This window comes from Hyperoodon ampullatus (genome assembly GCF_949752795.1).
Source record: "Hyperoodon ampullatus genome assembly, chromosome: 12".
NCBI lineage: Eukaryota > Metazoa > Chordata > Mammalia > Artiodactyla > Ziphiidae > Hyperoodon > Hyperoodon ampullatus.
In genome coordinates, this window is record NC_136925.1 from 59,267,976 (window position 1) to 59,340,064 (window position 72,089).

General features: G+C 38.9%; 2 protein-coding genes across 2 annotated transcripts; one reads left to right on the forward strand and one right to left on the reverse strand.

Moving 5' to 3' along the window:
* Positions 1-9,793: 9,793 nt before the first annotated feature.
* STX7 (syntaxin 7) lies at positions 9,794-50,733 on the reverse strand (the record flags this gene model as incomplete). Its single annotated transcript, XM_079716946.1, has 9 exons — positions 50,643-50,733; positions 22,322-22,391; positions 20,288-20,381; positions 19,460-19,597; positions 18,637-18,689; positions 18,003-18,099; positions 16,683-16,755; positions 12,664-12,746; positions 9,794-9,886 (listed from the first exon to the last, which is right to left on the reverse strand). The coding sequence occupies exons 1-9, from the start codon at positions 50,725-50,727 to the stop codon at positions 9,794-9,796; spliced, it is 786 nt and encodes a 261-aa protein (XP_079573072.1). The 5' UTR covers positions 50,728-50,733.
* An 18,188-nt stretch (positions 50,734-68,921) lies between these two features.
* LOC307061558 (trace amine-associated receptor 9-like) lies at positions 68,922-69,977 on the forward strand (the record flags this gene model as incomplete). The annotated part of the gene is given in 4 exon segments (XM_079716739.1): positions 68,922-69,179; positions 69,181-69,327; positions 69,329-69,565; positions 69,567-69,977. Coding segments are annotated over 4 exon segments (1,053 nt in total).
* Positions 69,978-72,089: the final 2,112 nt, after the last annotated feature.

Here is a 72,089-nt window from a genome sequence, read left to right on the forward strand (position 1 = left end):
TGTATGCAGTCTGAAAATGCAGGAAAAAAAGTTATAAAAGTGTTAGGCAGATTATTGTCATCATAATCATCAACATCATTTATTTTGTTGTGCTATTTTCTTTTCAAAATATAGTAATTTTTGTGATTTATTTTCTCATTCTAAATACTCACATTCACAGCTTATTTTTGTATTCATAATTTTGTGTTCTTGTTCTTAAAGAAGGCCTAACCACCGGGCACTAGTTTGTTCAACACAAGCTGTTGTCTGGTTCCCATTCAGGCTGTGACTTAGCAAGGACTGACCCTGCAGGGACAGATGCAGAAGACAGAAGTGTTTTTAATTTTGATGAAGTTTAAATTAATTAAGTCAATTGACCACAAATGTAATAATTTATATCAGGACTCTCAAGTCTCTTCCACTGATCTATATGTCCATTCTTGAGCCAATATCACATTGTCTTGATTACTGTGCCTTTGTAGTAAGCTTTGAAATCAGGTAGAAGTCCACCAATGTTATTTTTCTTTTTCAAAATGTTTTGGCTACTCCATGTCTTCTGCATTTTCATATAAATTTTAGGATCAGCTTGTCAATTTCTACAAAAATTCCAGTTGGTATTTTGACTGAGATTACGTTGAGTTTATAGATACATTTGGAGATAACAGCCATCTTGCAATACTGAGCTTTCAACCAATCAACAAAAACTATATCTCCATTTATTTAGATATCTTTAATTTCTCTCAGCAATATTTTATAGTTTTCAGTGTACAAGTCTTGTATATCGTTTGTTAAATTAATTCCTAAGCATTTTACTCTTTTTGATGCTAATGTGAATGAAATTATTTTCTTAATTTGTAGAATGTTCACTGGTAGTATATAGAAATACAATTGATTTTGTACATTGACCTTGTATCCTCCAACTTTGCAAAGCTCACTTAGTAGTTCTAGTAGCTTTTTTAAGATTCCATTTAACTTGCTACATAAACGGTCACATCATCTGAAAGTAATGAGTTTCACTGCTTCATTTCCCATCCAGATGCCTTAAAAAAAATTTTTTTTCCTGATTGCAATGGCTATAAACACCAGTACAATATTAAATAAAAGTGATGAGTATAGGCATCTTTGTCTTATTCTCAATCTCAGGGGCAAAGCATTTAATCTTTTACCATTTTAGATGGTGTTAGCTTTTTCTGAAGATGTCTTTAGCAGGTTGAAGAAGTTTCTTTCTCTTCCTAGTTTGTTGAGAGTTTTACCATGAATGAGTATTGAATTTTGTTAAATGAATTTTCTGACTCTACTAAGATGATCATGTCGATTTTTTGCTTTATTCAATTAATATGGTATGTAACATTAATTGTTTTTAGATGTAAACCAACCTTGCCTTCCAATGTTATATTTTTAATACCAAGAATGTCTTTCTCAAGGACCTGGGAGCCATCCCATTAAAACATAATCATCTAGGGGCTTCCCTGGTAGCGCAGTGGTTGAGAGTCCGCCTGCCGATGCAGGGGTCACAGGTTCGTGCCCTGGTCTGGGAAGATCCCACGTGCCGCGGAGCAGCTGGGCCCATGAGCCATGGCCGCTGAGCCTGCGCGTCCGGAGCCTGTGCTCAGCAACGGGAGAGGCCACAACAGTGAGAGGCCCGCGTACCGCAAAAAAAAAAAAAAAAAAAAAAAGACTGGCTAACCTCACCCTAGTTCTGAGGCACATTACTAGCAAGTCTTAGAAAAGCAAATCAGCAAAAGGCCTGACCCATGAATCTCAGTGATCTTTACACACCTAAGTGTCCCCTCCAACCATGTTTAATCTAAACCAAACATTGCATAGTACCAAAATAAGACCTACTTTGTTTTTCTAAAACCCATATTACTTTGTCAGTGTGTATTATATTTGGGATTAAAGGTTTTTCCTTATTAGAACTATTCAGGAAAAAAGTCTAGACTACCCCCAAATCAAAGAATACTGTTTGCTGTGAGTGATCAAATCCCTCTCTGAAACAATACTCTTCCCCTCTGTCTGTATTCTGAAAATTACAGAAATATTAATAATGTAAAATGCAATTGATGCTGAATTATTACCCAACAGACTAAGCGCTTAAGATACCAGCAAAGGAGATGAACCAGAAATTACTAAGAAATTTTAACTGATGAATTTATGCATTTCAAAATAAGAAAATCTAGAAAAAATCATTTTAATTTCAGTATTTAGGTGTTTTATGAACTTCTGAAAAAATAAATTTTCTTTTGAATTACATATGGGGTTGTCATCACAATCGTTTTAGTATTTGGAGCTTCTAAAATTCTCAATCCAGCCCTGGATACAAAAACTCTAAACACAGAGGGTTAAGGCATCAAAGATGAAAGCTAGTACACTCACAACTATTTATATTGCAAAAGCTTTGCTCTTCTGCAAGAACATGCTGTTTCCCAAACACTAACCTCTCTTTACAAGGTTATGCTTATTAGCTAGGATTTGAAGCTCAATAGCAACACTGTTCATCCATGGTTCAATTCAGATTGTAATTTCTTTTTAAACTACCTGACCCTTATAATCATATGGTGAGTAGGTCTGATCATTTATCTTCCTGAGGCCAAGTACTTGGTCTGAACACAGAGTCACTTGTGTTTCTGAAGCCTCTCAGCATCATGATGATTGGGGTAGCAACTGTTGATTGAGAAAAGGTTGAAAGGAACCTTTCATACAATGTTTTCATTGTCTTGTTCTTTTTCTGGAACTAAAATTCCTGACTGGAAAAGCAAAAGTCTTCCTAGATACAAGGATGAAGTTTTAAGAGATGTTTCTAATTTTTGTGGAAGCTCTAAACAATTTCATTGTCCCCAATGTCAGAATTTGCTAAATAAGGTTTTGCTTTTCCTAGGGCCCAGTATTTATTAAGCACTCAGCAAATTCTTATTGAATAAATGAACGACTCTACCCAACTTCACATCCTTGTCTTGAAGCTGTATCATCCCTCATAGTATTAAAATGTTGCACTAGTGTCCAGCTTCATATCCAGTGCACCACAACCCACATGCTGTCCAGATTGGATTATAGTTTGGAGGAAAGGAATCCTTGAGCTGATTTTTAGACTAGGTTTCTGCCCTTCCCTGAACCAATCACTAAGGCAAAAGGAACGGGATGCGCTGATTTATCTAAAGTAATGCCCACCACCTCTGGAGTTAGGTTGGAGTCAATTCCACCCAAAGCATGTGGCTGCTACCCAAGAGAGGAGGAAAAAATGTTCCAAAGGAAAGTCTGAGACCATTAAGAATTGGCAAGAGTTGCATGGCTTCTGGGTAGGCAACTAACACGTACTGACAATGTAATTTCTATTTTCAGTATGACTCAATGAAAAACTGATGAATATAACATATGTTAGAAATCATCCTTCTCTCTTAAGATTTAAAGAAAAGCTCCTTTAAATTGGTTTGGAAAAAAAAATTAGTTACATTTGATGCCATGCTCTTGTTTTTAGGAAGGGACCCTAAGATAGGCCACCATCTATTGTATAGTGGAGTTTTAGACTTTAACTAGACATTGATTAGGTGACTGGCCTTGAGGGTTTTTTAAACAGTTAACAGTGCTATTTCCAAAGAGGTTTTAAATAAAAAGTTGTTTCTAAGAAAATTTTCCCTAATTAGAGGTTATAAAAACATTCTTTAACATTTTCCTTCTTAGCACGTCATTTCTTCTTGCATCTCAGACCTTCCTTCTAGTCGTTTTTCTCTACTCTAAATTCATCCTTATTCTTTAAATGAAAGTTTATTGGTCACAAATTCTCCTTTAAAAAAAAAAAACTAAATATGTCTTTATTTTGCCCTTGTTCTTGAAAGATAATTTCATTGGGCACTCATTCTAGATTGACAGCTATTGTCACTTAGCACCTTGAAGATGCTATTCTACTGTCTTTTGGCTTCAATTTTTGGCACTGAAAATTCGACTGTCAAAATTTGTCATTCCTTTGCATGTGGATATTTTGTTATTCTGGCTGCTTTTAAGATCTCTTTGTCTTTGTTGTTCTTCAGTTTCCTTTTACTTATCTTGCTTGATATACATTTTATTTCTTGTATATGTGGATTCATGTTTCTGATTAGTTCTGGAAATTTCTCAGCAATCATCTATCTCTTCCATTTTTTTTCTATTCTCCATCTTTGGGACTCTGATTAGACACATATTAGATCTTCTCATTCAATCCTTCAGGTCTCATCACCTGCCATTCATATTTTCTATCTCCTTATCTGTCCTTACTACAGTATGTCTTATTTTCTCAGTTAATTAACTGCTCATGAAAGCTTTTCATGATTAGGTCTTCAGCTATGCAAGCTACTAAAAACTTGTATCTTACTCCTGGGCTAAATCTCTAGTTTCTAGAGATGTAAACTTGGTTTCTTTGATACTGGTCTGACTTTAGCATTTCAGATGTACCATTTAACCGTTGATATGAAACTTCCAGAAGGCACTCACTAGAAACTGAAACTAGTATCAGTAAATCTTTGTTGAGGGTAAATAACTGCATTTCTAAGTTTCCACCAATGCTAAGAGATTTTGGAGTTAGTAACTACTGTCTAACGGTACTTACAGTAAACACTTAAAAATTTGTACTTTGGGTTTGCCAAAGTGGGAATTAATGCCCTTTCAAGTTTATTTAAAGACTCAGTTCAGTTCTAGCAGACTCCCTCTAAAACAAGTAAGGGTGTTATGCATGTAACGACTGCACAGGAAATCTGGTTTTGCCTTCCACCACTTACATTTTAAGCAGGAATGCCATCACTACACAAAACCTACAAGAATCCCACTCTGAGTAATTAAATGACCAACCTCTTAAAAACCTGCCAGAAGCAACAGGGTCTATAAAAATCTATTTAGTGTGTCATTTAGTTCTACTTCTGCTTTTAAAATTAGAATTATTTGGAGAAAAATAAGGTTTCCTAATATTCATGATTTTCACGTTAACCAAAGGATTGTGAAAACAAAGGATTAAAATTGACAAATTGAAACAGTATTTAAATTATGAGAAAATGGGTTAATGTGAGCCATTGAGGGTGTTCTTTATTCCATTTTGATACCAAAGAAAAAAAATAATAAAAATTGCCAAGGGATAGGGCAGGGTTAAATTAAAAATGTTTTAAGGGACATTTTACTAGGAGCATGCATAATGCATTGGCTTTGAGTGCATTCTGAAGAATCATGGATTCCAAAATTCCCTTAGCTCTTTCCTCTCTTTCCAGTGCTCTTCCCTCTATTGGGAGTAATAATTTTGCAAAAGTCCTATAAATGTCAGTCCTGACTATCAGGACGCCCTAGCTCTGAATCCAGATGCTGCCACCAAAAGATGGAAAGTTCTTTCTTGGAGACAATACATACAGATCAACTTTCAAATTAGTAGCTACTTTTTAGAAAACTATCACTTTTCTAGTAGTCTGTTAACTGAGAAAAGAGGATGAAATTCAGTTACTTGGTAATGAGGTAATAGGATAAACAGGAAGCCAGTCCTTAAGAATGAGCAGTCCCACAGACCTACTAGAGAATGGACTTGAGGATATGGGGAGGGGGAAGGGTAAGCTGTGACAAAGCGAAAGAGCAGCATGCACATATATACAGTACCAAACGTAAGGTAGATAGCTAGTGGGAAGCAGCCGCATAGCACAGGGAGATCAGCTCGGTGCTTTGTGACCGCCTGGAGGGGTGGGATAGGGAGGGTGGGAGGGAGACGCAAAAGGGAGGGGATATGGGAACATATGTATAACTGATTAAATTTGTAAAAAAAAAAAAAAAAAATGAGCAGTCCCCAGCTGTAGGTGGTCCAAAGAATGATGAATCCGTCCTCATTCATTCTGTTTTTCCCTTACCTCCTTCCTCTCCCACCCACCATTTTCTTCCTAACATCAAGTGTTTTTTACATGCTTAAATACCAAAATGTAAGCTCCTTGAGGGCAGGGACCACATTCTTTTGGTTCACTCTTATGCCCTCTGTGCCCGGGCATGTGGCAGCCTGGCACAAAATAAATGCCAAATTAAGTACACAAATATTTATTGGGCAACTAGGGAGGGAGAGAGGGAGGAAACAGCTAGGTGCTGGGGTCCCAGAGTATATATAATACAGAGACTTTGTTCTGGTTGGGAAAATGGACTTGTTTACCATTTAAAATCAGTGTTTCTTTTCCCACCAAAGAACCCGTAATGGAAGAGAATTCTGTGAGGCTTTCTGCTTCACACTGTTTGCGCTCTTTCCATCTATCAGCATTTCACCATTGTGATGGGCTGTCTGCTGTCACCTCAACATCACTGTCCCCTCCTTCTGTAGTGTTCTTTGCACTGCAGGGAAGCCAGAAACTACATTTTCCAGAACCTCCTTTGCTTTCTGGTTCTAAGTCAGCGTGGCCCAATGAGAAGCATTTCCAGGGGATGGAGGAGGCAGAGAAGGGAGAGGCCACCCTCCCTTGGAGGCCATCCAGGCAGAAGTGTGCACAGGCCCACGGACACGGGCGTCGCAGCAGCTTCAAGATCTCTCACAGGTCACCTGCTTTGGTGCTGTCAACAGCCTAGAGAGCTGGTGACAGTTCCTTGAGACTCACTACGTCGGTGCTGCAGGCTGAGGTGTCAGGAGCTTCCTGGACGCTTCCAGATTCTCACAGGCTCCTGGGCCAGCTCCTGAGATCCGCCCAGGGAGGTACTGCAGATGCACCTTCCCTCGCCTGCCCTTCTGATGCTTGGTGGAAGCTTCTGACTCCCCACATTGAAATCCTTTATGCTTACATCATCAGGTGGTTGTTTTCCTGACTGAACCCAGATAGGAAGGTGAAAATGCTTGAATTTAGCATTAAGAGAAAAACAGGTTTCCTACGTGTCTTGACCTAGTGAAAGAGATAATGCTTCACTGAGTCTACTTTGTTAAACCCAGCAGAAATGAAGAAAGATGAACCTGCAGGTTTACATCAGGCAATTTATTTCCTGTGTGACAGTATTTTGAAGACACAGATTCCTAAAAAAGTGGGGGAAATGGTTTTCTCTTCACTGATTGATGAACTATGTCTGGACAGTCGTTAAGCAGAAATGTGATGCATTCTGTCAAGGAAGTGGTCCAGCGTAACACTTTCAGGCTCCTGTGGGTGCCAATCTTGCTAACCGTATTTTCTTGCTGAGAAATACAAGGTCAAGCTGCTCAAATCTTACGGTGTACCGAAGAGGTCTGGGAGCCAGAGGTCAGTTTTTTGTTTTCCTAAGTGAATTATGAAAATACGCAAACATTTTTTTTTCCCGGAAAGAAGGATGCCTAATGATGTTCTTTCCCACTAATGAGAAATTTTCATATTTAAATGAACTAAAAAGGTCATTTAACTCATAACTTACCCAAACAACTCTCATCTCCTTCTGAAACTTAATTTTTTATTGTAGTAACCTGATCATGTGTAAAAAATAGTCAGTTTTGCTTTTCAAAAAATAAATGCTGAATAAGTTACCCTTGTGAATTGCTCTTCACTATAAAGGCAGACAATGACCTTTTTCTCCTTTATATAGGTTTTATCTTTTATTGTGACATTCCTTTTTCTACACAAAGAAACAAATGAAAATCACACCAAGTAGAGAAACTACTCTGCATTTTCCTTGCTTAAACCACAGATTAATTATTGTGGAACAAATTTTCAAAAGTCATGTCTTTTTTCATTATAAATGTGTCTAGATCGGTATTCAAAACATGATTTTTTGTGTGCAAGATTTTACTATTTTTTAACAAAAGCAGTGAAGACCCTGAAGAAGGACCCAGTGGCAACGTCTTCCAGGTGCAGTGTTCTCAGTGATCGACACAGATACAGCTGCCAGGCACCCAGCATACTCAGTGGGCCTGACTCCAGAAGCTGCCTCCATGGTTTGCTGTCTCAGATCAAGCTCCATCTGTGTCCATATCTGTATTTTTTTAGGGTTGATCCCATGCCTAGTAAAACAAGCTGCATTATGTTGAAATGGCACCAGTTATTTTTCTACCACTAATCATTGTGCAAAACCAAAACATTTTCATAATATTTAACGACCAGTACAACAGCCAAACCCTTCATGCCACACTGTCATTCAGTTTAAGCAAAGAGGCTGGTTAATCTCAGCCTGCGTCATTCAAGTATGTCTTCAGAACACACTAAAATGAACAATACGTGTCACTTGATAAAAAAAGTTCTTCAGTTTGAGACTCAGTTCAACTCAAACAGATTCAGATATGTTGACAGTCATGAAAGTAAGCATCACCCTTTCAAAGAGAGTCTAAAACTCACCTAAAGAAAAACTCTAAGAACTTAAAAAATTTGGCTACTGTAGTGTTTTTCATTTTCTGTTTTCTAATCAAGACTACTCTTTTGTGGAAAAAATTGAGTTTTGATGACAAGCAAAGCAGCTTCGACCTATTAGCGGCAAAACCTTTTAAGATTGCCAAAATAAAAACTTTCAGTACGCCAGTACTCCAGCAAGATGCAGAATGGTGGCCATGTGGTTACATCTCCTCTGTTGAGATTGCAGTGGCAAAAGTGTGAGGTAAGTATCAAGTCCCACGGAAGCAGAGTTCTCCTGAAATAAAACTATCCAGACACTTTTTAAAATCATCTTTATTTTGGTTGCAAAGATACAATTTACTTAGTTACTTAATATTTTATTTGTTCCCGTTTGAAGTCTCATAGCTTGCCATGTAAAACATTGCCTTCACTATCAAACTGCTATATAAGAACATTATAAAATACAAACTATAAACTACGATAATCTTCTTTACAGTATTCAGATTAGTGCATTAAAACAACATTGATTAAAAAAGGCAAGTGAGTTAAGTGGCGAACATCCAATTCCCTTTCTAATGACGGATGGTACAAAATGGTATGAAAGGAAACAGAATTTTAATTGTTCGGTGCTCAAAAACGGTAACTGTGGGAAAGTTACTTCCCAAAAGTAATCTTTATTATTCTATAGGACATAAGAGAAGGTAATTAATTTTCCATCATAACAGCTGTGGAAATACACAGCCGAATTCAAGTTGGGATCTTTAGAATTCTAACACAATAGGTATTGATCTGTCATACTCTTCCTCCAAATCACATTAAACATTTATAGTGACCACACAATCCCCTGCAAACAAACGTCAGACTTAAACAGAACCTATATAAAAACAATCTATCCTTAGTATTTTACTAGCCAATCTACAGCAAATGCTTACTATATACACATCAGGAGTAAGAGATATACTAGGAAGTTATTCACTGATTTCATTCAGAATAAACAACGGTCTTAAGAGAAAAATAACAGTAAAAGTTAAATAGACAATTTGTGTTGCTGTGAGCTAGATAAAAACAAAACTCCAAACACAAACATATATGTTAATTTTTAAAGTTATTGACAATACTTCCTCTGCTGGCCCAAATCAAAATTAAATTTAAGATTTATAATTGAAGTAACACAAATGTGGGTGCATGTTACACGTGACCGAGAGGTGCACACAGAACACACACATACCTTTGAATTTACTAATTCCAAAAACTAAGTCAACAGGATAAATAAATTATAAATGAAAGGCATATACAATGTGGGCAAAAACCTAACAGTTACTAGGTCGAAAAGCATGAAGCTATGCCAGCAGTGATATTTAAAAAAACTTTCAGTATTAGAAAATATCAGATTTAATCCAAAGAAAACTTCCCCCCAAATAAAAATAACAAAGTATGGGAACCATCCTTTAAGCAACAGCTTTAAAATAATAACAATAAAAAAAACCTACCATGGTTAAAGGAATCTTCCTACATAATTTACATAATGTAGTGCAATAGTGTGCTCCTTTATAATCTTAACCTTTCACTCCCCATATGATGAGACCGATAATTACAACTCCGATAACAAGGATAAAAATGATGATGCACAGGGTTTTCCTGGATTTGCGCTGCAGATGCAAAAAAACAAAAAACACGTTTACAGATGTAGTGGAGCACCTCTATAGCAAGTGAAGATCATTTGGTTCATTTCTAGAGTAAAATCAATAGTAATTTATTGCCCTCATTTGGAGCTATATTTTTTTTGCTTTTCAATACATATAGCACTATGCTTTCAAAAAATATTCTTCTTGAATTAATGGTATAATTCAGGGGGTAATTATTCAACTTCTGTTGGTACTTTTTCTAGATGCGTGGCTGGGCTTAATTTAAAAAAAGATACAGAGAAATAAAAATTAATAACTTGAGCAACAGAGTTTACCTATGTGTGAAAACAAAAAACAGCTTAAAACCATCAATTTTTAAACTTTTATCAAAAATTGCTCTTCAAAATGAGTTCTCTGACAATATCAGCAAATGCAAATGTTTGGCAATGCTTCTTAAAGTAGACTTATTAATTTCCCCAATCATTCCCATCCTTGAATAGGAATGGAAACTGCATTAAAAATCTCTCAACATTCAAATAAACTATAAAACACAAAGAGCTAAAAAAAATTCTAATACTGTCATTTAAAATACAAAGGTTAAGAGTTTTGCTCCATTATTCATTCCTGGCCCAGCTGTAGCTTTCTATATTTCTCCAGTGGCTTGTATATCTCACAGCTACATGCAGGAATCCTTTTTCTTACAAAGTAGAAAAATTTGTAAATTTACTTTGTGTCAACTAGAAGTAGCATAAAATTTACAAAAAGAATATGTTCCTGACTCTGAAATTATCCTGAAAACTACTTATACTTTTCAGTATTCCAAATGTCCATCTAATTTTTCAACAGAATATACTCTTCACATACTAAACACAGTTCAAGTTTCAATCTCATCATGCCCATGTATTTTCCCCAGATTCCACCTGGTTACCGCAGACCCATATGTAACGTGCCTTCATCAACAATGACGGCTGTTCCCCTAGAGCATCTTTTTTCCTGGGGCACCCTCTCCAGCGTGCGGTGGTGAGGTCCTAGGGTGCCATGGTGATGAGAGCATTTTCCACCTTCCTTTATGTTCATGGTTTATCCAAACTAAATAGGGAACTAATAGTTCCCTAAGTGCTTCTAAATAAAGCACTGCACCGTATTTTGCAAAGGCATAAGTTTAATATCAAGGCTGCCAAGTGGGACTATTCGGAAGCTGCTCTCTTTCCAGCCCTTGTGTTGCATGGCTCTTTCCTCATCCCTCCAGGGCCTGTGGGATTAAGGATGGGGGTAGCTCTTGCTCTGGAGGTACAACTTGGGAAGATGTGTTCCTTTTCCCCAGGGTGGCTATAGGCCTTCCCTTCCACAAGGAAGAGTAAAAGTAAAACTTGGGGATATATCTATATCCCCCTTAAGTCCAAAAGGAAAACAAAATTACATGGAATCCCAGTCACTGATGAATCCTGCTAAACACTCTGAGCAGCTATAACTGTTGGTATTTACAGATTACTCTGTGTGTGTGTGTGTGTGTGCGTGTGTGTGTGTTCAACTATTCATGAATGACACCTACATTCTAGGACATGGTGACATTAGCTATCCTGAGCTGCATATCTGAATCTCATGCACAAAGACAGTCAACATGAGTTACTCTGTCGGTGAGCACAACTGGTTGTATAACTCAGCATCCTCTATATGCACTGATTTGTCCAGTGAAAAAAATGGCATTGAAACTAAAGGGAACTTCTAAGATCAGTGAGAAAAGTGAAAAGCAATTAAAACATACCTAGGATGGTGATAATATCTTAGAAATTTTATAAGAAGGTAATAAGTTTCTGAGAAAATAATTATGAACTACATCAACAAAAAAATGAAGTTTTAAAAGGGAAATCAAGGAGCTTCCCTGGTGGCGCAGTGGTTGGGAGTCCGCCTGCCGATGCAGGGGACATGGGTTCGTGCCCGGGTCTGGGAGGATCCCACATGCCACGGAGCGGCTGGGCCTGTGAGCCATGGCTGCTGAGCCTGCGCATCCGGAGCCCGTGCTCTGCGGCGGGAGAGGCCACGGCAGTGAGAGGCCCACGTACCGCCAAAAAAAAAAAAAAAAAAAAAAAAGGGAAATCAACTGCTAGGGTGGTATTCAGGGGTTCCCAAAGAGCCTGGGCTTACCTTTGTTAAACGTCAAAGATCTACATATTAAGTGATGTATTAACAGTTCATGGTGCTAATATTTGTAGTCCTTTATATATATTTATATTTGACTCATACCTATGGATTCCCTATACTAACCTGATTCACTTAAGAAATCAGTTCATTCCTGGTGAAGAGTCTGCTGAATGCTGACAGAATACCCACTGGTCAAGGACACTCACTCTAAGCTAATATAATTTCCACAGGACCTGAAGAGATCTTTCTGGGACAAGGATCTTTGCCTCTTTAGTCCATAGTATCATTGACAAAAAAGAAAGGTAAAAGGGAACAGCAAGAAACAGAGGGAAATCGCTATCAAAGAGGTCTCTGGGTTGAAATGTCAAAATGACATCGGAGACCGAAAGTTGTCAGAAAAGACTGGAGTTGTGTACTGCTCCCCTCAAGACTCTAAACCTCCCATCCCTGTGGGCACAAAACTGGTTCAAACCTGAGAACAGACAGGCTACACGCAGTTTGAACTGACTGGCATATTTCTAGCCTGTCTTCCATGGCATTTTGAATTTTAACATCCCCAGCCACTTTAAACCTGATTTTACACACACACACACACACACACACACACACACACGTTTAGAAGTCTGTGTTATAAGACAATCTAGCACAGTTAATGTTACCTGATAGTCTGCCGCCCTCGACAGCTGTTGGTTTGCTTGCTGGACGTGCACCTCAGCATTTTCCACATTGGCTTCTATGCTATCTTTAAAATAAAACATACACACAAAATAGGTGCTGATGCTCTAGTAACAGAGCTGTACCGATCACCAGATTTTATTCAAGTTAAGATTAAACATGTTCACTATTCAAAGGTTAATATTAATAGTATATGGGTAAGGCTGAATTTTTTTTTTTTTTAGTGATACTACTTCTCAGGTGATCCAAACAATACTGAAGAATTTGAAGGAAAGGAACTTGATTATCTTCATTATAGTGCACTCCAGTTCTACCTGGTAACCCCCAAAAGTACCGTCACCAGTACCTGCATTCTGTGATGGCCAACTCAGCAGCAAGCAAGCATCTGAACTTTGGTTTAGGGTAAATACAGAGAACTGAAAACCGTCATCTGCTGGGCGGCCCTCATCAACCTCCTTCTGTGCTGAAACCTAGGCTCCCTGAGGGTCCCCAGAACCTTCTCAAGTGGTGACATTTTCCTCCCCCCCTCCTCTGACCTGGGGGTGGAACAGGTGTCAGTCTGTAGGATGGGTGACCACTGTTTCCTCCTCCTCCCTGCCAACTTTCAGTTTTAGAGCTAATGCTGTCCAACTCATTCAACCCTCCTTGCTGCAGACATCCACAGATGTCTTTTCTTCTCATTCCTTGAATATTTTAGCCCCTGAGTCACTGATGTTCTTTTCAATGCTTCTATTATCCTACACATCGGTGATTTCAATATCCAATTGCTGACCCTCTAATACCCAGGCCTCTCAATTCTTTGAACACATGGTTTTTCAAAGACTTTGCCTGTGGCGCTTTCCGAGCCACCCATATCCATGGTCACACCCCAAACCTGTCATTACCAATAACTGCAGCTTCTCTATCATCTCTGTTCCAGGTCTCACTCTGATTACCATCTGCTACCTTTAGAGTTCTCGCCTTCTAAGACCCCAGCTTTAGTGATCCTACCACTTTTTCACTGCCCCTCACATACTTCATGTCCTCACTTTCCTCTTCCCTAGCCTAGACTCCATACACAATCATCTGTCACTGGTTTCTTGCATTTATCCTCAGCCCTCTTCCCTCCTACTGTGGTCACAGTTAGGTGACAAAACCCCAACCTGTCCCATGCAGCTGAACATGTGTGCAAAAAAGAATCACCGTGATGACTTATTTCACTTTAAATTCTTGACTGCACAGCACGCCTGACTCAGGTCCCCAGTTCCTGGAACACTAAGTCATACTTCCTCCTCTCTCCCCTGACTTCTCATGCCTCATCACGCTTTGTCATTCTCCACCAGTGACCTTATTTCTAGATCACTGAGACAACAGGAACAATCAGAAGACGTTTCCACCATCTCCTTTGACCCTACCCACCACCACAGGCAACAGTCTCTGTGCTCGGACTTCTCTCCCGTGGTTAGGGAGGACCTGTCCACGCGCAGCGAGAGCCAACACCCCCATGCGTGTACTTTATCCCATTCCTTGTTGCCTAGCTCGAAGGCCTCAGGCCAGCAATTTCCTCCCTCTCACTACCAACACTTCTTTCCCATCAATCCTATTGCTGCCATCTTAAAAACACACAAACAAGCCCCCAAACCTCTCATTTATGCCACATCCACTGGCAGCTATGACCTCACTTGACTCCTAGAAAGAGTTGTCTCCACTTGCTATCTCCAGTCGCTCTCCTCCCAGTGTCTTCTGAGCCCACTTTATCATGCTTTCACCTGCACTATTTCACCAGCACAGCTCTCATCTGAGGTCACCTACGCCCTACACATTGTTAAATTCAGCAATCAATTCTAAAGCCTCAGTTTACCTAACCGAATGGCAGCATTTGAGAGAGCTGACCTGCCCTCGCTCTTGAAACGCTTTCTCCCCTCCATTCTAAAACTATGCATTCACGTGGTTTTCTTCTGTATCGCTAGCTATTCTTTCTTGGTCATTTTTGTTCGTTCCTCCTTGGCTCTCTAGGCTCTAAATCAGGGATCAACAAACTTTTTCTTTGTCTCAGATAATAAATACTTTAAGCTTTGCAGTTCATTCATATGGTTTCTGTCATAAATACTCAACTATGTCTCTGTTGTACAAAACCTGTTGTAGATAACGCATAAACGAATGGATGTAGTTTGCTGACCGCGCTCTAAATATTTACAAGTCCTCAGACACCCCTCTTCTCTATCTGCACTTATCTCCTAGGTGATCTCACCTAATCTCAAGGCTTTAAATACCATCTATGTACAGGTAACGCCCAGATTTATACCCCCAGGCCAGACGTCTCCCCTTTAGCCCATCTTCTCTGTACCAATGCCTATCAAACCTTAACCCAGGTGACACCTGGCCCCTGAATCGTGACAGATCCAAAAATCACTGATTTATAACCATCCAAACCAGCTCCAGTGAGAGATTTCCGCATCTCAGAAAACGGCACCGCCATGATTTTTGTGAGCCAAGCCAAAACCTTACAGTCATCCATGAATTTACTCTCTCACATCCATATCCAGATAGTCAGTAGATCTTTTTGGCTCTACATTTAAAAAATATCCAGAATCGCACTGCTTCTCACCACTTCACTGCTTCCGTACTGATCCAAGACAACGTAACTGATCACGTGGATTCCTGCAATAGGCTTTTAGGTGTTTTGTTTTTGGTCTTGTCCCTTTGCAGTCTGCTCACCTAAGTCAAATGATAACGCTCCTCTGCTCAAATCCTCCTGTGGCTTCCCCTCCAATAATACAAAAACAGTCCTCACAGTGGCTCAGGGGCCTATGTGATCTGGTCTCCTGTGACTTCTGACATCGTCTCCATCCTCCTCTTGCTCACTCCATTGGCCCAAGATGTCAGGCGTGCTTCTGTCTGAAGGCCTTTGCACCTGCTGTTCCCTCTGCCTGGAACACGTTCTCTTGCCTGCTCCCTTATTTCCGTGAAGTCTTCACTAAAATGTCTTCTATCAGTGAGGCCTTACCTGACTCCCCCAGAAAAGCAGCACATTCCCCACCTCCTGCAGTCCTACCCCCGACCTGGCCTTATTTTCCCCGTAACACTTATCACCATCTACTTACTTTTCTTTCTGTTTTAATTGTCTCTCTCCTCCAATTAGATTATAAGATCTTTTATCTGTTGTTTAATTTCAGCTGAATCCTCAAGGCCTAGATTTATGCCTGGATATAGTAGGCATTCAATAAATATTTATTGGATGAATGAATGTTTTTTGAAATTTTACCCTGTGATCTACTGGGGCTAGAGAGGAGGGTAAGAATGGACAAATAATAATGATATTAAACTATAGGTCCAAGCATTTCAACTGAACCAAATTCAGAAAATGTATTAAATATATCTTTAGCATACCCACAGATACCTTCATATATCAAAATGATAAAGATGATCAGAATCCTGATCAATGTTGACAACTACACCTTAGATGAATTACAATTACATTTAAAACTTGAAGTCTTAGTCACTGATTTTTTTAAAGAATTTTTCAAAAAGAATTCTCAATATCTAAGTAATACAACTAAATTAATGTACTAAAAAAGCTATAAGAATTAATGTTCAGGCAAATGGCTACTTATTCCCTCTATTTTAAAAGACAAGATAGTGTGCACAATTATGAACAGATGTTTTCCCCAAAGTCCTTGGTGTGATAAGAATTAAATTGGGATAAGACAGAAACCAGAGGTCCTGGAAATAAGCTAGAATGATGTTAAATGTTACCTTCCATTATCTCAGCAGCAGGAGACCCTGATTAAATTTGGAACTTCTTAAATAAATGAAGCTGGTCATTTCCACCAGTAGGAGCCAAAAACGAGATCTGTTTTAGATAATGCCAAGGGTGATGATTTGTCTATTACAGACACTGTACTTTTGATTTCAGGAGGACCGAAAGAGAGAGAGGAAGGAGCTACCCTGGCTTGAGAAGTTACCACAGGTAAACTGCATGTAGCTTCCTTCTGCCTCATAAAATCTAATGAGTAGGGCTTACCTATTACATCTCCTTGCTCATGAATCATCATTCCCAAATCTTTAAATATTTCATTAATATCCATAATATCAGCCTAAGAGAAAAAAAAGTGCATATTATTGTAATCAGAAATTCAGTCCCCAATCCACAAAAGGAGAAAATTTAAAAAAACACAAACCACTGCTTATACCTAGATGAGCATGCATCTGGACCTAATAACATATATTTGGGGAATATCAGAAAACTACTTTACTATAGGCAATCCCAAGTAAGTAGACTCTGAATCTCAGTTTTCTAAAATAAGTTTGTGATGTTAAAAATATCAAGTGATTCAGAGTGGAAATGAAGGACTATACAATAGAGAAGGGTTGTGGGTTACTGAATTTATGTCATGCAATCTGATTAGTTTTGTTATCATGAATAGTATTTCCTCAAAAAAGTAAAAAATATTCTTATTGTATTTCTAGTAAAGCTGTATATGTCGATTTGACACTTTAAAAGAATAAAACATTAGGTGTAAATTCAAAGCCTCACATTAATAAATCTGAATATGCAATGGAAGAGTGATGGATAAATAAGTTATAAATTTAATTTTCTTCAATATATAACTATTATTTTGCTTGATTAAAAAGTAAAGTTTAAATACTTTATTCAGGAAAGGTGGGGCAATTTACATATTCATCCTGTGCCTTAGCTTCCCCATCTGTAGAAGGGCAATGATAATGACACAGTTAATTACTTCAGAGAGCTTTTATGAGAACTAAATAAGACAATTAACATAAAGAATTTATCACATAGTGCTTGGTGCATGAAGCCCTCAATAAATGGTAGCTATTGTTAGCTATTATTAGCCCTCTTTCTAGGGAACAGATAGGTTCCCTAAGAACTAAGGCTACTAAACCTTTTAGACCTCTTTGATATCCTACACACACTAAAGAGAAATAAAACACTTTTAAAGCCCTTGGAAGAAGTCTTATTCATGCAGGTGTGATGTGTATCATGTGCCATGGAAGCTATCTAGACTCTCTGAACAGACCTTTATCTCTAGACTGATAATTTTCTCAATGCTCAGGTGGCTTGAGATGTCTTAACAGAATTAAAAAAAAAAAAAAAAAAAAAAAAGTTGGAGTAGAGGGAAGTATATTTTCTCATCCTTGCACAAATTCTAAAGAAATTACTTTTTTTTTAACAGGATGACTCTAATTTATATGAAATATGCCATCAAATTGATATATTTATTTAGTTTTCTTTCTTGACCTCTCTCCCAGCATCATCTAAGCATCTTGAGGACAAACTCACTAAGAACAGAGCAGCAGTCCAATTCTACAATGTAAAGCTTACTTCGAGTTGCCTAATAGAAGACTCTCTCTCCTGAATAAGGCGGAGGTCATCCTCTGTAATTTCTTCATCCTGCACCTGCACCTGAGGCTGAGTTTGGCTATTAAAAAGAAAAGAATATGTAAAAAAGAAAAACCGGTATGAAAACAATGAGGCTTCCATTTTATTTAAGAAATACTTATTGAATAGAATATTTTTTCTTCAAAGTCATAGAATTGCTCACTGAAATTCTAAAAATATAACAGAAATGTTAACCACATTTTATTCATGTTTCATTTCAATGATGTTATGTTTAGAGTTATTATTTAATTATTGGAAACTATTATATTTGGCAAGTGAGTACTTCTTCTTGGTTGACTTAAACTTCACATATGGCAATAATCTATATCAAATAATAATTAAGTCAATAATATTTATTTGGATAATTGAAGAGTATTATTGCTATAATGGAATATTTTTATATATTTTATAATAAATAATAACTTAAAAAATTTTTCAAACTTATTGTTTTCTATTTATAAATAACTTAGGATAGTCATGATATAACTGAAAGCTTTAATTCTGCCCAGGGACTGTGATGTAAAAAACCTATTTGAAAAATTATCTTTTGATCTGTATAATGTTTTATACTTCTTACCTTTCCCAGGACACAAGATTCCTTTCTTTTGAGCTCTCCTCAGGAAAACCACCCTGAATAATTTAGTAACAGAATGGATTGAGAAGATGCAAAGGAAAAACACACAACACTCACATTTTACTTTATAATAATCTAAACTGATTTATGTACACACTGGAGTGCAGGTGTAAGAAAAGAGAGAGAAAAGTTCTTGTTCTAGTATTTTAGGTCAATTACTTCAAGTAATAAAAAAAATTATATCCTAAGCTGACAAAGAAGGAATTCATTAAATATTCTCAAGGGCCAAATAACAAATATTATTTGATTAAAACATAATGTAGTCTTGGAACCTCTATATTAAGGAACAATGAAACAACCTGTGATAGTTTCTAGGGAGATTTAAAATTAGATTAAGTCAAGATTCCACTCTAACTTATCCTTTATTTTCTCCAGGTGTACATTCGTTTTAAATATTCATATAATATATTCACTGTTCATTTACATCATCTTCATATAATGCAGGATTAAAGTGCTCTCTACACCAGCACGAATACAAAGTAACAGCCTCAGGCTCAAATTAGGATTTGCCTCTAACCTTTTCTGACAAAAACGTTTCTATATTTTTACATAATCTTTTGTTCCACAACATTGACAGAATATCCACAATAATACATAATGATCATCCTTCTTAAAAACTGATTAGAAACACCTGAAAATAAGTATTCAAATACCGATTTCCAAGATATTCACAGGTCTTTAGGACTCAAGAAACATGCCGTATAGCTCTTCACGGGGCTCTTGGAGGGTACCACGTTGTTTTTACAGTGCTGCTTTAAATACTTACAGACACTCTGGAACTGGCTCTTACTCGAGCGACAAACTCTTTCTCTCTCTCAGCAGCCTGTCTCTGCGCCTTCTGGAAGTTTGTCAGTGATGTGGTGAATTCCGCCACTAAGCGATCCTTCTGTATTTTCCTTTGACGCTAGAGGAAAGTGGGGGGGAAAGAAACCTACCAGAATCAAGTTGTGAAGCTCTAAAGAATTTGCAAAAGTTGTTTTGCCAGTAGCTGGCTCTTTATTTAATTCTGAAAACTTCACTCACTCTCCTATTACAGGGCCTTACTGATTAATTCAATAACATTTTGAAAAATTTGACAAGTATGTTCAAATACTGTGCTTATTTTACCGTGAGGCAAAAGGCCCATAATGTTGGATTTCTCACCTCAAGTTCTCATCCTAAAAACTGGGCCATGATTTTATGTTAAAGTATTTTTTTAAAATTAAAATAAAACTTTTGACTCACCTAAGTAATAACTTCCACTAAGTAATAAGCAGGGTAATAAATACGTATGCCCCTAGGAAACCTCACATCTTGAATGAGCGTGCATGTTATATGAAGTCAGTCCTGGAAGGCCAGGAAACAATTACTCAGGAAGCATTTTCTGAGTACTTACTTAATTATGGGTCAGGGCAAGTGCATGGAAATAATTTTTACTTTATTGAACCAAAGGATACTACCTGGGCAATTAAATATAGTTTTGTGTTCTGTGAACTAATCTCAAATTGATTTTTTCCCCCTAATTTCCTTTCTAGCACAACAGTTCAAAGATCCCACAATACATTTGATTTCTTTCACATTCAATACATCAACAGTGTGTCTTAAAGCTTCATACCTGGTCACTGGGGGTGGTGGGCAGAGATCCAAACTCTTTAATGTACTTATCTGTTTCTTTGGCAAGTTGGTTCGTATATTGCTGCTTCTGTTGCCTAAAATGAGAAAACACGCATTATAGTGAAAGAACTAACACATTTCTTTAAGCTACAACTCTGCCACTTGATTCAACCCTGATGAATAGTTTTAGAAAAATCACTTTTTTATAGACTGGCTCCACATTTTCTCTATGAAAACAAAATTTTCAGGTTCTACTCTTTGATAAATATTGAACAAATACTATGTGGAAGGTTCTTTACTCACACATGGAGTAATCAAGCTCTGAGAAATAAATCAGCAGCCATTTGGAAAGGAAGATGAAAAAAGCCAACACGAGATTGTAAGGCGTCTGATGTTTGAGATTTGGTGGCTGTGGGAGCCTTTTATGTGCATCTCACAATTGGGAGGTCAGTTGAATAAGTAAAGAAGATTTGTTGTCTTAAACTCTGCCCAGTTCCCAGGTCTCAGGGTACAGCCAGCCTCTCATATTTCTCTACCTGAACATTTATATCCTATAGATACTTAAAAAAAAAAAAAAAAAAAAAACCCAAAAAACAAAAAGCAGAGACATGAGTAATAATACGAATTTACTATTATTTAAGTTTGCTGTGGAAAAAACAATAGCACTTCTCTGTAAAAAGAACAGAACACAGTAAAAGAGGTAAATTATATAGCTATTTAAATCTAGCTTGCTAGCTAGCTTATAAAGTAAAAACTAAGATCTCTAACTAAAATTAACACTAAAAAAAAAGCCTGTATTAATGTGATGCTTTACAAGTCACAACATCAGTACTTCTCATATATATTATCTCTCATTTTAAACATGTATTGGTCACACTTAGGATCCTTTAAAATAATGAGATACTATGTAAAAATATGTTTTAGTATAGATATCTGTATTTGACTGATAAGGAAGAATTATACCCTACTTATATATATTTACCAAGTGCCCTATCTTTAATATGCCTTTTAAAAATCTTTAGAAAAAGTAATATAATTAAAATTCTAAAAGAAGACTTTAATGATGTCTACATATTCAGAATCTCCACTATTAACCTTAGCAAAATATTATTAACTATTAAGAATTATGGTTTCTATTCCATTTTACTTTATTTTAATAAATGATGGTTTATTATTTAGATTTGGGGCATGTTTAGCACCTTGATATCTATCCACTGCAGAAAAATGCAGTACAAATTAGAGACAACTGCAAATTCCTCAAATTGCACTTCATAAAAATATGAATTACTATTACCTATCTCTTAATTTCTTCTTTGCAATTTTTCCTTCTGTAGCTAATGTTTGGCATATCACTTATTACATATATATTACTTGAAATTTGTAGCTGTTAACAGTGCTAAACTAAGATTTAAGATTCAGGTTCAGAATTATGTTGGGCAAATCATCAAACCCCAAACAGACATGTTTTCCTTATAAGCAAACTGGAAATAGTTCTTTTAATCTATCTAGTTCACTCCAATTTTGTAAGGTTCAGATGAGAAAATGCGTAAAATATGTTCAATATTTCATTACAACTTTTTTTGGTTTGTTTTTAAACAGAGGCTAATGCTTTCTGAAATTCAGAGATGTAAATATAAACTTTTAGGGGCATAGTTCATATTGGATATGCATTGAATCTAAGTGAAATAAAAATCATCATATGGATTGTTAGCTACGGGAAGTGAATCATACAAATAGAGAAGCTCAGAGTACCGTTTTTCAAAGTCATCAAAAACAACCTATTAAAAGGTATAAAAAAGCTAACCAAAGAAGTTCTGCTTTGATAGAGTAAGCCAGATCTTTAAAATAAAGAAAAACATCTGCCCACTCTGGACAGGAAAAAACCTACACAAAACCTTAGTACAAATGAGGCAGCAGAAAAACCTTATTAATTTTCCATTGTTTTCTCCAATAAATATAACACTACACACTATCAAAGGAACATAACAATAGATGGTTTTTCCCATTTCCTTTTTGTTGTTTAATTAATACTTACAGCTGCTGCCTCAATTCAGGTGAATCTTGAGGTGTTCCAAGTTGATTCAGAGTCCTCTGTATTTCCGCAGCTATTATGATAGATAATAAATGTGTAATTGTTACTAATGTTAGGGAAATAGAAATTAATACAAACAGTAGGACAGTTAGAAAAAGACAGAAAAACAGAGATAAATATAGGAAGTATTAGTTGAGAAAAAAAGAGAAATGGTTTATTCAAACCTAATTAGTGGCAATGGACTAATTTTCAAGATTAATTAAGTTAATTAAATTAAAACTCAAGATTAGAGACAATGGATTTATTTTCAAGAGTATTGTGTGGGGACCTTACCATGTGAAACGGCAATTATGAGCCAAAAATATTATCATCTTCCCTATTCCACCAGAACATTTAGTACAATGGCACATGGACTTTCACGTAACTCTACTGGCATAAAAATTGTAAGGAAAATAATTGTTACAATTACATAATTCACTGGGATATAAAGTGAATGAATTATAGTTAATAAATGAAGGGGGAATAACAAAATTAGAAAAATTATTTTTCAACTATGTAATAAGTGATTCAAGCAAAGATCAAAGGATGCTAAAACCATGGGGATACTCACATGACCTCAAATTATCATCACACAGATGTCATTACTTTGAGTTAACTTTATCGAAGATAAATCTGTTGCTTATAAAACAAATGATCAAATTTAGGACCACCAATGGTACAAACTAGCATTATGAGCCTCCTGACATAATGCAACAAGAAAGTCACAATATGACCTATGTATTTTTCTTGCCAAAATATTTAACCCAAATCTAATCATGACAAAGAAATCAGACCAACCTAAATTATGGGATAATCTACAAAACAACTGGCCTGTACTTTTTAAAATGTCAATGTCAACAAAAGAAAAAAAGTATGAAAGCAGGGAAGTTTTCTAAATTAAAGAACTAAAAAACAAAATACTAAAACACCCAGTGTATGATTTTTGACTGGATTCTGAATCAGGAAAGAAAAAAAAAAAAGAAGACAAACCCACAAAAACTATAAAAAAGTTGTGGAGACAACTGGAGAAACTTGAATTTGAATCTGGAGAGAGAGAGACTAAACAAAAGTTGAAAACTGTTAGCAACTGGTGAACCCAGGTAAAGGGTATATAAAAAGTTCACTGTACTATACTTTTACTCTTCTGTAGGTTTTAAATATTTTATGCTAAGTTCACCACTCAGAAGTCTATGACCACTGTAATTAAAAAAAGGGGCTCTTTACAAAAGGGGAAGTCCTAGTTTTACGCATTTATAAACACAAATAAAACGTCAAGTAGAAACAAGTTGAAAATCCATCTCAAAGTAAGGAACTTTCACACTTCCAAGAACTAGAGAAAAATGATTCAACCCACCCATTCTTTTCATTTAAAATAATCGTTTATTTATATAGCTTAAATGCTTTTAAATAGTCACTATTTATTGATATTTACGGGATCAAAGGAATGATTGTATTCTGAAACACAGGATAACTTTTGTTCACTGAGGATGATGTAATAAGTATTGGTTTCAAGTCAAAGATGAAAAATATAAATACTGGAGAGGAATCATATAGCAACTGTTAACCATTCAGCTACTTACAAAGGAATTTCTTTTTGCTGTTCTTTTCAGTAACAGATTTTTCTTTTGTGAGGTGGAGGAATTTTGTTTGCTGTTTTACAACTTATGGCAGCTTCCAATTAGTTACACAGTTCCTTCTTAACCTCAACAGATTTTCCTGGGCTACCTTATAGGGGTTTAAAGCTTTTATTTTCAAAAAAAGTATGCTGATAAGACAAACTGATGCAGGCATTTACCACATATCTAGAGGGCTCCTATCTTTTAACAAAGGTCACAATAAGTGAAAAAATAAAATAGATTGCTCAATAAATGACACCAGGAAAACTGACTAACCACTTAAGGGTTAAAACAGAGAACTCTAGCTTACCTCATGAAGTAAAATAAATCTGTAATAAATTATTAATACAAGAAACTATTAAACTGCTACATAAAACTATAAAAATGTATTTATTACACAATCTTATTTACGATCTTGGCATGAGGTATAAAATATTATCCAAGTATGATACAAAACTAAAAACCATGAAGGAAAATATATCAAACTGGCAAAACATACACAAAATTTTAAAATACTATATGAAAAATATGTATCTACATTACAAATATATAAGTAACGTGTGTGTGTGTGTGTGTGTGTGTGTGTGTGTGTACACGGGAGAAAATACCTGCAGCATATAATGAGTAAAGGGGTTAATATGCCTAATATAGAAAAGAATCCTATAAACTGGAAATCTAAAAACAGCTCAATGAAAAATGGGTAAAAGGTATCATCTTAAAATTATAACAAGCAAAAAAATATGAGAAATTAAACTTCATTGATAATCAACACATATCAGATTGGTAAAAATCAAGAAAAATAAGCAGATGATAATATAATTACAATCAAAAGGCTTGAAAAAGGCAAAGACATAGGAAGGAGCAATGTCCATCATGTAGAAAGAATCAGAAATAACTGAGAAAAGGTCAGACAAGCCAGTACAAAAATCGGCCAGAAGAGGAGCTTTAAAAATTGATAATATTCACTGAAAACATGAATAGCAAAAGAAAGACTGAAAAGAATATCAATCCTGGAAAGGATAAATAACTTTAATGTATGAACGCTATATAAAACTGTTCCGCCCTTAAAAAATTTAAGTAGACATGCTTCTGGTAGGCCCAGTGGGAAGGAGCCTAAATCTACCAAGTGGTTAGTTCCCTAGTTTTTGTAAACAGATACACTCAGCAACCCGTTTTCACCCTTTCTCCCTGAGTAGGGGCTTATATGCAAAGGAAGAGATAACCTGGAGCCCCTGAGGGCGCAATACTCCAACAAAACAGAAAACCAGGAGCAACACCTATTCTTGTGTACTGCTCAGAAATGCCTCTGAAGACCTGACAAGCTGAGCAGGGTAAAGCCTCCCCTATTCCCATTTAACTGGCCTGTCTGGAGGATGCAGAAGGCAGACAGTTATGATGGCTAGCAGAAGCTTATTCAAATGGTGACTCCAACTGCACTACGCCTCTAAATGTGATCTATTTACTAGAACAGATCATCACAATCTCTGGCACCTTGTATAAACCTGCTGATACGGTAAGTATTTTTTGCTCTATCCTAAAAAATAGAAAACACAAGAAGGAGTTTGTTTTCAATTGGATGGGATGGCATAGAGCCTTCACAGTCTTATCTTAGGGTTATATATACTCTTTATCTCTGTACTACAAGTTAGTTGTCAAGGTTGTTGATCCTCTCCTCCAATGGGACACGACACTAGTCCAACACACTGCTTACATGTGCTTTTAGGATCAGAAAGGCAAGAAGCAACATGCACTCTTAGATGCCCTGGAAGGATGGAAGTATGCCAGTAGATAGAAGATAAATTCCATGAAAATACAGGACCTTGTTTCTTTGGTGAAGAATCTTGGTCCATTAATCCATATGGATCACTGACATACTCCTGCAAAGTACATGACAAATTGCTTTTCTTTGCAGTCTCAAATACAAATAGGGAAACTGCTTAGTGAGACTTTTTATGTGGCTCCAACCCATTTTACTGAATGCCCCCAAACGTTGCCAGCTCTGGCTTCAGCTCCGCAAAAGAAAAGGCTATCCAGCTAGTTCAAGTGTTGGTACAAGCAGCTCTACAACTTGGCTTTAATGACCTGGTTGATCCAATGGTAACTCAAGCGCCTGTGCAATTTCAGAGTTCTGTATAACACTAGTGGCAAGTCCCACTAGGAAGAAAAAAAATCACAGGAGTCCCTTAGAATCTTGGAGCAAAATCATGCTCTCTTTGGCAAACCAATGTTATCTTTTGAGGAACAGTCCTAGTCTTGCTACTAAGCCCTGGATAAAAAGTAAACAGTGGTATATTAGGTGACCCAGTGACCTGAGCTGCCTGCTATGTATTAGGTGTTATGTTACCTTGTTAGTTTATCTCTTTCTAGATTTTGTTCTATGTATGTTAACCAGCCTGCCCCTCACCCCAACTTCTACAGCACTTGTTCACTGGACTAATAAACCAGCAATGGTTTAAGAATAAAAACCACATGTAGGCTCACCAACTGGACTTCCCCTTTCTCAGATTAACATGATTACTGGAAATGCCATGTACCAATTTGCAGCAATAGCAACAAAAGTAAATATGCGATGTGGCGCCACCTATGGGGGTATGAGCCAGTCACCCAGTGGCAAGATGATGATACTCCTTCCACTGTGGTGGAGGCAGAATTTTATACTCACTGAAACAGCAGTACTATGGATTTTGTTATGCTTCTTCTACCGCCCTCCCCCCATGATCCTACCAGCTTCCTAATCCATATATCAGTCACAATCATGGTATTCTACACACCAGTGCTTTTGATCAAGATATTCAATTTACAGAGAAAAAAAAAATTAACAGAACTTCCAAGGACAATGGGATTCCTTGGTCTCCCAGTACTCCATTATCTGGAAGCTGCTGGACTTCTCGAATTTTTAATGGCCTTTTGAAGACCCAATTACGGTGCCATCTGAGAGACAGCATCTTGGGAAGGTGAACTGCAGCCCCATGGGATCTTTACGCTCTCAAAGAACCACCACTCCATGGTGCTGCTTCACCCACAGCCAGAAAGAACACTCAGATTTAGGAACTAAGGGGCAAAAGCGAAGAGAAATAGTTCACATTTACACCTAATTACTCACTTGCAAATTTTCTTTCATCCCTTGAGGTGATTTACAGACAATATCCAAATAAGGAATATAATCACACCTCCATCTGGTAGAAGCAGAGGAGGAATGGACTGGAAATCACCCACTAGACCTGGCACTGGATGCAGGAAATAAACAGGCCTTGGTCCTACCCATCTGTAGAGATGGGAGAGGAGTTCAGGTTGTATGAGTGAAAGCGGCACCATGTTAGACAGGGGCTTTTTAATTTTTTCAAGCTTAAGTATGCAAAAAGGGAAATACGTTCATTATCGGAAACAAAAGGTATGAACTATAATGGACATTTATTTTTGGTCATCTGATACCCCAAATTCTTATTACATTGGCTCTTTTTGGTTTATAATACCATGACCACTGGAACGCATCATTACAGAACCAGTCTTAGGGGAAAAAACTGGTTGTTAAACTAGTCTAAGAGTCTCTGAGCTTTGCTTACCTCCATTATGAGTAATGCAGGTGATTAATAGTCAGAGTCCTAGCAACAATCACAAAAAGAAAGGCCAGACTCATAAAACAAGCTACTTGTAATCAAAAGCTAGATTTACTTAGTGCTATTTAGGTTTCATAAATATTGAAGCTCTTTACAAGTCAAATGCTTTAGCTGACAACCTTCTTCTCACTCTGAAACAATAATTTTAATAACACAGTATCTCATAAATTGAACTTTCTCAGAAACACAACCATTATGTTTTGCCTAACAGAGTGCATTAAATTAATGAGTGCTAGATGTTTTTCATGAATACAAATGTAAGACAAGGCCCCTTACACTCAGGCAGCATGTAATCTAGAAAAGGAGAAAAAAAAGTACATTATATAAATGTTATAATAATGTTTCAAACAAGGACCTATAATATAGGCATTCAATTGAAGGACAATCCAAAAAGCCTTAACAGAGGTGGCATTTGTATTGTTTTTGAAGTAAGACACTAGACACTTCGTTTTGGAGATTCAAACCTCTAATACCATACTTAGACATAACCTGAAATGATCAGATTACCGACTGGTTTCCCCCAACCACAAGGGTAAACTTCTTAAAGGCAAGAACTAGGTAACCATTGTTCATTACTGTATCTCTAGAACCCACCACATTGTTCACACTCAACGAGTATTTTTTAAACTGAACAAAAGAGCATTAGAAAGACTGAATCCTATATAAGAAGTCATATGTATTTCTAAAACACAAGGCATATATAAGAAGAACGCTAAGAAAGGTAGGTATGCTCCTTTATTACTCATTCATTCGACATGGTCTGGCCATCCACTATCCACCGGGCACAGTGAAGGGTTTCTGGACATCAACACTCATTTACTTGTATTTCTTTTTTTTTTCTTTTTGTGGTACGCGGGCCTCTCACTGTTGTGGCCTCTCCCGTTGCGGAGCACAGGCTCCGGACGCGCAGGCTCAGCGGCCATGGCTCATGGGCCCAGCCACTCCGTGGCATGTGGGATCCTCCCGGACCGGGGCACAAACCCATGTCCCCCGCATCGGCAGGCGGACTCTCAATCACTGCGCCACCAGGGAAGCCCTACTTGTATTTCTTTACTTTGTATAGCTCTAAACTTGAGGATCAAGTAAACGTATCATCTGATCAGGAGATAAAGGGCCTATGGAAACATATATTTGAAATTACTGAATCAAATTTAGGAGAAATATTATATGGCATTAGTTCAATTCTATTATATACATGAAGTTGAGAACCAAACAGAATAACTGATTTGTCCAAGAAACTATGGCTATTTAAGTAGAAGAGCTGGGATTAGAATACAGATTTCTTAGTTTCTAAAAGAGTATTTTTCAGTGTGCTAAAAGTAAAAGGCTTTTAAAAAGATTATTTCATAATCCAGGTGTATGACAGCTGCCAAAGCAAACAAAGGAAAAATAAGTCTGTGCTAACTTGGAGTAACTTACTAGGAGTTGAGCTGAGATGCTTAGGTGTTGCAAGTAGTGTTCAAAGTACATTTCAAGGCCTACCAGTGGACCACAAGGATTCTTCCGCCCTACTGAAGCTGATCAGGAAATAAACACCTGTCCTTTCTTCAGGTCTTATGAACTGGCAAGATTCCAGAGACATCAATTTACATATGACCAGTATTACCCTCTTACACCAGGGTCAGCCACTTATGGCCTGTCGGGGCTTCCAGCCTAGTTTTATACAGCCCTCCAGCTAAGAATGGTTGTTACATTTTGAAAGGGTTAACAAAAAACAAAACAACAACAATGAATACGCAAGAGACCATATGTGGGTAGCAAAGCCTAAAATGTTTACTATTTGGCTCTTTATAGTAAAAATTGGCCGATCCTTGTCCTAAATTAGTAAAAATTCCTAAAACTTTGTATTCACAAACTCAATTCAGTATGGTACTTGAGTGTACTAAGTACTCACTATGTTGTCTGTTTCACACAAAACTGAACAACGCTGCAAATCTTCCACTGAACATGCATGTATACTAGGTTGGATTTCTGCAATTTTCAGAAAGAATATATTACCAGTACATCATAGGTGCTGGCTTGTATGGGTTATTATTTTCAATTGCTGCTCTTCTCACATTAATTTAGAAACAATTATGGTTACTTTTTCATTGTATTGGATGAACATTTTTGTAGAGTAACTATGTCGTTACCAATCTATTATTTTATTACTCTCCAGTTTTTGACTATCTCCTAGTTTTAGGATAGTGGTTCACAGGATCTCTTGCCTTACTCAAGTTGACCATGTTCAAAAATGTTTAAGCAAAATTAGTTTAAAGAAAGAGACAGAGAGATAAAAAGGAGGTTTCTAGGTAGATGACAAACAGGATGGTGATCTGGAAAAACTGATAATCATTCCTAGCTTCTTCCAGGTCATGTCTACTGGGCTTCATTTCATTACCTCGCCTGGGATACTGTGAATTTATGAAGCAGTCATATTCATTTTTATTGGCATATGTGTAATTTGAAAGAAAGAAAAACCTGTGAAACATAAAAATTAAGGAACAAATTTTGTACATAACCATAAACAGTTACTTGAAGAAAAATTCACCTGATACTGATACACTGAGATAGGATTAAATCAAGATGCACCTCTACAACAATACAATGAACAAATTATTTTTGCATTATCCACAATCTGCAACTATTTGCACCATTACTTCTAGAGAGGTGACTTTACAGTATATATTACATTTTTCATGACGTAAAGATAACACTATTTCCTACACATCCAGAAAAGGTGCATTATTATTTCCACAAAACCCAAACCATCCCCTTTCTGGCTCTGCATTATTTTCAGTAACACACACCCATTCTGTGCCATGTGAGTCTGCTGCCATCTAGTGGATGACCTAAGGAAAAAAACGCTTCATAGCAAAGGGTATTTTTTTCTGCTGTACATCTGTAGGCAACAGTTGGCATCAGGGGCTGTGTAATGTCCCCTCCTGTCAGAGTGCCCTGGGGACCAGGGAGGATGCTGTCTGACCACTGAGAGTGGCTGGGTTGCCTGGGCCAGCCCTAACAGGCATGTGTGCCTTCAAAGTAATGTCTCCAAACAACGGAGAACAGAATACAACTACCTTCTCTTTTAGCACAAAATATCTCTGTTGCTCAACCCCAAATAATTCACAGTTGAAACTGTCAATCGTAGAAAAAAAATAATGGTTATTAAAACCCTTGGACACGTGGTTTTGAGATTCTGACTCGGTCTCACCCACACCACACTGAGGAAGAAGAAGTAGAGTGTAACACCGACCAGCAAGCAGCCTGGGAGCCAGACAGTCTGATTTGGAAGCCTGACCTCACTCCTTGCTGGCTGCTGACCTTGGGCAATTGACCTCAGCTTTCCAAGCTATAACTGCCTCGCCAATCAAGCAGAGGGAGAATCACCTCTTCCTCAGTTACGATGAACTTCAACTGAGGACAATGTATGTAAGCACCTTGTACTGGAAACAGAAAGAGTTCAATAAACGAGAGCAAACAGGATGAAGTAGCTTAATGTTTTTCTCCTGAAAGTCAGAAATGAACAGTAAGAATACTCTTATTAATATTAATGTGAACCATGCTGTAGGAGGGTGTTGAAACTTTATAAACTCTGATATAGTTATGAGAATTGTAGAGATAATGATAAATATCAATTGACACAAGACAGTTACAACCCCTAATTAGGAGCGAAGTCAGCTACCACCTAACAGTGACACGTATACACACAAGTAAGAAACTGAACTAGAAAAAAACCCCAACTAAGTATTAATAAAAACAAATCCTGTTTTAGACAACTCTTTCCTCATCTATCAAACACTACCTATTTTAAAGGGTGGTTTGAAATATAGAAGATGATATATATAAAAACATTTTCAAAATGGCATAGATTTCTGTAAGAACATGAGATGCTATTACTGGTAAGTTTACTATAATCAGAGTTAGAATCTTTAGGTTGGGCTCATTACACAGTACAAGGTGCATAGGATAATGTATCATGAGAAAATATATCAGCTAGTTGAAAATAAGTTTCAACACAAAAAGGTTCTGAGAAAAAAATCAAGTGAACTAGGTCCAAGAAAAGTATACTATAATTCTAAAAAGCACATGGTAAGTAGAAAAACTCCTTAGAGAATCTGACACAAAGCTACTAAAATAATTATGGGCTTTTTTCCAATAGGCTCTCTATCTCATGCTCTGTCTTGTGACCTGAATAGGGAGCTTATCTTCTCTGTGGGTAAAAAAACTGATGTGAACGGTGGGGAGGAAACTGAAGCATCTTCTAAAGGATGAGTCTTGAGCTGAGAAGCTCAAGGTGAAGCCTGCGCCTCAGGGCCAAGCCTGCTGGTTTACTGTGCCCTCCCTTCCTGGCACTCCAACACTTGCAGGCAAGTCCTGCTTCCATGAAGCAATCTCCCATTTAGAACACATTTAATTTTAAATTTCTCACTGGCTCTCTTTCCAAATATTTAGAGGGAGAAAGGCACACAAGCTAACAAAGTAGAAATTTAGGACACTTTAAAGCTACTGTAGACTAATAAAAAGTTAAATCTAGAGTCATGATTCTTAAAAATGAACAAAGTGCAAAAATAAGCCATTTGAAAACTGTATGTAAACAGTACTTCGGATTTCTAAGATGGCCAGAACACTGCAAGCTCTGTCTTAGCAAAGATGTTCAGTCCTAACATTTATCATGTGGCCCTGCTCAGCTGACCTGCTCAGAGAGAGTCTAGAATCGGGAGTAACAGAGGCCAAGAGGAGGACGTGGCCCCTTGAGTAGGTGATCTGTGTACTCAGCTAACACACGGGGATTTGCCAGCGGGGCAGCCTTACTCCTTGCGGTTCTCCAGCTTTCTTGAGCCCTCCTTGGCCCTCCTCATCTCCTGGGTGAACTTCCTTCCTGTCATCCACCGGATGGCCCGACAGTCCTCCTTCTGCTCCAAAAGCAGCCTGAGTATTAGCCATGAGGAAGCCGTGAGGAAGTTCACCTCCAGCTCATATGGCAGTGATTCCTCAACTGTTTATCTCAGTCTGAATTTCTAATCAGTTTTATTTGCAAGACCCTGCTGCTCACATGTTTTTGCTAGAACACTGCAAATGGATTTCTGCTTCCTATAGGAACATGATACAAATTTTTTCCTGAATCTTCCCTCTTCTTCCCTCCTCAAGCCATACAGAACAGAGAGGCAGGAAAAAAGAAAACTCACGTAAGTTACATTTTCAGAGAAATTAAGACCACAAAAGAATTCTCAAAAAAATGTACATGTGGCCAGAAGCAACAGAAAAGAGCAGATCGTGAGTGGGAAGCCATGGGGATGGGATAGGAAACAGGGGTGTTGCAGAGGAGAATAGGGGAGGCAGAGCGCCAAAATGTCACCAGCAAGTGTGCGCCACCAGGAGATGATGGTGGCTCCCAAGGGGGACCGGGGCAGGGCTGACAGGAAGCAGGCACTCTGCTAAGCAAGGTGGAGAGCGGAGGCTTGGACCATGCTCGGGGCCCCAGGTTGCTCACCTCTGAAAGTGTCACCTTTCCCTAAGAGGAAGGGGATGCCTTAGAAAGAAGTGGCTATGCACTGGGGAACCAATGGAATGACGGGGGTACGTCTGGACTGGAGGGGGAACTCTCCTACGCCAGGCTAGGTTCTGGGAGGCACAGGGGGGAAAGAAACAGTGCCTCAGGGCAGTGCAGAGAGGAAGGAGCCTGAGAGCACAGCCTGGGCACCCTCTCCCTTCACAGCTGTCTCCTGCCAGGAAAAGCAAGCTCATTCCACTGAACAACAACCAAGAGAACAGACAGAGCAGCCATGCAAAAGATTATACAAAACTGGAAAAGAACAGCAAAACTCGCTACAAAGAAAACGCAGCAGGAAAGAATGTTGCCACAGAAGTGGATAAGGTGAAAATTATAACCCAAAATAGCACCACATTTTTTTTTTTAAACTCAGTGAGGCAATTGCAATTTTAAAGGAAAATCACAAAACAGCTCATAGACAAGATGGCCAGATAATAGGCAGCAGCGAAGCAGAAACTAGAGGAACTCAGGGAAGAAAAGAGAGAGACAAATTCAGAAATGAAGACTAAATGACAGGAAAGATTAGACACACAGAAAGCATATGAGTCCCGTTAACAGCTGTTGCCATTTTGGGTTGCTCATGCCACAGCCCTTGAATTGCTGATGGCTTTAGCTCCTAGCTCACTGTCACTGTCATATCCTCTCTCAACTCCTAGTGATTTCAATACCCATGCTGATAACCCTGCCACCATCCTGGCCTCATTTCTTTGCACACTTTTTTCCAAATGATCTTGTCCTCCACCCGCCCGTAATCACGCACTCCAAGATCTTACCAAATGCCTTCTCATTACCAGCAACCGTAACTCCTCCATAACCTTAGTTTCATACACACCATTGATAAATCACCACCTCCTGTATGTCTAGCTCTCTCCCACTGGCACCCTGGCCCCAATGAGCCTCTGACCCCCCCAGGACCTAGCATCCTTTGGTCCTGCCACTTTGCCACTTTCCCTCGCATGACCTCCCCTTCCCCCCATGCCTTTGCTTGCCTCCTGACCCAATTTAAATGCCACAGTCAGCTTAAATGTCATCATCTTCACTCTCTTGCTTGTATCCTCAAGCCCCTCTCTCCACTTACCTTAACCACTTGACAAATCCAAAACTCTAGTTAAGCCCAACACTGTGCTTACTCTATTATATGACTGTGCCATACGTCATTTAACCAAACCTCTGTTAATGGAGATTTTATCCTAAGCTTATAGGTTTAAAAGTTGGGGAACTTAACCATTTATGCTGTCTCTACAAATGAATCCTTCTGAGTTCTATTACACAGAGAGAAAATAAAGTGTAAGGCTGACTAGATGAGAACATTTTCCTGTCTATGTATCCACTTTCCATTTATTTACATGCTCAAAAGGCTGGTTCTACCCAGAGTAGAAGCCCGAGTTCTTACGATAGCCTGTAAGGCCCCCCCAGCCACCCCCCCCAGCCCCTGCTCTCCCCTCTCCATGCTCTGCACACACTGACCCCTCCTCCACTCCTCCAACACCCAGGCAGGCTCCCACCTCAGGGCCCCTGTACCTGCTATCCCCCCATCTAGAACATTCTTTCCCCAGATACTGAAGGGTGCATTCCCTTACTTCCTTTAAATACACGTACAACTATCATCTCCTCAGTAAGGCCTATCCTGGCTCCCCGTGTATGTATCCCATTTAGAAATGCAGTCCCCTCTCCAGGATACCAGATCCCCACTGTTATGTTTTTGTCAGGTTGCTTCTCATAACACTTGACACCTCCTTCCAATACACTATTTACTTATTTATTTTCTGTCCGTCTTCTCTCACTAAAGGTTAGCTCCATAAAGGTAGGTATTTTGCTTGTTTTATTCACTGAAATATCTCTGCCATCCAGACGGTGCCTAGCACATCACAGATGCTTAATACTCATGGTATGAATGAATGCACATAAATGCACAATGACCTGGTACAATATAAAACAGGATCCAAATGCATAGTGTTATGTGAATCAGACTGTCCTGGGTTCAAGTGCCAGCCTCTCCATAATAGTTATATGAACTTGAGCAAGTGACTTAACCACTTCAAACCTAAATTTTCTCATCTGACAGAGTTGGCTAGAAGATCAAATAACAATGTACAAAAAACAGATTCAAAATACCAAATATGAGGCACAGAGTAAAGAGTTAGCAAAGAGAGCTAAAAGATACTAACTTACATATCTTCCAGAATGAGGCTTTTTTTTTTTCAGAATGAGATTTCTGAGTAAAGCAGGGTGTACAGGCAATACTCTACAACTAAAGTCACTGGATGCATTTGGGCCACCCTGCCCAGATCTCCTCCTCCACCTCAGCAGAAAGGCAGTGCTCTGAGCACTGCCAAGTAAACAGGCCTTAGCTGGATTTTTAGCTAAAGGCTTCCACATTCCCCAGTAGAAAAATAATAATCCACAGGCTAAGAGGGGATCTTGGTGATGTCTGCAGGCATTCTCTTGGGACGTTAAATGGGATGAAGAACAAACTATTCCAGAGAAGTTGGTGGCCATACTCAATATGAGTAATATGCTACGGCAACAATGGTTTCTTCAAATAATGATCATGATAATGACACTATAACAAGAAAGATGACTCGAAAAGGAAATGTCCCAAGACATACAGAACACCATTTTGTATAACCGTTGGGTTCTTCCAAATCAATTAATATGCAAACCAATTAATAACTGCTTTAAGAAAACACCCAGACTGGAGTAAGTATAAAAGGCAATATACTCTTTAATGAAAAATATTGCTTATTAATTGGTGAAAAACAACAAAAAAGTGTCAAAGAGATGAGGACAAGAATTGTCAAAACCATTCCAGGAAACCAAAACTAAACAGCCCAGCCTGAGTTTTGTTGTCCCGCTCTCACACCAGCATTGAGCCAACTAAACTGTACGCACAGGCAGCATCACAGGGCAGCTGAGCAGCAGTTACACAACTGACCACGAACTTTATTTAATAAGAGAAGCCACTCTGTAATACAATTACTGAGCATACTGAATATATTTATAGTGGAAAAATCTAATAATAGTTAAATTAATTTTTAAATAAGAGTCTGGAAACATATATATGAAAAATTTTATGGTATAATCAGCACCACATTTTATTTATACAGAATTCAGAGGAAGGATTCATTTGGGAGGCAGCATAAACAGTAAGCTCCTCAACTTTTTTTTTTTTTTTTTTTTTTTGAGGTACGCGGGCCTCTCACTGTTGTGGCCTCTCCCGTTGCGGAGCACAGGCTCCGGATGCACAGGCTCAGCGGCCATGGCTCACGGGCCCAGCCGCTCTGCGGCATATGGGATCCTTCCAGACCGGTGCACGAACCCGTGTCCCCTGCAGCGGCAGGCGGACTCTCAACCACTGCGCCACCAGGGAAGCCCGCTCCGCAACTTTTAAACATATAATTTTAGGATAAAATGTCCATTAACAGAGGTTTGACTTCTGAGCAGTTTCTCAGAGCTATCTGAAATGCTGCCTCCCAGGCTACAGTCCTCATTTTGCCCCAAATAAAACTTAACTCACAACTAAAAAACAAACGAAAAAAAACAACCAAAAACAAAAAAAACACAGAGGTTTGAGATGTATGGCAAATTCATGTAAGAACAAATTATGCAAGCAACATAGAAGAGAAAAAGCAAGCAGCAAAAAAAAAAAAAAAAAGTATAGTATTATCTTATTTTCATTAAAAAAAGAAAGGTAATTATGTATAAATATTTCTGGAATCATTTAGATTTACTGCTAAGTAAAAGAGTACGCAAGTTGACTTTAATGGTGTTTTCCTCAGGTTGCCATTGAGGAGAAGCACTCTGACAGGTAAGTGATTTTGGTAGATAAGTGCTGAAAAAACAACTGGTGTCACACTGTCAGTCTTGACTTATCTTTATGATTATTATCAGTAGTCGCTTCAAATAGAAGCAAATCTTATAATTAATGCATGTTTAATAAAGGTATTTCTATATTATTATCCATTAACTATTCTTCTTAATGTGCTATTTAGTAAATGAAAACATCTTTCGGAATCTTGAGTTTTTCATAAAAGTCAAAAGAAGTTAAAATAAATACCTCTTCTCCCATTCTGTATCATGTGAACAATAATATCTTCCTAAGCACAGTAGTGCACATTACTTTTCAAATACAATTAGTTACAACAAACTGTAGAATCTCAGGATTCAAGAGCCAACTTCACCATTATCTGGGTTTCCCATAACTTTAAATCCTAGTGCATCATGCCAAGGAATGCAGGGCTGTGTTTAGTTTGTGAGGTCTGCCATAACAAAATACCACAGACTAGTAGCTTAAACAACAGAATTCTATTTTCTCACAGTTCTGGATGGAGGCTGGAAGTCTAAGGTCAAGGTGCCAGTGGGACTGGCTTCTCCTGAGGCTTCTCCTTGGCTTACAGATGGCCTCCTTCCCACTGTGTCCTCATGTGGCCTTTTCTCTGTGCCTGGGCATCCCTGGTGTCTCTCCTCTTCTTATAAGGACACCAGTCATACTAGATTAGGGTCCCACCCTTATGACCTCACTTAACCTTAATTTTCTCTATAAAGGCCTTATCTCCAAATTCAGTCACAGTGGGGGTTGGGACTTCAACATACGAATTTTGGGGGGATGAAATTCAGTCCATAACAAGGACCCTGACAGTGCTTATGTGAGAGGAAGGTTAAAAAACAGTACTAATGAGTAAAAAGATACCTGTTAAGTATGTCTGACCTAAGCTCAAACACCTGTATGAATGAGTAACTTGTACCAGTCCACAGCATCCTTGAAAAGCCCTGCTGGAAGGACCACTCACATTTGCTGCAACTTCTTTCTACTCATCTCTTAACTGCCCTCCTTAATATCATACAGAAGGAAGGGTGACCCTCTTCCACCTGACACCCCTTCAATTATTTGGAGCGGCAATCCCAGCCCCCCTAGAAGTGTTCCTAGTACTTCCAAATGCTGCGTGTATCAATGTGTCATAGTGTGATTTTTGTACCCTTCTCATTCCCCTCTCTCTTTCCATTATTCACATTCAACAACTGCTTCTTTTTCAGAACTGGGCTCACAGAAAGGTAGAAAGGTAACGTGCCTTTCCTTTAAGATTTTTCTTCTTTTTTTCCCCCCATGTCATCCTTGTGCAGGGGCTATGCTAATCGTCTGTGTATTGTTCCATTTTTAGTATATGTGCTGCTGAAGCGAGCACTAAGATTTCTTTACATAACTTGTTTCTTCCTCATTCAGGTGATTTTACATTGCAGTCAGGATTTCTGAGAGCTTCCCATCTTATCAAACCATGTTCCTTCCCTCCAGTGTCACATCTTGGAATCACAACATTCTCTTTTTTGAAATTTTCTATTCTATCATTTCTGTTCTATCCTTCATCATCCAATAAATCCTTATTAGCACCTGTATGCAAAACTCTTGAGGGATATAATTCTGCATAAAGGTATAATCCCCAGCCACAGAAGAGATTACAGACCCTGGTAATTAAGGAAAAAAAAATGCTGGCACTTACAAAAAATTATAAAGATGAAATACAAAAGAATTCACAAGCCAGCATCTCATTACCAAATGAGTGAGGGGAGATTGCTGCCATAAGGTCAAAGGAAAGAAAAGAAATAAACATTTATAATGGTTACTACATGCGAGGTACACTTATCCCTACTTGTTGAAAATAGATAAATGTAGTTTAGATACATTGGGTAACCTACTTGAGGTCATTCATTCCAATTTTATTGAGGGCTGACTCATGGCCAGGCACTGTTCTTACAATACAAACAGAGCTGTGAACAAGGTATATTAAGCCCTTTCTCTTCAGGAGCCGCCATTCTAGTAGGGAATGCGGAAAATAAGTAGACAAATGTGGTAGTTTAATTTACTGATCAAAGGCATTACAAAAACAAACTGGTTGGGCTTCCCTGGTGGCACAGTGGTTGAGAGTCCACCTGCCGGTGCAGGGGACACGAGTTCGTGCTCCGGTCCGGGAAGATCCCACATGCCGCGGAGCGGCTGGGCCCGTGAGACATGGCCGCTGAGCCTGCACGTCCGGAGCCTGTGCTCCACAATGGGAGAGGCTACAACAGTGAGAGGCCCGCGTACGGCAAAACAAACAAACAAACAAACAAAAACCTGGTTAATGAGAAAAAGAATGAATGGAGGAACAAAAATGATAGGTCAGGGAAAACATCTCTAAGGATGTGACCTCTGGGCTAAGACCTAAAAGCCAAGGAGGAGCCAACTGTGTGAAGATTCGGGAAGATGGCTGAAGCAGAGGAAAAGTAAGCACAAAGGCCCTGAGGTAAGAAGGAGCTCAACTGTTCAAGCAGCAAAAAGGCAGCCAATGTGGCTGAAATCTGAAATCTTGCAGCTGCAAAGGGGAGAGTGGTAGGAGTTGGCAAATGGGGGCAGGATCAGATCTGGAGGGTGCTGTGAGACATGGTGGGGATTTACATCAGATTGTGAGTGCCACGGGGATCACTGCAGAGTTTCCAGCTGTGAGACGGCATGGTCTGACTGTTCACCTGGGCTACAGTATGGAGAATAGACTGCAGACAGGCAGGAAAGGAAGCAGGGAGAACATTTCGGAGACTGCAGTCATGCTGAGAAGAAAGAGCAGCAGCTGGGACCTGGGTGGTGACAGCAGAGATGGAGAGAAATGGACAGATTTTGCAGGGAGAACCAATAGGATGTACACTTAGGTTGCAAATGGGGAGCAAAGACACACAGTACTAGGGATTGGGGTTGGAACCAACGGTAAGAAAATTCATGTTCAGGACAGAAGCATGTAGATGGTTCACACATAGGAGCAGTGAGGGACAGAGCTCCCTGGAGCATATTTTAAAGTTTTAGTTCATAAAACAAACAGAAAATGTTCACTCACATTCAGTCATAAACAGCACTCGTGTTCTGTCATGTAGGAAAAATCACCAGAGAGAAGAAAGGATGGTTGTTCTCTGTTCAAATTCCCTTGGATAAGACATTAATTTCCACTCCTAGCTCTGTTCTATGTCAACACCTTAGGCATGAAGAGAATCACAACAATGAAATCAAAGCTATTGAAGCTTTTCTCCTCAAGGGGAAAAAATTCAACCAGGTATTTTCAGACGTGTGACGTCAGAAGTAGATATAACAAAGGGCATTTTAGGGGAGGGAGGAGAGGAGGGCAAGAGAGAGAGAAGAACACGTTTTCAACTCCTTTCCCTCTGTAAACTGCCTTCCTGTCCACTAGACCACCCCAGGAAACAAAAGGTAACACCTCCAATTCCTGGGTAAATATACAGTTCCAGTCAATTCATTAACTTCTCAGGACTGGAGTTCTTTTTTTAAAGAAAATTTGCCCTGGCAACCAAAAAGGAGAACTCAATGATACTAGTAGCTTCCCTTTTCTGCAGTCATGTGTTAAGGTGCAAAACTAGTGTCCCTTTCACCAGACTGTAGTTAAAAGGACTGCATTCATTCTCAAAAGTATAACAACAAAAGGGCTCAAGCTTTTGTAGAGATTTTATGTTTCATCTCAAAGTCGTAAGGACTTTACAGGGACAAGAGCCAAGCACTGATCCTGCCTAATAAACAAGAAAAGGACGCGCACAGAATGAGAAGCTAACTGCAACACAGAGAAACCAATATTTACTTCAAATCTAAACAAGTCTGTGTTGGACCAACAGCTTTAATCTATAGGAGATAAATGATAAAAAATAAAACAATTAGATTCAACACAGACCTTTTTCAGTCACCTTCTCTTAACCTTTATAACATGGGCTTAAGTTCACACATTTTACGTCCCCCTAAAAAGTTCTGACTTTTCAAATCTTCCGGAACACACACATAAGCACATATGACATATCATGCATATTTCTGCCACAAAGCAGAAAACTTCTGCACTTACATATTCCTCTGAGTATATTTTATAAAGTTACCAATGGATCTATTGGGTTCATTTTCCAAAGGCTAGCTTTTAGCCACTCTCTATCTTCCTTTTTTATTCTTTTTTAAAAATAAATTTTATTTATTTATTTATTTTGGCTGCATTGGGTCTTCGCTGCTGCACACGGGCTTCCTCTAGTTGCTGCGAGCGGAGGCTACTCTTTGTTGCAGTCCGCGGGCTTCTCACTGAGGTGACTTCTCTTGCTGTGGAGCACGGGCTCTAGGCGCGCGGGCTTCAGTAGTTATGGCATGCGAGCTCAGTAGATGTGGCTCGTGGGCTCTAGAGCACAGGCTCAGTAGTTGTGGCGCAAGGGCTTAGTTGCTCCACGGCACATGGGATCTTCCCAGATCAGGGCTAGAACCCGTGTCCCCTGCATTGGCAGGCAGATTCTTAACCACTGCGCCACCAAGGAAGCCCTCTTTTACATTATTCTTTAAACCAATACTCAAATGCCAGAGTTCTCATTAGCACTGGTAAGATTTACTATAATATGTACGTATGGGAAAATTTTATCTCAACGACTGTGTTTCATGGTCAGCTGTGGTTATTTCTATCTATCAATTTCCTGCAACTCATAACTTAGTTACTTCTGACATGATTCACTCCAGAATCCCCTGTGACCGCAACTCTCCCACCTCCTAATACTGAGATATGTAACTCTTAGTGGAACTCCACTTGTGGCTAACTTGTGAATGACTGTTTCCATTACGGGAGTTTAAAAGCATGCATGATGGCTCCAGATATGGCAACTGGTTTCTTAATAACAAAGAGAATAATCTTGCATGTCAGAAGAGCTTTCAGGATTTTTTTACAACTTTAACTTGGTTAAAATTATAGCCTGTTAAAGTTGGAACAGACCATAATCCGGCCCACAGAAAAAATACATAAGAAAATCATGTCTTGGAAGGTAAAACAGCTTACTCAGGCCACACTGCTGTTGGATGTGATTTCAGGAAACGAGCAAGCATGCACATACAGCTTGCCTAATTAGAAACTTTTCCTATTGTCCCATTGATTTTCTTAGCTCAGCTACATTCTGAAAGTCTGATTCCAATCAGGGAATTGCAATATACAACATAGTGGGACACACTGAAATTTAAGACTATAAATGCCAAATGTTGGCAAGGATTTGGAGCAACACAAACTCTGATACCCTGGCTGGTGGGAGTACAATCTGGAACCACTACTTTAGGCAACTGTTTACCTGTATCTACTACAACTGAACATACACATATCCTATGACCCAGCAACCCAATTCCTAGACACACATATGAAATAAAGGAACGTACAAGAATGTTCAGCATTGTCCATAAAAGCAAAAAACAAAACCAAACAAAGCAAAAATACAGAAACACTCCAAATGTCCGCCAACAGTAGAAAGAATAACTAGATGTGGTATACTTGAATACAGCAATGAAAACAAATGACTGACAGCTACCTGTAACAACACAGATGAACTGCACAAACCTAATGGGAGAAAGAACTTCAATATAAAACATATTTCTTGATTCCATTATATAAAGTTAAAAACTAGGGACATTAAACAATGACATTAGAAGTCGGGACACTGGTTACCTCTGGAGAGTATGGAGGGGGCTCTAAGCATGAGAAGGGCTTCAGGGGGCTGGTAATATTCTATTTCCTGACGTGTGGTGTTGTAACATAACTCATTGAGCTATATACTAATAATTGGTATACAACTCAATATATATAATATACTTCTTTTTTTTGAAGTTAAAAAAAACCCCAATGTTTACTTATGTGATGGATTTCAATATATTTATCTGCTTCTTTCAAAAACACGAGTTCTTTCTGTGTGTTCCATGTGTCCCGAATCCATTTTTCTGTATTGCGTGTGTTTGTTCCAGGGTGAAGGGCCCCTGTGAAATACGCTACTCTGGTTCACCTCATATAATAGGCTCAGCATTTTCAATCCACAGAGGCTTGCTTATCCTTGTTCTATATGTCACAGGTAGGAGCCTGTCTCAAAAAAAATACAGATGGATGTTAAAGGGTAAATTAAGGGGATATGGGGATATATGTATACATATAGCTGATTCACTCTGTTATACAGCAGAAACCAACACAACGTTCTAAAGCAATTATACTCCAGTAAAGATGTTAAAAAAATTTTTAAAAAAGGTAAATGAGTGTATATCTCCTTTCTACAAACTGCTAATGAAAATGGTACTTTTTAAAAAAAAACCTTGAGAACTAAATCTAAGCATGTCTTTGATGCACTATGATCTTCTAGACCTTGGATAACAATCGGTTTTATTTAGATGGCGACTCCAGTCTACTGGGAATGGCTGCCTGGAGCACTGGGTTGAGAAAGATTTAATGCTGTGTTAGGGCCAGTGACAGAGAATACTGTCAACGCCAGGGCAAAGGATGGAGCACAGTCAACTTGCTGACTCAGAGTCAACAGAACACTTTCTCCCCTAGTATAAAAATAGTTTCTTAGCCATTTTAAATGCTCCACAGAGAAATCTCTAATGAAGTTCTAATTTATAACATCTGTTTACTACTTATGCTTAGAAAGTGATATTATTTAATACAATTTTATTTCTGTTTAATATATTTTACTTTTATGTATTTATAGTATTTAAATAGTTTATGTTTAATATAAATTACATTATTGTAATGTGGTTTAAATACTTCACAAGTAAAGCAAATCAATAAGATGGGTTACTTTTTTAACAAAAAGTAGTTTAACAGTAAAAAAAAAAAAACTACTTAAGTTTAAAAACATTTTGTTTCATCTTTCCTACTCTTTGCAAAACAGAACTGCCAGAATACTATTTTAAAAACTCACAAAATTCCAGTCTTACTAAATGTTACTCTTGGGTTCCTCCAAGAATCAAAAGTCTTTTGATTGCTATTTTTGGTATAAATTAAACCATACAACTCAATATATTTTTGGTATAAATTAAACCATACAACTCAATATTTTGCAAGTTTTTGTTGATCTTAATCAAAGCTAAAATGAAAATAAACTTTTCCCACTGCAGTACTCAGGAAGACTTTAGCTTTAGTTGAACAGATGCACATATTCTAAGTACAAGGGGATTACCTTACTTACAGGACCTTCTCTTTAGATTTCTTTTGTAAAATTAGATAATCTGTACTGACACAAATTCAAAAGATGCAAATGCAGTGTGAAGAGAAGCACCTAATGTGGTGTAAAGTACCATCTTATTCAATCACATCCAGTATTATTAGCATTACCAGATGTAGAAAAAAGTGAACTGAAATTTCACACTTCTCCCTTTCACTTCCACGTGATTTCTGCATAGCCCTTATCAGTAATGCACACTGGATGGTAGGTTAGATTTTTAGCAATAACTTGCTCTATCGAAATCTAAACTTCCCATTATTTAAACATTGAATCTTAGAATTAAAAATATACACCGTGATGACTGGTTTCACTAAATTCATGAACCCAAACCTCAAATGAGTACTCCAACTGCCACACGACGCTTCTCTGCTGGTACATCCATTCTCTCAACTGTCAAAACTACAAGTAATGCACTTTCTTTTCTTTCCATAAACTTCTAACAACTTTCCCTCCCATTCTCTATCTGATGCCTTTGCCTCCTATTTTATTTAGAAACACTCAGACAGAAACTTTCCATCTTTACCCATCACACTCTGCACCAAATCTGTACCGTAGATAAAAGGCAAACCACTCATTAGTGGTCTATTCCCCATCGCCTCTCACCTTCAAAGACAATTCTTTTGCAAGTATACTCTCACTAGAACCTCTATTTTGTAGTGGAAAAAATACACCTTTTCTTTGACCCTCTTTCTATTTCCATGGTAGAATCTACTAGTTGCCTCCTAAATACTGATTTCTCCTTTCTCTCTCAAGTGGAGCAGTCCCCATTTTTAGTGAGCACATTGCAATCCAGCTAAAAGACGCTTTCAGCTTTCTTAGCAGTGGGTGTAGTCATGTGACTGTCTAAATTCTGGTCAATAATATATGCAGAGGTGAGTAGGATGCTAGGAAGTCTCTTTATATATATACTTTTTTTGCGGTACGCGGGCCTCACTGTTGTGGCCTCTCCCGCTGCGGAGCACAGGCTCTAGATGCGCAGGCTCAGCGGCCATGGCTCACGGGCCCAGCCGCTCCGCGGCATGTGGGATCTTCCCAGACCGGGGCACGAACCCGTGTCCCCTGCATCGGCAGGCGGACTCTCAACCACTGCGCCACCACGGAAGCCCCAGGAAGTCTCTTTAAATGGAAGAGGTCAGTCCTTCTGCCTCCTCTCCATCTACACCTGGAACGTGGATAGGAAACCACCTTTCTTTTCTTGAATTATCAAAATTTGTGAACCATCTTTTTTTCTAAATTAAAAAAATATATATTTTTACCTTTTGAGCCCCCTCTTCACCCACTTCTCCCACCCTCTACCCCTGACAAGCACCAATCTGTTCTCCATACCTATGAACTTAGTTTTTCTGGTTTGGGTTTTTGTTTAGATTCCATGTATATGAAAGATTATATGGTATTTGCCTTTCTCTGACTTATTTCACGTAACACAATGCCCTTGAGGTCTAATCATGTTATCGCAAATGGCAAGATTTCATTCTTTTTCTTTTAATGGCTGAATAATATTCCACTGTGTATATCTATCTATCTATCCATCCATCCATCCACCCACCCACCCACCACATCTTCTTTACCCATTCATCTATCCATGGACTCTTAGGTTGCTTCCATATCTTGGCTATTGTAAATAATGCTGTAATGAACATGGGACTGCAGATACATTTTCAATCTAGTATTTTTGTTTGCTTTGGATAAAAACTCAGAGAGAAAAACAAAAAACTCAGAGAGAGTACTGCTGGATTGTATGGTAATTCTACTTTTAATTTTCTGAGGAATCTCCAACACTGTTTTCCATAGTGGCTGAACCAATTTACATTCCCAATGACAGTGCACAAGGGTTCCCTTTTCTCCACATCCTCACCAAACCTGTTATTTCTTGTCTTTTTGCTTTCCTTTGCTGTGCAGAAACTTTTTAGTTTGATGTAGTCCTACTTGTTTATTTTTGCTTTTGTTGCCTTACTTTTGTTATCAGATTCAGAAAATCAATGCCAAGACCTATGTCAAGGAGCTTACCACCTATGTTTTCTTCTAGGAGTTGGATGGTTTCAGGTCTTATGTTCAAGTCTAATCCATTTTGAGTTAATTTTGTGTATAGTGTAAGACAGTGGTCCCATTTCATTCTTTTCCATGTGGCTGTCCAGTTTTCCCAACATGATTTATTGAAGAGACTGTCCTTTTTCTATTGTATATTCTTGGCTTTGCTGTAAATTAACTGATGATATATACATGGGTTTATTTCTGGGCTCTCTATTCTGTTTCATTGATCTATGTGTCTGTCTTTAATGCCAATACCATACTGTTTTAATTGCTATAGCTTTGTAATAGGGTTTAAAAACAGAGAGGGTGATGACTCCAGCTTTGTTCTTTTTCGTCAAGATTGCTTTGGCTATTCAGGGTCTTTTGCAGTTCCATACAAATTTTAAGACTGTTTATTCTGTGAAAAATACCATTGTAATTTTGATAGGGATTGCACTGAATTTGTAAATTGCTATGGGTAGTATGGACATAATATTAATTCTTCTGATCCATGAGCATGGAATATCTTTTCATTTATTTGTGTCTTCTTCAATTACTTTCCTTAATGTCTGGTAGTTTTCAGTATACAACCTTGGTTAAATTTATTCCTTTCTGATACAATTATAAATGGGATTTTCTTAATTTCTCTTTCTGATAGTTTGTTTTTAGTGTACAGAAACACAACGGATTTTGAGTACTGATTTTGTAACCTGCAACATTACTAAATTTGTTTATTAGTTCTACCAGTTTTTTGATGGAGTCTTCAGGGTTTTCCATATAATACCATGTCCTCTACAAATAGTGACAGTTTTACTTCTTCCTTTCCAGTTTGGATGCCTTTTATTTATTTTTCTTGCCTAAATGCTCTTTCTAGGACTTCCAATATTTCTGAATGAAAGTGGCAATAATGGGCGTCCTTATCTTGTGCCTGATCTTAGAGGAAAAGCTTTTAGCTTTTCTCCACTGAATATGATATTAGTTGCAGGCCCATCACATATGGCTGTTATTATGTTGAAGTATGTTCCCTCTATACCCATTTTGTTGAGAATTTTTATCATAAATGAATGTTAAATTTTGTCAAATGTTTTTTCTGTATCTATTGAAATGATCATATGATTTTTATCCTTCATTTTGTTAATGTGGTGTATGTATATCACATGGCCTGATTTGTGGTCGTTGAACCAGCTTTGCATCCCTGGAATATATCCAGGGATTTATTCTTTCAAAGACACCAGTTTGCCAGATCCCATTCTCTGCTTTCATCTCATTCAGTCTGTTGGCAGCATTAGACACATGATGCCTCACTCATTCTTGAAACACTCTTTGAATTTCTGGAAACCCAGCAGAGCCTGATTTTCTTCTTACCTCACTGGTCACTCCTTCCCTGACTATGGTGTTTTCTCCCTGGTTTCCTGACTTCTACATTTTTTTAAATGCTCCAACACTCTTCTCTGAACTCTACTCACTCCTTTGTGATTATTTTAGACCTATGGTTTTAAACACCATTTATATTCCGATGACACTCTGATCTCCAAATTCATATACCTAAACTAGATGTCTGACATCTCCACTTAGATGTTTAAAAGACACCTCAAAATTTACTTGGCCAAAACAAAACTCTCCCCACATCTCCTGAACTATAGTTCTTCCCATCTTAGTACATACTCACCACCATCCACTTGGTTGCTCAAAGCAAAAACCATGAAGTCATCCTGGTCTCCCTTCTCCCTCTCACCCCACCCCCATGCATCAGCAAGTCCTGCTGTCTGTGCCTCCACAGTACATCCATCACTTCTCTCCATCTCCCTTGCTACCACCCTGGTGCAAGCCAACATCTCTCTCATCAGAGCCCTGCCATGGCCTGTGTGTTCTCCTTCTATTTCTTCAAAGTCTATTTTCTAAGCAGCAGCCAAAGTAATCTTTTCAAAGTGCAGATCTGATTGTGTCTCTTCCCTGCCTCTTAGAACGAAATTTAAGCTCCACATGGCCTCCAAGGTTTTAGGTGACCTGATTGGCCTCCTCTCTGATTTCATCTCCTGCCACTCTTGCCTCAAGTGCTGTGCTTCAGCCACACTGGATTTTTCCTTTTTTCCTATTTTCTGAACACCCTAAGCTCTGGACTGCTTTTTAAAAATACCAGCTGTGGCCTCTATCTAAATGCTCTTTCCCAGTATTTTCTCACTACCAGCCCCTTCTCTTCCACATTCAGAGAACCACCTAAGCTAAGGCAGCTGCTCCCTCATCACTTGCTCTCATCACATCACTCTCATTTTTTTTTCTTCATAGGGAATTATGTTGTTCATTAGATTTTTTTTTTTTTTTTTTGCAGTACGCGGGCTTCTCACTGCTGTGGCCTCTCCCGTTGCGGAGCACAGGCTCTGGACGTGCAGGCTCAGCGGCCATGGCTCACGGGCCCAGCCGCTCCGCGGCATGTGGGATCTTCCCAGACCGGGGCACGAACCCGCGTCCCCTGCCTCGGCAGGCGGACTCGCAATCACTGCGCCACCAGGGAAGCCCCTGTTCATTAGATTTTTAAACCATTAGTTTCTCCTCACACTGGAAACTACAGGAGAACAGGACCTTGTGGATCTTGCTTACTGCTCGATTCCCAGGGTCTGAAACAGTGACTAGCAAACAGTCGGTGCTCTATAAATTATTTGCTGAATGAATAAAGACAACGTAAAAATGAAGTCATTTGTTTAACCATTATTCCAGTGTCTTAATTACAGACCTGAGAAATATCTCACCACCATATGCTGTTCACTTAGTAACAGGGACTGCACTGCTCCTGAGGTAGACAACTCTATCCCTCAACAACTAGGATTATTCAAAACCCCTTATTCCTTTCTCAAGCTGTTGCTTCCGTTCATCTGTGGAGGCCTCTATGATCAAGTAGAGTACATTTCTTGTGTTTTAGACAGGACAGTTCTTCAAATATCCGAAGGTGGTGATTGTACCTTCTCAGAGTTAACAGTCCCAGTCTCCTTAACGGCTCTTCACAAGGCTGTTAAAAACAAGAGTTTCGGGTCTTATCATCACCCTCCCATGTACTCCAAGACTGCCCCAAACCACGATGTAGTCACACACTTGGCTATCGAGTATGCCATAAATATGCAACTGTGGTCCAATCTACCTCATATCATCTGGCTGGTCTCATGAACTGATCCCTTTCTGAGAGAGTGTGACCTGACTGAAGTTAACGCTTCCTTCCTTCCAGTTCAAGCTCACACACCATCTCCAATCCGTGTATCTTTCACACCATTAAGTGCACAAGGCTTCTGTAATCTCCATGCACTACAGTCATTCCTCATCTTCTTCCCAGAATTCCTGACACCGTTTAGCTTCCCCAACACAGGATACCTGCCCTATCCTACAGAAAAAGACCTCCTGGCCTCATTTCTTGGATAAAGGTCCTGATTTTCCACACGTGCAAATTAAAATTATAATTTTCACACAAGTAGCCTGAGGCAGACTAGCACTATTTCTAATCAGCAGCAAGGGAGCCACAAAAAGGAGAGGCCCTTTTGGCTACCATGGGAACGATCTGAAGCAGGAAGAGCAAGGTGGAGCCAGCCAACGCTGGTGCCCCAGGACAAACTGGAACAATCCTTGACGTACCAATCCTATAGACCCTACTGGGGACAAAGTGATACCTCTACGCTACCCGCCTCCTTGCTCCTCCAAGGACAGCCAAAGAAAACAGGAGCTGCCCCAAATCAGGATAAGGGTTATCCTACACTGCTGTGCAGGTCAGCACTTTCTTAGAACTATCTATAATCTAGTTTTACTCCCTCTGCCTCCAAAACACACTGATATCTCATTTCAGTCATTCAGGCAGAGTAATAATTGTTGGGAAGTTAATGATTAAAGAAACACAGTTGGTCATCTGAAAACATTTCAGATGTTCCACAGTGTGTTTAGCATTCTGGTAAAGAGAGTAGCCTTAATGAAGTAGGCTGAAGAATAAAACTATACATATTAACACACTCTGAAAGAGTTCAGGCATGCCCAGAGGGCCAAAATACTGATCTCAAAATGACCAGAATAATCTAGGTATATGATTAGCTGTGATTCAGAAAGAAAAACTAAAACACTCTATAGGTTCAAATCTGCTACAGGGATTTTTTTTAAATTTCTTATATATATTCTGAGGAGTACTGATAGTGCTTGACAGTGCTTCCCAGTGCCAAACCTATGAGATTTCATCAAATCTCATTTATCTCATCTAGAACCTGATAGTTTTAATGCAAACCTAAGTATCTATCCTTTTAAATCTTTCTTTCATTAATGAATGTTTATCAGGTGCCTGACACTCTACACAAAAATGCAGTTAAGTGCTACCTCTTCTACTCCTTATCTTTACTCTAAAGAGGTCTAGCCTTTTAAAATCTGCTCTTGGAGGAACACTAATTGTCCTTTTTTGAATCTCCACCAAGTTTCAATGAAGAATTGAAAACAAACAATGAAAATTTAAAAACTCAACTCACAACATTGTGTGATCTTCTGGATGTTGGAAGAGATAAGCTGAGCCAGCTGGGCGGGGTCACCACCAATTCCTGGAGTGTAAGACATAGTTGATTTGCTTGTTCGCTAATTTCATCAGCTGTTGGTGGGCTGTGCAGTTTTCTAAGCAGTCACCTAAATAACATAAAAGAAAAGTCACATAATTGCATTTTTAAGGTTACTGGCTTACACTTCCAAATTGTCGATCTGGGAGGTTACAAGTACAAATTTGACGATCCTACTAGGGTTGAAATCTAGCTCACACAAACACACTGTATGAGGATGTGTTCCTCTTTCTTATTTATGTACTCTCTTAGGGGTGCTCTTCCATCTACATACACAAGTACACCTACACACAAATGAGTCTCACATCCATGTCTCCGAGTCACACTCTTAACTCTCTTTAGTGTCTATATGCCTTTGAAGCTATAGGAACTTGCCAACTGCCTTTTTAGCTGCCAGTGGAACTGGCAACAGGAAACCTCTACTTTGGGGAAGACACTTAGCATTTGGGCCTGCTGCCAGGATCCAAATAAGATACTGCACATCCAGGGACCAAGAACTTTCCCACTCTATACAGAAGAAAGGTAAAGATCCACTCTTGCATCTACAGGACTAGCATCAACAGATCAGATCCCTTGCATCAGGACCACACAACCACACGATTAGCTGAGGCCTGCTCTCTCCCCCAAAGAGGGACTATAATCAGTCCTGTTGTTTGCCACTTAGTATTGTAGCATTTCCCTCAACCCTCAAAACTCAAACAAGTCTGGTCTAAGCCTCCTCCTGTTTTCTTTTATGGTTTCGTTTTCCACCCTTTAGAGAATCAACCAATCAGCTACAAACTACCAGTTTTCCTCATCCCTTTACCCAAGCGCCTAAACTTGAGAAAGTTCCTGCTGGTGAGATAACTAAGCTTCATTCATCCAAAGAGCTGCCACTGTTGGGCTGGTTGGCATTTCCTTAGAGAAGGGGTGCAATGGTGATTCCCTCAGCTCAGTGCTGAGCGAAGAATGAAAAGAAATTGTGAATGATGGAAGAGAAAGAAAAATTCAACAAGATTAACTATAGCTAACTTATTATTTCCTAAGCATTGTGTTTAGGACTTTCACATGTATTTTCTTAGTTGATTCTTCCACCAAGCTTATGAGGTAGGTACAACAATAATTATGATTTTTCAAATGAAGAAACTGAGGCAAAATGAGAATAAGCAACATGTTTAATGTAAGAAAAGAGCTAAAATTTGAAATTAAATCTTAGAGTCTATGTTTTGAAAACACAAAACAATATTGTTGCTTCCCTGTATAACAAAATTAAGGACAGGTGAGCCCACTCAATTTAGAAAAACCAAATTTATCACCTTTCTGCACACCTTGTATGAAGTTTTGCTAAACCCACAAGGAAAATGAGGAATTAGGCTTGGGAAAACTACATGCATGGATCAAGGTAACTAACACTGCCAAATAGCTTACACCTCCTCCTCTCTTATTCTGCTAAGTGATATCTAGAAGACAACGGTGGTTGGCTCTCCTGATGATGAGATATGAGAAATAAAGGATCCAAATAACTGACTGTGCTTTAAAATACATGTATATAAACAGATAGATAGACAGCTAACTATAAACTGACTTAACAGTGTACGATCTTTGCACACAGGCTACATCAACCAAGTTATTCTGATGTCTGCTTTCCACATCAGTCTCCAGCACCTAGCCCAGAGCTAAGATGCACTAAAGTACTTTTGCTGTATACTTTTGAAAGCCCATTCAGAATTCCTAGTTTTATTGCTCAGAATAACAGTAACTCATTATCTATACCTGCACTATCAAGTGTTCAGATATCACATGTGTGGCCATTGGCTGGGATAGCTCACGTATGGAACATTTCCATCACAGCAAAAGTTCTATTGAACAGTGCTCACCAAAAATCTCAATAATTAGCTTGCTATGAGGATATATAAACACTATAAAGAGAAAAACGGGAAGAGAGGATCAAGGTGCAATACTCATACTGAGAATCTTCTCAAGCTGTTTCTAAAGAGCACAGATAAAAGAACAAAGGGAATTTTAAAAAGAAATCGTGAGTGTCAAACATTACTCCTAGTTACTACTGGACACAGTATAGAATCCTTAAGATTCCCATTAACATAAATCTCATGCTCTATAAATCCTGTGTGGATAAAGCAACAGAAATAGTCAGTTTCACTTTCTTAATGGTGGGCACCAGCATAAAGCACAGGACTTCCCTCCACCCTGTGCTCCAAAATGATAAGTTCCCAGAAGGGCAGGTTTTTTGTTTTGTTTTGATTTTTTTTTTTTTTTTTGGTCTATTTTGTGGACTGCTCTACTCTCAGTATCTGGATATACAATAGGTGCTTAATAAATATTTGTAGAATGAATAAATGTACCTATTTCCTAAGAACACACACCCAGTCTGAGGGTAAATATTACCAATTCTAAGACAGTGAACTCCAGGGCCTTCTTTCAGATCCAGGTGTCCCAGGCTTATCGCTGCCTTGGACTATTGCTTGGTGCCATTTCCTCTCCCTGAAGGGCTCTTCCCATGATCTCCATGTGACTTGCTCCTCTTCCCCAGCAAAGTCTCATCATGTGCTAGAGAAGCATTCCATTTTCACTTTGATTTGAAGTGAGAAGTCACCACTCTGTCACTCTGCTGATCTAACCTACGGCATCATAGTACTAATCACCACTTAAAATGATCTAGTTAGTATATCATTTATTATCTATCCCTACCTCTGGAACATAAACATGAGAGCGACAAGGCTATCTTCTTTTTTTTTTTTCTTTTTTTAAATTTTATCTTTTTTTTATACAGCAGGTTCTTATTAGTTATCTATTTTATACATATTAGTGTATATATGTCAATCCCAATCTCCCAATTCATCCCACCACCACCCTCACCACCCCTGCTTTCCCCCTTGGTGTCCATACATTTGTTCTCTACATCTGTGTCTCGATTTCTGCCTTGCCCAGTTTATCTGTACCATTTTTCTAGATTCCACATATATGGGTTAATATACGATATGTTTATCTCTTTCTGACTTCACTCTGTATGACAGTCTCTAGGTCCATCCACGTCTCTACAAATAACCCAATTTCATTCCTTTTTATGACTGAGTAATATTCCACTGTATATATGCACCACATCTTCTTTATCCATTCGTCTGTCGATGGGCATTAAGGTTGCTTCCATGACCTGGCTATTGTAAATAGTGCTGCAGTGAACATTGGGGTGCATGTGTCTTTTGAATTATGGTTTTCTCTGGATATATGCCCAGTAGTGGGATTGCTGGGTCATATGATAATTCTATTTTTAGTTTTTTAAGGAACCTCCATACTGTTCTCCATAGTGACTGTATCAATTTACATTCCCATCAACAGTGCAAGAGGGTTCCCTTTTCTCTACACCCTCTCCAGCATTTGTTGTTTGTAGATTTTCTGATGATGCCCATTCTAACTGGTGTGAGGTGATACCTCACTGTAGTTTTGATTTGCACTTCTCTAATAATTAGTGATGTTGAGCAGCTTTCCATGTGCCTCTTGGCCATCTGTATGACTTCTCTGGAGAAAGGTCTATTTAGGTCTTCTGCCCATTTTTTGATTGGGTTTTTTTTTTTAATATTGAGCTTCAAAAGCTGTTTATATACTTTGGAGATTAATCTAAGGCTATCTTCTTGTAGAATCCACAGTGCCAGGGACATAGAAGATGTTCCACGAATGTGAGGGTGATCACTCTCCTAACAGACATGAGCATTCTCTACATAAACTACATTAACTGCATTCATTAACTCAGCTCCTCCATCCATTAAACTATTATACTACTTGGGTTTAGTCCACAATACCGAGAATTATTTTTCACTCTTTCACACACACTAAACTTTCAAATTAAATAGAATTATGGCAAATCTTATTCAGACTTACTGCAGGTGTTTTATACAATTTCTCACCCAGCAGCACCTGGCTAAAGTTTGAGATCATAACCAAAATTAAGATTGGCTTTGAGATCGGGAGCAGCAGAAGTAAAATATCTTGAGAAAAATGTAGATGTTAATGAGTTCACATGGTATCATATTAACTCTGAAACTAGAGCATAATTCTTAACGAGTCACAAGTCTGAGACAACCTTCTCAAAGTGGCCTGCAAAGCAGAGGCCTGTCCACATCACAAGACACAGCTGAACACTGCTATCAGTCTCTGCCCTGGGGGGATGATCAGGCCAACTCCAGAAGAAACGTCCACCTCCAATATTACTAAACAACACAGCATTTCATAATCATTTCCTTTTCTTCCAGATCCCGAGCAAGCTTTAAATTATATATAATTATGATCAGAATATGTTGATCTGAATTAAACAAAAATTAATGTATGTCTATAAGAACCAAGCAAATGTAAGAAACTTGAGAGTAAAAACATATATAGCATTTGACGGGAAAGGCATTTTTGTTTTCTTTTTGTCTGAATTTAAAGAAAGTAACAACCTAAAAAACAAGAGGGGTGGGCTGAGGTGGGGTGGAGAGGCATCTTGGAATATTTTATGTAGGTGTAAAGGGCTTAATGCAAACCAACTAAGGACAGGTACTTTAAAGATCAAAGAAAGGTAGTGTGTCAAAGTCTCCAGGCCAAATAGAAAACCAACTACGATGAGCCTCTGAATAAACGTATACGGTTCCTCTACTATAGAAATATATAACTTCAGTTCTTCTATATTCGGGAGGAGAACTTTAAAGCGCGTTTTCTAAATCCGGGCATTAAAAAGAGGAAGAGGTCAATTCGTGTCCAGCCTGAGGCAGAAGCTGTTCTCCTCAGCTGGGCCGGAGTGCCTCGGGCTCCGGCCCCGCCCCGGAGCGCTCAGCCCACTGGTGCGCCTGAGCGAGCGCGGCCGGGGCGGCCGGGGGACGCGGCGAGGCTGCGGTGCAGCCGGCGCAGGGCGGGCCGGGCTGACTGGGCCGGCGGCACCAGTCGGACCGCACCGCGCACACGCGCCGGCCTGGGGGGCGTGGGGAGGAGCGCGCTCCCGGCGCTGGGGCAGCACCGGCCCTCCGACTCCTGAAAGCCTGCCGCGAAGCGCAGGGCGGCAGCCACCTGACAACGCGCGCAAACAAGGTGGCGCGGCAGCCACGGGGACACGCGCTTTCGGGGCGCCCAGCCAGGGACACCCCCTCCAGAGGCTCCTCTTACCCCGACCTCCTCGGCTTCCTTCTCCTTCTTTGGCCCCGGCCACCCAAGGGCCCCAGAACCGCCAGCTACGAGCCTCAGCTGATGGGTGGAGGCGCTGGAACGCCCACTGCGCATGCTCTCAATCCCTCCCTGGGAAGGAGGCGGGGATAACCCCCCTCTTATTGGCCAGCGGGGTTGAGTGACAGCGGCCCTTCCCCGCCTCCTCTGGTTCTAAGCTAAGGAATAGGGGTTCCAGCAAAACTGCAAGGGAGGTATTTTTTGAGGCCTGACGTGTAGATGGTGAGCGCCTTATCCTGCGTGTAAAAAACAAGAGGAGGGAATGGAGAGTAGCTGTTTTCTTCATCAGGTGATGCCGGCCTCCCTAGACTCGTGTCTTCAGCCCGCCCCATTAACTCACGCCTGTCTTGTTTCCTAACCCTTAACCTCAGTAGAACATATTCGCAAGTCCATTAAAAAATGTGAACGCAAATACGCAGTTCTAGCAGGAACAATGCGTGGAGTCATTTCCGTGTGCTCACTTCGTAACCAAGTTTTCGTAGCACATTCAAGTCATTCTAAGCATCCTTGAAGGGCAGGAAGTAGTTTCAACAGGATTTGAAAAGAGCAGAGAATGTTCTCATGATAAATATTCAAACATAAAGTAATTGTTAGATAAAAAGCATCAGTTGCTTCAGGTGAGAGAAATACCAAATTAATTAATTAGGCCTTTGTCTGTATTAAGGCAATAATATTTTCTGAAAGGATCATCAGGACATCAAAAGTCCAGATGGACTAAGGTGGAAAAAAAACCTAAAACCAGAATATTTTGAATTGGTACCACATGAGCAAATTCTAGTTTGTTTGGAATTATACATACATATGTGCATAAGTGAGTGCGGTCAACCAACGATAAGAAACATAAGAGGATCTCCGTTTATTTTTCATTTTTCTACTTTTAAGAGAGAAATGGGACAAGAAAATTCTTCTGTTTCTCATTTTTTCCAGAAGAAAACTGTGGTATAAGTGTGTTGGTATAAGTGTGGTAATAAGCAGCAACTTATACTCTGCCTCTGTGAAGAGGGGGCAAGAGAGAGATGGGCAGGCTGGCCAAACAGAAGGCACACACCCCATCGAAAGGGGCAGCATGATTCAGCTAGAGCCGATTGTAGACTTTTAGGAATATTGGCCAGTGGGATCAAGTTATCTGTTTTGTCAAGATACAGTGTAAATTCTAATTTTTATGTGAAAAATCTTTTTTTCAGTATTCATAAGTTTTTATAAAACATTCTGTGATCAAATAAAATATGTATATCAGCCTTTGTAATAGGCGATAGTTTCATCCATAGAGTATTAAAGCTGGAGAAAGCCTACCAGAAAAGCTACCTCTAATTCCTCATTTCACAGATGAAAAAATCTGAAACCCAAAGAAATGTCATCAAAATCACACAAATAATTATGAGAAGCACAGATCCAGATGACCTAATTCAGAATCTTGATTTCTTCCTACCATATAATTCACTCAGCATGTGTTCATTGGGAATCTGCCATGTGCCAGGGACTGCGACAGGCACTGCAGATATCAAGATGAGTAGGATACAGTATTTTCCCTCAGGTTGCTCAAAGACTGAGATCCTTCCCAGAACACTGCAAGAGATGCTGTGATAAAGATTTGTACACAGCACAGAGGGAGCCCAGAGATGAGGACGACTTACTGTGGGGTCAGGGACCGTTCCAAAAGGGAAGTGTTAATAGAATCCTGAAAAATGTGTGAGACTTCACTGGGAAGACAAGATGGGAAAGGACATTCCAGCCAAAAGGAAGAACACATAAAACTTCATAAAATCACAGGCAAGTTCAAACTCTCAGGGATCTCTTCTAATTTTCATTAGACTAAAGCAGAGTGGGTGGAATGGAGGGGCATGAGACTAGAAAATCAAGTGGAGTTTATATAATGAAAAGCCTGTATATCATGTTAAATGAATATCTAATAGGAGTTAAACTATGAAAGCAAAAGTGTGATGTCCTCATAATTCCATGCTCTGAAGAAACCTTTGGAGAATGGGCAAAAAATAAAGGGAAATAAAAGTGAGAGAGAGTTTTGACCACTTAGGAGGCTGTTGCAATGGTAGCATCCCCCAATTAATAATTTCTCCAATATCAGAGATATTGAAGGACTGTAGTAAGGCAAATACATTGGAGAAGAGGAGGTGAGGACTGCTTTGAGAAATATTTAAGAAGACTTGGAAATCAATTAGATATAGAGAATGAAAGAGATGACTCCTCTTTTTAAGACACAAAACTGAGCATAATGTAGCTGAGATCTAAGATTGCTGATAAAGCAATTGCAGTTTGAGGATGGAGGTGGTGAAATGAGGGAGCAAAGTGACAGTAAGTTTAGCTTGGGACGTGTTGTGGTGTTGAAGATTCTGGGGAAGAGAGACTCAGAGATGTCCAGTGTCCTACAGGTACTTGAGAATGTGAGCTGGAGTTCCGGATAGAGTTCTGGTTGGAGCTACGGGAAGAGATGAGCTCACTAACCCTAAGGATGGGATGTTGTGGACTTTCTATGTTTAAGGGAGGGCAGAGGAAGAAAAACCATGAAGAGGAGTAATCAGAGAGATAGGAAGTAAACCAGGAAAAGGTGTAGTAGAGAATGAAGGAAAACATTTCAAAAAAGAGGGAATGGTCTATGATAGCACATGTCACAGAAAGTTCAAGTAAATTAAGAACCGAAAGTTGTGCATTGGAGTTAGAAATTAGGAAGTGGTTGGTAAATTTAGGAAGAGGCATGTCAGTCATTCAAGGAACTATCATGCAAAAAATTTACATTTACGTAGTGTCTGCTGCGCTTTCCAAACATCCTATCATGTTTGATAGAACCCTGGACTGTGAGAGGGGACATCACGAAGCACTGTTGAAGAACTGGAGGCTTGGTGGTCTCTTCAGGTCACCCTGCTAGTTACTGACTGAATGAGGACCAAAGCTCAGTTGTGTGAATCCTCCTCCTGGGCTCCTTCCGATTTCTCATGTTTCAAAATATGAGTGGATTTCTTCCAGGTCTTTTGAAAACTAGGAATAAGATTTCACTCCTTTGTATCCTTTGTATTCAAGTGAAAAAAAAATAGGTATAGTTTAGGTAGCCCTGCAAAATTTAGAGATACAGAGGATAAATGAATGCCAGAAGAGTTCCTGATATTTATGGTATCCCACCTGAGCATCAGCCTGCTTCTTAGTGAAACTTAGCCAGGTGCCTTGAACACAGCAGGGATCAAAAATTCTGCCAATGTAACAGGTGATCATTTCACTTCTCCCCAAACAAATCCTTTATACTTGCAAGAATTCCCTATGTCTGAAGACTTGTGATTTGGATTTTTCAGAGCTAGTAATTTTGGGGATTTGGGTCTTCTTGGAAAGAATTCAAAGGGCAATCAGAAGTAAGTCTTTGACCGGGAATTGTTATCTGCATACTTGTATCCTTATTAATATAAATACAACCTAAATAACCTCTGCCATGTAGGCTAGGGAACTCTTCACTGCTGTATCTCCAGTGTTTGGAATAGCAATTCTAGCAAACAGGAGACAATTGCTTGTTCACATTATAGCCCCTGAACTAAAATATTTTTTAAAAGGCCCACCATGTGATCTTGTGGGACAGCCAGAGAAGTAAAAGACACAAAAAGGAAAATACAAAAAGACAAGGAATTTAATGATAAATGAGAGGTACAAGTGTACCTGTGAAAGTTTGTTTTTGATTATAATGTAGGGGAAAACCAAAGCTGTTTTAAGAAATCTGTGCTAGATTAAAAGGCACTTTAGGAACTTCCCTGGTGGTCCAGTGGTTAAGACTCCACGCTTCCACTGCAGGGGGCCACGGGTTTGATCCCTGGTCAGGGAACTAAGATCCCACGTGCTAAGATTCCACATATTGAGCAGCATGACACCCCCCCCAAAAAAGTCATCTTAAATTAATGTCTAATAAACTAGAGTTTGTTCCATTGTGCTTTGTTTTTAAGCTCCTCTCATCTCCCTCTGCAGTCTGCTTGTTTTCTAAGACCACTCTGCCCCTAGTTATATGCCAAGCACAGAGCAGATTTTGCTTTCACATTTAAACATAGAGCTAATAGGAATCCCACAGAAATCTTACCTGGACCATCATAGCATGACGATTGGTATGTTCATCTCTAATTTTATCTCCTACATATTATCATGTGTGCCCTCTTCTCTCTGTGTCCCAGTCCACTACAATACCTTCCTCATTGGCATCTGTCCCTCCAGCTCTACTCAACGTCATTATCCTCAAAGCCACCACTGGGTATTTGAAGCGCAAATCTGAAAACATCACTCCAGGCTTCATGCCATCACCGTGATTGCCACATGCCCCCAAATGTACTTCTTAAAAATAAAAGTGCTGGGGCTGGTCAGGGGTAAAAGGTTGTATAGATTAGGGGGAGGAATCATAGAAGGGCATCTATAGAGAAATGTCTGGAAATCTTATTACGATGCCTTCCTGAAGATTTGAGGTGCATGTTTATAAATTAAATGCTCTGAGAAGTGGTTCGGTAAAGAAACAAGTATAACTTTCTTTAAACCAGTATTTTCTGAATGTATTTGACCATAGAACTTTTTTTATACTTAATGGCTGTAGAGATCTACATGGTATCTATTATGGAAAACATTGCTCTCAAAATCAAATCCAAGCCCCTTAACATGGCATATAAATAAGGTGATCATACATCCAGTTTGCCCAGGACAGCCCCAGTTTAGGCTGGTTTTTCCAGCCTTCTGTCTCTGAGCACTCCCTTTCCTTCTCAAAAGTGTCCCAATTCAGATGATATATTATATGGTCACCTTATATAAAAGGACCTATGTGATCTGAATTCTGCCTTTCCCTGCACCAAAATTTATGCTTTGGAATATGCTAGCTTAAAGAACTTCTCCATCTCTTTCTGCTCCCACTTCCTTCCCACCAGCTCTCCAAACCCACACCAAGGGTTCCCTTATTTCTGCGCTTTGCTCTATCAGTTGCCTTTAACTAGAATGTGCTTTCTTCCTCCTCGTTTTTAAAGTAAATTCCATTTTAGAATAATTGTAGACTTACAGAAGAGTTGCAAAAATAGTACAGAGTTCCCATATACACCTCACGCAGATTCTCCCAGTGTTAACGTCTTACATAACCATGGTGCATTTGTCAAAGCTAAAAAATTAACATTGGCATAGTACTTTCAATTAAACTAATGATTTGGATTTCCCTAGTTTCCCACTGATGTCCATTTTCTATTCCAAGATCCAATCCCACATTGTATTTAAATAGCATGTTTCCTTTGTCTCCTCCAATCTGTGACAGTTTTCTGTCTTTCCTTTTTTGTCATGAACTTGACACTTTAAGAGTACTGGTTAGGCATTTTGTTAGAAAGTCCCTCAATTCAGGTTTGTCTGATGTTTTCACGATTAGACTGAGTTACAGATTTTTGAAAAGAATACCAGGGAGGTGAAGTGTTCTCAACATATCATTTCAGAGGATACATGATATCAGAATGATATGTCTTTTGGTGATATTAATCTTCACACCTTGGTTAAGGTGATGTCTTTGAGTTACTATTTTTCCATTTCTATGCTATACCCATTAGAAGAGAATCACAAAGTCCAGTCCACAATCAAGAGGAGGAAAATTGAGTTCTACCTCCAGAAGGGAGGAATATTAAAAATTTATGAACATATGTTGAAACTACCACAAGAACTAATAAATATTTGGACAGAGATCCTTTGAGGCTAAACCATCAGAGGCCACAGTTATTATTATGTAAAGAAAAAGTTTTCAAGTGGATAGTTATGGAAAGTACCTCTCACATCAGGTGCTTGATAATAAGAAACTTTCTCAGGCTCCACCCTACCTAGTTTCTTAGGTAGAAACTAAGAAACTGCTGTGATTGCTTTTCTCAACTTCATGTACATAGCTAATTATTTTTTGTAATTTTGCCTTCTTTTTCTAAAGAAAGATCCTGACCGTGAATGTTTCATCTAGCTCTTTACACATTTTTTTGTTTGTTTATTTGGGGTTTTTTTGCAGTACACGGGCCTCTCACTGTTGTGGCCTCCCCCATTGTGGAGCACAGGCTCCAGACACGCAGGCTCAGCGACCACGGCTCACAGGCCCAGCTGCTCCGCGGCATGTGGGATCTTCCTGGACCGGGGCACGAACCCGTGTCCCCTGCATCGGCAGGCGGACTCTCAACCACTGCGCAACCAGGGAAGCCCCTCGGAGTCTCTTTGACTGGAGAACTTTCTACAATAAATACCATCAACCTGGCTCTCCCAGGGTCCTTCCGTCACTCCCTCCTTGTCCCCCTGAATACTCCTCCTCTCTCTTTCCAGAGTTCTTATCTCAGAGTGCTGTAATTGTTTACTTGGCCTCTCCCAAACTAGACTATGAACAGGCTAGGGGTTGTGGCTTTTATCTGCACTCTTAGCACCTGGCATGGACGCCTGGCTCTAGAAGGATCTTAGCAAGTATGACTGGAATGGATGGGCTTGATTTTTCTGACCGAGTTTAGAGCACTTTCCTTTCTAACAGTGCTACTTCTCCTGCGGCAGTGTTTCTCAAAAAGTGTTCTGTGGAATGGCAGAATCATTTGGGGTGCTTGATTTGAAAAGCACATTTCACCTCAGTCCTAGAGATTGGAACTTCTGGGTGCAGGGCCTGGAAATCTTAAGCTCCTCATGGGATTCTAATGAAGACAAGTTCAAAAACCTTTCTTTGACTTGTTTGTATGGAGGGGTAGCTTGGAAAGGAGAAAGTGGATAGTCCCTAACTGGCGTGCTTTCAAAGGGTTCGGCCTGGGCCTCATTTTGGGGAGGTGGTAGGGTGGTGACTCATTTTTGAACAGACAATTCCCTTCTGGGCTTTGACTTAATTATCTTTTGTTTGGTCAGCCCAATATTGCTCAGAGTGACCACTAAGGGGCAGCAAGGTACAGGGGAAAAATGAGAGGGTCATTAAAACATCGGAGACCTTTGAAATAGGTCAGTAAGAAAGACCTGTCTAGAAATAATGAGTTAAGATGCCCCAATCCCCTTCATACTTTTACTTACTATTTTAGGAATTTAATTTTCAAGCATCATAATTTATATTGTGTTAAGTAAATGATTACTCGATTTTGGATAAAATTCCCTCAAAACCAGGAAAATAGTGTTTAGAAACACAGTTTTTCTTAAAACCAAAGAGACTATCCCAAATGAAGATATGTTCTAACACTGATAAGAAGTGGAAATTTTTTAAATAGTTGTAAAAAAAGTATTATATCATTTGAACTATGTGATGGAGCATATTGTATCCTAAGATTTTGATCAAGAAAGAATACTGGAAATTTCAGAACCATTATTATACCTAACTTGTTCCATGGATTATAAAACAAATCTAGCACCTTGGACAATTTTATTCATAGTCTGGAATTGTAAAGTCATTAATAACTCACATGTGATCTGAGAAAAGCAATTTTATCGTGTTATAGTGGCACTTACTAGATGCCTGACACACAGTGGATCTGTAATGAAGAATCGTTCCCTCAACATTGTTAGTTCCCTGGGTGACTGATTATGATATATGATGATGGCCCCAAATAACTCCCTCTAGTCTTTTGAGTTCTACACAGATTTATCCATTAGTCTACTGGACAGTTCCCAACTTAATTGTCCTTAAACATCTCAGCTTCATCATGTCCCAACTGGAAATCCTCTCCCCTCTCCACGCCCTACCCACACTTTCTCCTCCACCTGGTGTCTCAGCCTGAAAGCAAGGAATCATCCTGGAATCCTCATTGTTCCTCATTCACAACATTGAATCCATTTGTAGGTTGTTCTATGCAGAAATTTAACTCACTAGAAAGATTTAGGGTAGATCCCCAAACCTACAGAAAGGCAGAAGAACCATAATTTGGACATGCTTGAAGGACATGGGTTGGCAGGGAACTTGTGGGAAAACACAGTCTTTCTGGCCTGGAGATCCAAGGTAACTGTGGTGACTGGGAAGAGTATGGGACTCTCAGAAAGAAAAGAGCCAGATTGGAGGATCCCTAAATTCTGTCCACCTACAGCTCTGGTTGACGCCTGAATGACACATGTGCCAAGCAGATTAAAACAGGTTAGATAAAGACAACGGGTCTGAAATAAGAGGAGATACCCCCCAGGAAACAGAGTCTACTAAAACCAAAGAGGTAATACTCACCAGAGAAAATAACTCAGAGGGTTAAAACCAAAAATAAATGGAGACCAGCCTTGAAAATTCCCCGAGCAGACAAAGCCAGTTTAATCATACAAACAAAGCTTAATTTAGCTTAATTTGCAGCACTAACTTGACCTGGGTCTTTCTTCCTTATGCCTCTAGGAAATCACAAGCAAGCAAAACTTGAACTATTTCCAAAATTCATATAAAGTAACCACTAACCAATTCCCCATCATTTAAGAAAATTCTAATACTATAACCAATCACTGTGAAGAATTAAGTCACTGCCTTCTGGATAGATAAGCTTTGAAACCATATACTCCTGAGCCTTATTCCAAGTTTTGGTTTGAGTGCTCCTGGCTCACAAACTGTCTTTTGATGTGGGCACAATAAACTTTCATTAATCACCACTTTCATGATTTGTTGTTGCTTTTATTGATACTCCTGCTATTTCTGAACGTTTGAGAAGAGGCTCCAAAAGTTAATATTCACAATGTCTGGAATACAACCCAAAATTATCCAACATACAAAAAACTAGGAAAATGGGACACATTCTTAAGAAAGAAGAAAATCAGTTGAGACCAACCCTGAGATGATAAACATGAACTAGGAGATAAGGAGGTCAAGGCAGTTGTTATAACTACCCTCAATGAAGTAAAACAAAATATGCTACCCATGAATGAAACATGGGAAATCTCAGCAGAGAGCTGAAGGCAATAAAACACCAAATGAAAATTCTAGAAATGACAAAAATATAGTATTTGAAATAAAAGATTGCTAGAGGGGTTTAGCCAAAGGGAAGTTACAGGGAAAATAGTAGTGAAGTTGGAGATAGTTCATGAGATATTATCCAATATTAAGAAGAGAGAGGGAAAAAAAGATTGGAAAAAAGAATGTGGCCTCAGAGAATTGTTAGATAATATCCAGTGGTTTAACATAGTGTAACTGCAGCCCTAGAAAGACAGGAGTAAGATTGCTGTCAGACAGGAGCAGAAAAAGTATGTGAAAAAATAACAGCCAAATATTTCTCCCCATGCCACTTTAGGATTTCTGAATTTCTAAAATTTGAGGTTCTGAATAATTAAGTACTACTATTTGAGTATGAGTTTTTCTAAACCTGAGGTCTGTGTTCTCCCCCCACAGCCCCACCGAGGACTGTGTCCTTAATTACCCCACTACTCTGCCTTAATCATAGGTGCTCACTAAATTAAAAAATAAACTTTGAAAAGCAAAACAAAATAATCAATACTATTTTCAGGGCAAGAAGTCCAGTTTTGCTAGGCAAAATGACCTAAATAAAGCTTGTATGCTGAAAAAGCTCTCGAAATTAAAGTGCTGTGATAGGTCTTTTTTGTTTTGTCCCTTTAGCATAGGCCTAATCTGCCCAATACAGTTGCAACTAGCCACATGTGGCTATTTTAACTTAAATTTGTTAAAATTAAATTGAATTAAAAATCAGTGAGAAACCACATTTCAAGTGTTCAATAACCACATGTGAACAGTGGCTGTCATATTGGACAGTGCAGATTATAGAATGTTTCTTTCATCACAGAAAGTTTTATTAGATAGCTATCTCTGGGCTAGACTATATGTGATTCAACTCAATTAACTAACAAGAGCATTGAATCAACAAGGACATGAAACCTTGTTTCCTCTGATCTAAAGCTTCAAAACTTGTCCAAGAATATTTTAGGGAATCATTAAGACTCTTAAGCAAATGTTAAAAATCTAAGGTAACAATATGGACCTGATACTTGGCATATATTTTCTTTGGCATCTCTCCTCTTAGGGACTCACTGTGTTCCTGTGTTGTCCTCTGACTGCTTTATGTTTCAGGGCCACCCAACAAACACTTCTTTTCTGAACCTTCTGTTGTACAATGAACATGTCCAGTTTCTCAGTCTCTATGCTAGGCAAGAATGGATTGTCTATGGATATAATGTGATACTAGATATGAAAAATATTCTACTACATTGCCCCTCACAGTAAAATACACTTTCCAGAGAGCTGTTAAAGATGATGCTTTGCTAAGAATTTCCAGCGTCATGGAAAGACAAAAAGAATTTAAAGGAGCTATTTATCACATCTTGCCAAGGAGGACTGGTGGTATTACTGTGTCTGTGCTCTTCCTAATTAACCATTTATATCTGTAGAAAATAGTTCTGTTGCATTGGTTAAACTCTATTTCAAAATGCTTTATCTAGACTCTCATCAAAATTCCCCTCCCCTCCCACCAGATTTAGCATCCATTGACGATTCACTCTGAATCAATATTATTGTGATGGTTCCAAAATTATGATGCTCCAACTCCAGTACCCCCTCCATATGTATCAGTTGCACTTGGTATTCTACTATAATAAAGAGCCCTTCTTTATCTACCTACTGATCTGTCTATCTATCTACAATCATCTCTCTTTCTTTTTCTCTTTAATTAATATGGTGTCACAGTTTCTCATTTTTTTCTAATAGTTTATAATTTGTTTTTACTCTCCCTAATTATTTTAGCACTCAAATTGTCCCATATTTGGCCAGTGGGAACCTACTCATGCTGTAACAGCGTCCTTATGAAAGTGCTCCAACATTTAAAAAAAAGTGTCTCATATAAAAATATATTCCAGTTTCATCCTGTACTTTCCCCGTCCCATGGCTTGGATGAATCATTTCTTTGAGAAGCTCTAGTTCCTTTTACGGGTGTAAAATATTAAGCACCAAGATGTGGGTCTTAGGAGTGCTCATCTCTCCTCAAGTGTCTGCTTCTAGGGAAGGGTAAGATTTGAGACACTCTGTAAGACTGAAGCCTGCTATTTTAGGGCCCAAGTGGAAAGACCTGAGGAAGGGGTCTCTCTCCTTTTGCACAACAGCAGCATTACCAGTGAAGTGGGGAGCCTAAAGCTTGGGGAGATAAGCAGCCTTTACATAGACACTCAGACTCTAAGGCAGGATACCATCTATGGTGGCAGTGTGAAATTTCTTTAGCCAGCTCTAGAATAAGACAAGAGATGTGGTGGACTTTATCTGGAGAGCTGGGGCAGAAGAAGAAAATATGGGGTGTCAAATGGTCTTTTTATTGGGTAAACTGACTGGTGAGCACATGGATGCACCCACCTTGGGAATCTCAGGAGTAACTGGGAGATGCTCTCTAAGGAGGAGACTTAGATTTATGCCATTAAGCCAGTAAGGGCTTAAATAAGTATAAACTTGAGGAATAAAAATAAAAATGAGGGGCTTCCCTGGTGATGCAGTGGTTGAGAATCTGCCTGCTGATGCAGGGGACACGGGTTCGAGCCCTGGTCTGGGAAGATCCCACATGCTGCGGAGCAACTAGGCTCGTGCGCCACAGCTACTGAGCCTGCGCACGTCTGGAGCCCGTGAGCCACAACAAGAGAGGCCACGACAATGAGAGGCCCATGCACCTCGATGAAGAGTGGCCCCCCTTCGCCGCAACTAGAGAAAGCCCTCGCACAGAAACGAAGACCCAACACAGCCAAAAAAAAAAAAAAAAAAAAAGTAAAAGTGAGTTGATTTAAAATTCATGGACTAGTAAATCCTGAAAGTACCACAGGCGTATATATACACATACCACACATACACAAACATTTAAAATTCACAGATTAACAAAGCCTATTTACTAGAGAGTATAGATATATAGATAAAAGATACACAGGTGTGTTCACATAGCCTTTTTTTAAGAACCTGCACTTTCAATAGAGGACAGAGCTCTGGTACTAGATAATGGCAATACAAGTAGTCTAGTCTCTAGTTCAATTAAGATATAGATGCAAGGTTGTACATTTTCATGGTTAAATGAAGTAAAAAAATAATTAGTCACTATTGTTTGGTGAGCTCTGTAAAGTGTTTGAAGACTGTATTCCTCACTATAAAAACAAACAAACACCGGGAGAAACCAAGTTGGTCATTACTTGAATTTTGGAGGACTTAGCATGAATCCATTCCCACCAGAGACATGGCTAATCTAGAACCTCCCTCCCCACCCTGCCCCAAGACCATCCCGGGCGTTGCCTACTCCTCTGTGGTAGGTTTAAAAATATACTGTTTTTTAAGGATGGGAAGGTAAGGGGCTAGGTGAGTTATAGCTTATTTTAATCAATCTTACTGATTTTAGACATCTAAAACTGGCTAGTAGCAGGGAAAATACTTACACACTGGTTATATATTAGTATCAATCTGGTAAGAATCGTTCTCCAAATCATCTTAAGCTATCCAGACCATGAAGGAATACAAAAAGAAAACCCCATAAACTCTGAAAATATAAGCAATAGAAGAAATCTGTTCCCCAAATAAGTTTAACAAGCTATTATGAGTAAATGTTTCCTCAGTCTTTACAGTCTATACTATAGGGATTTTTGAGGCTATAATTTGAAGAAGATGTAATTTATTTCTTCCTTCTTCAAAGAATGAAGTATAGTTTATCATTACTGCTGAAATGACTACTTAGGGGTGATAGCTTAGTAAATAAAACAGCCTTTGGTAGCTTAATTAGTTCTCAACTCAGGTGGTTACAGGCAAGATTTCAAAAGGTAAAGTAAAACAAAAAAAGGATTTTCTAGTGATTAGCTAATTACATTTTATAAAACATATCATTGGACTAAGTATGTTGACTATAATTTTAATGACTTTCTGCAACAAGTTTTCACTCTAAATATATTAAAAACTTGGGAATACTTTTTGGCAAGACCAAGAGGTTATAGTTAATATGCCCCTCAAAATGGGAGAAAAGTTACTAGCTTTCATTTTAACTAGAAATTGTTTTCCTCTCACAGAAGCTTTTGAAATTGCCATCTTCTTCTTGTTTTATATTGCTGAAATAGGGAATTTGAGAACCTTGAAATCATTCAAACAAGAAGGCAATGGTGAAAAATTTCTCCCAAGCTGAAGCTGTGGAACTCTGCTACAAGAACGTGAATGGGTCCTGTCTTAAGATTCCTTACTCAGCAGGTCCTCGGGCAATTCTGTGTGCAGTCCTCAGTTTAGGGGCCCGGCTGGCTGTGTTTGGAAACTTACTGGTCATTACTGCTATTCTTCACTTCAAACAGCTGCACACATCTACAAAGTTTCTGATCGCATCCCTGGCCTGTGCGGACTTCTTGGTGGGAGTGACTGTGATGCCCTTTTAGCACAGTGAGGTCTCTGGAGAGCTGCTGGTACTTTGGGGAGAGTTACTGTAAATTTCATACATGTTTTGATAATTCCTTCTGTTTTGCTTCTTTATTTCACTTATGCTGTATCTCTATTGACCGATATTTTGCTGTTACTTGATCCTCTGACCTACCCAACCAAGTTTACTGACTTGGTTTCAGGAATATGCATTGTTCTCTCTTGGTTCTTTTCTGTCACATATAGTTTTTCTATCTTTCACACAGGGGTCCATGAGGAAGGGGTTGAGGACCTAGTAGTTGCTCTCACCTGTGTAGGAGGCTGTCCGGCTTCAATGAATCAAAATTGGGTTCTAATTTGTTTTCTTCTATTCTTTATACCCACTGTTGCCATGGTGTTTGTTTATATACAGTAAGGTATTTTTGGTGGCTAAATATCAGGCCAGGAAGATAGAAAGTACAGCCAGCCAAGTTCAGTCCTCCTCAGAGAGTTATAAGGAAAGAGTGGCAAAGAGAGAGAGAAAAGCTGCTAAAACCTTGGGTATTGCTATGGCAGCTTTTCTGGTCTCTTGGCTTCCATACATTACTGATGCTATAAGTGACGCTCATATGAATTTTATAACTCCTCCTTATGTTTATGAGATTTTAGTGTGGTGTGTTTATTATAATTCAGCTATGAACCCCTTGATATACGCTTTCCTTTATCCATGGTTTTGGAAGGCAATAAAACTTATTGCAAGTGGCAAAGTCTTAAGAAGTGATTCATCAACAATTAATTTACTCTCTGAAGAAACAGATGTATATCGGTAAGATTATAGCAGGGACTTTAATGTGGGGGCTTCCCTTCCCTGGTGGCGCAGTGGTTGAGAGTCCGCCTGCGAATGCAGGGGACACGGGTTCGTGCCCCGGTCCGGGAAGATCCCACATGCCGCGGAGTGGCTGGGCCCGTGAGCCATGGCCGCTGAGCCTGCGCGTCCGGAGCCTGTGCTCCGCAACGGGAGAGGCCACTACAGTGAGAGACCCGCGTACCGCAAAAAAAAAAAAAAAAAAAAAAGCTAATGTGGATTAAGGTCAAGTGCAAAATCAAACACTTGGATCTAGAGAGGCAAGTGTAATCATTTGCCAACTAGGAGGATATTAACATTCAGCGGTTAGTTGTTCTAAAACATTTGTTTTCTTCATACATTTTGACATTTTTTTAGCATTTAGAAATAAATGAATCGGATTTGCTGATTATTTTCCATTTCGTATTCTTTTATGCTTTTCTGATTCTCTACCTTTGCGTCTGAAATTTCTCATTGTTTCTTCAAATAATTTGAATTTTGTAGATCCTTCTATCCTTGTTACCAATGTTTATTTGTCCAAAATGTATATAGGGGAAAACAAACCCTTGCCTAACTTGAAGGTGGATTTTGGGGGGACAAAAATCTTCTTCCAAAGTATACTTGGTTTGAGAAGTAAATACAAGGTTATAAATTCCTGAAGCTTTTGTTAATCTACAAGGACTTTAGAAAAAGCTGCAATGGAAATTTCCCAGTGAATCAAACATTGAAAAACACTGAAGCTCTTGTGTTTTCCAAACCCTGGTGATGCCTCCTCTCCATTTTACAGACACTGTGTTCAAAGAACATGTACAGTGATTATATGATTACACTGCATTTTACTTTTGGAGGACATAATTTATTATGGTCAAATGAGCATGTGGACAAAGAGATGGTTTCTGTACTGCTTTTCTTTAGCAATCTGAAGTAAAATAAGAATTTTATAAAAAGGCTAATTCAAATTAACATTTTTTTCACTTTTGAGTTCGTTCTTTGTACTAGACACTGTATTTGGCATTGGAAATGTAAAACCGAATGACCCAAATATAACCAAGAATTATTTCAAATTAGCAAGTACCCAAACTGGTATTGTAGACTCTAGGAAGAGCTTCAGTTTTCTCATCTGATAATTTCTTAGTCACATGAATTTTAATTCATTTTAATTAAACATATACATTGAGTGTTTAAGATAGAGTAAAAATTTGAAAAAAACTAATAATAGGGTGATTTGCCTTTTCAAGTCTTTGAATCACAGCCTTAAATCTTTGTTTATGTAGCTAGCTGATTTTCACAGACTATTCTGTAGCAAACTTGTTTTTTTTTTTTTTTGGCCACGCTGCATGGCTTGTGGGATCTTAGTTCTCTGACCAGGGATCAAACCCAGCCCATGGCAGTGAAAGCGCCAAGTCCTAACCACTGGACCGCCAGAGAATTCCCTGTAACAAACTTGTTTCATGAAATGAGAAGAAGAGATCACTAAGTAAATAGAGTTACATAAACATTATGTGTTATATGTTTTATTAATGAACCAGTTTCGAAATACTTTACACAAGATTAAGCTGTTTCACATTTGTGCATTAATACCTTTCAAATAGAGCTGACAGTATTTAGGAGAAGAAAAGGTAAAGGTAAAAGAGGATGAAAGGTATTTGCAGCAGAATACCTGTGTGGTTCAGACCATGATGTCATGGAACAGGTCTACTGGTCACCATTCAAAAGAGCACAGTTAAGGTCTCCCACACTCACTCCCCAAGAAGTGTCCCTTTGACGGTGAGTCAGGATTGTTGTCTTCATAGAAATGTGTGTTCCTTCCATAATTGCAAGTGTAAACTGACACTGACACACATAAATAATAAGGAAAACCATTTGGGGGACTTAAAATATATATACACTCTTCTGTTCACTTGCACTATGTAGAGTGTAATCTTTAGATGAACTGATTGCAGAAATAAATACTGTCCAGTGATGTTTTTGAGCTCTTATTCACATCCGTAAGTGAAGAATACACTGCAAATGTACTCTTTATTTTTCTACTTTCCTAGAAATTCTTCATAAATGAAGTCTTTTGATTAATAAAACACACTTGGTTATTTTTCCCCCA